At 31.3% G+C, this 69,186-nt stretch overlaps 1 protein-coding gene across 1 annotated transcript; it reads left to right on the top strand.

Annotated features, from left to right (window-relative positions):
- Positions 1-26,226: 26,226 nt before the first annotated feature.
- On the top strand, positions 26,227-47,024 carry LOC134705892 (DBH-like monooxygenase protein 1). Its single transcript, XM_063564607.1, has 8 exons — positions 26,227-26,232; positions 27,591-27,723; positions 32,023-32,121; positions 40,072-40,251; positions 41,130-41,296; positions 41,672-41,915; positions 44,045-44,141; positions 46,496-47,024. Exons 1-8 carry the CDS (start codon positions 26,227-26,229, stop codon positions 47,022-47,024), a joined length of 1,455 nt encoding a protein of 484 aa, XP_063420677.1.
- Positions 47,025-69,186: the final 22,162 nt, after the last annotated feature.

The raw sequence follows: 69,186 nt of genomic DNA, 5'->3' as shown, positions 1-69,186 counted from the left end.
TTTTTACCCCCAAAAAGATTAAAATGTGGCTACTACTATTTCAAATAATCAGTTAAGACCAAAAAATCAATTGTTTTCTGAATTTTGGGTTTCACCGCATTTCTCTTAAAGGTGTCAGACCACCAATTATAAATCCCTATCTGTTCAACCAAATTTTGCAATTTTCACAGCTTTCTAAAATTTTTACCTTAAGTTTAACTTCATAGAAACCAGGTATATCCTGAATTGTACATGTTTCAGCTTTCTACATGCCAATTTTCAGCATACCTTTAAAGCCTTCTAACAAAATAACTGACCTTTAAATAGAAGTACTCCAAAACAAAAACCTGGTTTTCTGGAAATCTAAAATTAGCATACTATGGAGCGCATTAATCCTCAATTTTTAATGCAAACTCATAGACAAGTAAATTTTGGCTCAAAATGATCTAGATATATTTATCTTTCACCAAAAGTTTCATTTCTGCAAATTTGTATGTAAGTTTAAGTAAACAAGGACATCAAAAGCACTATTTTGTGTCAGAGTAGGTCTACTTTTACATACGTTCTAAATTGGACGGAGTAATTGGTGGTCTGACACCTTTATATAAAGAGCAAAAAAAGTTGATCAGAAATCTTTGGTTTTGTTTTGTCTTAATCCTTAGTCAATTTGTAGTAAAAAAAATCCTTTCTGAGCATAATGCGACTCATATTACAAATTTCACAGCTCAATTTAAACTGACTGTAATGTAAGCCTTTGATAGAAAATACCTGAAAATCTCATTTTAGACTAGAGGTACATAAACTTTCAATGTCAAGATCAGTTTTTGTTGATTGTTCCTTGTTTGTTCTACTGCTTTAAAGACTTTCCACAATTTTTACAATGAGTTCAGTAAAAAATCAAAGGTATTGAAGAATCAAGGAATATTGACCCCCCTTTTTTACACCTGGTGTCAGTAATGTGACTATAAACTGATCAAAAGTGCAGTTTTGGCCATCTTACTGTTTTATTTACTATCAGTCAATAAAATTTAAGGTATAAAACTTTCATTTGAGATAATAAATGAGATTTTTGTTAGTTTATGCAGTGTTTATATCAGGCTATGTTATCTGCCATATACATGGTATGCTGCAATGATATAAGGGGTAAAAATCAAATAATTTCATTAAATCTTCATGACAACAATTTTTTTTGGGGTAGTAATCAACCTATGTTTTAATGTTTAACACCACAGAAACAACTTACTGTGCATTTATAACAATTTATAACATTTTTTATATGAAAGCATATTGTATGGGTGGGAAAAGCTAAAAATAGCACAAATTCAGGTTTACGGCTCCAAATTTGCAATATGTGACTTTTTACCCCCAAAAAGATTAAAATGTGGCTACTACTATTTCAAATAATCAGTTAAGACCAAAAAATCAATTGTTTTCTGAATTTTGGGTTTCACCGCATTTCTCTTAAAGGTGTCAGACCACCAATTATAAATCCCTATCTGTTCAACCAAATTTTGCAATTTTCACAGCTTTCTAAAATTTTTACCTTAAGTTTAACTTCATAGAAACCAGGTATATCCTGAATTGTACATGTTTCAGCTTTCTACATGCCAATTTTCAGCATACCTTTAAAGCCTTCTAACAAAATAACTGACCTTTAAATAGAAGTACTCCAAAACAAAAACCTGGTTTTCTGGAAATCTAAAATTAGCATACTATGGAGCGCATTAATCCTCAATTTTTAATGCAAACTCATAGACAAGTAAATTTTGGCTCAAAATGATCTAGATATATTTATCTTTCACCAAAAGTTTCATTTCTGCAAATTTGTATGTAAGTTTAAGTAAACAAGGACATCAAAAGCACTATTTTGTGTCAGAGTAGGTCTACTTTTACATACGTTCTAAATTGGACGGAGTAATTGGTGGTCTGACACCTTTATATAAAGAGCAAAAAAAGTTGATCAGAAATCTTTGGTTTTGTTTTGTCTTAATCCTTAGTCAATTTGTAGTAAAAAAAATCCTTTCTGAGCATAATGCGACTCATATTACAAATTTCACAGCTCAATTTAAACTGACTGTAATGTAAGCCTTTGATAGAAAATACCTGAAAATCTCATTTTAGACTAGAGGTACATAAACTTTCAATGTCAAGATCAGTTTTTGTTGATTGTTCCTTGTTTGTTCTACTGCTTTAAAGACTTTCCACAATTTTTACAATGAGTTCAGTAAAAAATCAAAGGTATTGAAGAATCAAGGAATATTGACCCCCCTTTTTTACACCTGGTGTCAGTAATGTGACTATAAACTGATCAAAAGTGCAGTTTTGGCCATCTTACTGTTTTATTTACTATCAGTCAATAAAATTTAAGGTATAAAACTTTCATTTGAGATAATAAATGAGATTTTTGTTAGTTTATGCAGTGTTTATATCAGGCTATGTTATCTGCCATATACATGGTATGCTGCAATGATATAAGGGGTAAAAATCAAATAATTTCATTAAATCTTCATGACAACAATTTTTTTTGGGGTAGTAATCAACCTATGTTTTAATGTTTAACACCACAGAAACAACTTACTGTGCATTTATAACAATTTATAACATTTTTTATATGAAAGCATATTGTATGGGTGGGAAAAGCTAAAAATAGCACAAATTCAGGTTTACGGCTCCAAATTTGCAATATGTGACTTTTTACCCCCAAAAAGATTAAAATGTGGCTACTACTATTTCAAATAATCAGTTAAGACCAAAAAATCAATTGTTTTCTGAATTTTGGGTTTCACCGCATTTCTCTTAAAGGTGTCAGACCACCAATTATAAATCCCTATCTGTTCAACCAAATTTTGCAATTTTCACAGCTTTCTAAAATTTTTACCTTAAGTTTAACTTCATAGAAACCAGGTATATCCTGAATTGTACATGTTTCAGCTTTCTACATGCCAATTTTCAGCATACCTTTAAAGCCTTCTAACAAAATAACTGACCTTTAAATAGAAGTACTCCAAAACAAAAACCTGGTTTTCTGGAAATCTAAAATTAGCATACTATGGAGCGCATTAATCCTCAATTTTTAATGCAAACTCATAGACAAGTAAATTTTGGCTCAAAATGATCTAGATATATTTATCTTTCACCAAAAGTTTCATTTCTGCAAATTTGTATGTAAGTTTAAGTAAACAAGGACATCAAAAGCACTATTTTGTGTCAGAGTAGGTCTACTTTTACATACGTTCTAAATTGGACGGAGTAATTGGTGGTCTGACACCTTTATATAAAGAGCAAAAAAAGTTGATCAGAAATCTTTGGTTTTGTTTTGTCTTAATCCTTAGTCAATTTGTAGTAAAAAAAATCCTTTCTGAGCATAATGCGACTCATATTACAAATTTCACAGCTCAATTTAAACTGACTGTAATGTAAGCCTTTGATAGAAAATACCTGAAAATCTCATTTTAGACTAGAGGTACATAAACTTTCAATGTCAAGATCAGTTTTTGTTGATTGTTCCTTGTTTGTTCTACTGCTTTAAAGACTTTCCACAATTTTTACAATGAGTTCAGTAAAAAATCAAAGGTATTGAAGAATCAAGGAATATTGACCCCCCTTTTTTACACCTGGTGTCAGTAATGTGACTATAAACTGATCAAAAGTGCAGTTTTGGCCATCTTACTGTTTTATTTACTATCAGTCAATAAAATTTAAGGTATAAAACTTTCATTTGAGATAATAAATGAGATTTTTGTTAGTTTATGCAGTGTTTATATCAGGCTATGTTATCTGCCATATACATGGTATGCTGCAATGATATAAGGGGTAAAAATCAAATAATTTCATTAAATCTTCATGACAACAATTTTTTTTGGGGTAGTAATCAACCTATGTTTTAATGTTTAACACCACAGAAACAACTTACTGTGCATTTATAACAATTTATAACATTTTTTATATGAAAGCATATTGTATGGGTGGGAAAAGCTAAAAATAGCACAAATTCAGGTTTACGGCTCCAAATTTGCAATATGTGACTTTTTACCCCCAAAAAGATTAAAATGTGGCTACTACTATTTCAAATAATCAGTTAAGACCAAAAAATCAATTGTTTTCTGAATTTTGGGTTTCACCGCATTTCTCTTAAAGGTGTCAGACCACCAATTATAAATCCCTATCTGTTCAACCAAATTTTGCAATTTTCACAGCTTTCTAAAATTTTTACCTTAAGTTTAACTTCATAGAAACCAGGTATATCCTGAATTGTACATGTTTCAGCTTTCTACATGCCAATTTTCAGCATACCTTTAAAGCCTTCTAACAAAATAACTGACCTTTAAATAGAAGTACTCCAAAACAAAAACCTGGTTTTCTGGAAATCTAAAATTAGCATACTATGGAGCGCATTAATCCTCAATTTTTAATGCAAACTCATAGACAAGTAAATTTTGGCTCAAAATGATCTAGATATATTTATCTTTCACCAAAAGTTTCATTTCTGCAAATTTGTATGTAAGTTTAAGTAAACAAGGACATCAAAAGCACTATTTTGTGTCAGAGTAGGTCTACTTTTACATACGTTCTAAATTGGACGGAGTAATTGGTGGTCTGACACCTAATAATTGGCAATATTTATTATGTGGAAAACAAAAGGGTCTGGAGTGGTGTAATTTTTAATCAACAGCATTGTACTATATTAGTAATATGTAAAGTTGAATTCTTTGATTCATCGTTTTTACGTGATGACGGCTGACAAATTGGACCTCGTAATTTTAGTATTATAGATGACGTGCGCTTACATACTAGGAATTTGAAGGACGTCTCATTTTAACAATTGAAGGACTCCTTATTAGCGATATTGTTTAGCTATTCAACATATATGTATCCTGGCAGATTTTTCATTTCATTACTTTGGTCTCCAACATCACTGAAGAGATATATATTGCGAATATGGCTGGTGCGATAATTTGATACCGCTAATGCTTACCCTTCCTTAAAACCATAAATCATCACAGTTTTTACAGGGTTCTTGTTTCTTTTATTTTTTAATGTTGTAGTTTATGGACTGTTGTGTGTATTGTTTTTATTTTGACTGTGGCTTTGTTGATTGGTTTCAACCTGTTTTAGTGTTACAATGTATAATTACCTATTTGGTAAATTCCTCCTCTCTCTTATATATGATACCATAATGAGTATATATTAAAATCTCAGCGTTCATATGTACATTTATGTGGATACAATGTTGAATCAAAATTAACATAAATAGTAGATGAGTAAAATAAAGAAAATGAAGAAATAGAAAAAGTAATTAAGGAGATATAAACAGGAAAAGTATAGAAGGCAATATATAAGGATATTTGTACGTGTGCGAGGTTGGAATTATTAAGTGTTTTACTTGTTTTACACAACAGACAATATTATAGATAGTGTTATATATTATAGACAACACGCTTATTCATTCAAGTTGTAAGTTAGGCTGTCATCCTAAAACGTGTTAGTAATGGTGTACCTTCTGCAATTTGTAGAATACAAGGGATATTCAAAGATTTAGACGAACATCTTCGAAACAGCATAATGGTTTGGAAATTGATCAAATCAAATAATATTGAAAATCTAAAAATGTTTACCGCGCTAAATATTATATATGACAATCATACGAATAAGTCAGAAACTCCACTGTTGTTTGTTAGGGTTTTTTTTCTCTGTACATCATTTGTTTGTCGTTTACAGTTTTGTATAAAATCAATCATGTCATTGGTTTTTCTCCTTTGAATTGTTTTATTATTTGGCAAATGGTGTCGACGTGTGTTGCATGTGTTTATAGTAAGCTTACACACACAATATCTTCTTTCCGATTGTGACATTAAGTCACAATTTGCATTAATTTTGTAGCTAGTTTTTTTAGATAACACTTATTAATCTTTAAATTTCGGAATGTCTACAGCAACTATTTCCAAATGGCGTACACCGTTACATTAAAAGATACGTTTGAGGCTATCCAAGTAATAAAGATACTTCGGGAAACACAACAGCAATGACAGTCAAGTAGTTACATACTCGAAAAGAGGGGGAGATTGATTAAAGAGATACTTAGCATTTACTTGATTTTCCTAACGAAATAGATATGAACAATATTTTAGATATAGAAAGAGCCATTTCCAAATGTGAAATACACCTTTTAAGGTAGGTTGATGGTAAACCGCCATCTTGGATTGTACAATCACAGTACAAAATCGGTCTAGTTATTTGCCCAAATCAGCAAAGGACAAGGTACGATAAGCTATTGCAACTGGCCCCCTATTTTCGTTGAAATTAGAATGCATAATATCCAAGAAACTTGACTATTTTTAAAGAGAATAGTGTCTCTTCTAACAAAAAATCAATATAACTTTTCTTATTCCAAGTGAAAAAAATAATGAATACCTCTCTCTTTCTCATGAAAAACGTAAATTTTATGAAAATTCGAAGTTTTTCCGTCCGTATAAGCAATTTTTAACTATGAGCGGACGCGAGTACCACAAAGATATTTCAATATGTTGTTTGTTGTAAGGAAATAATTCACTGTTTTAAATATATTCGTGGTACTCTCGTCCGCTCATGTTCAAAATTCAATAATTCTACACTGAAAATTCCTTGTTTTTACGGAAACGTCAATAATATGCGAACCAACGACCGGAACAAACTTGCATTTCCGAATCTGCTCGAACGTCTTATTTTAGCTCAGGTGATCTTGATTTGGTTACAAAACTTCAATGCCGGGAAGGTAAAATGCTTTTTCGTTCTTAATCATAATTACGGTTTTTTTTAATCGGGCAAAGTAAAGGAACGTGTGATTTTGCATCATTTGTTTTAAAGACTTTGTGATAGTGGCAGTGTTGTCAAAGAACAACCAGCAAACTGTACATTCAACAACACTAAATGAATAAAGCCCCTACCACACAATAACCTTTTTTATCCTTGTACATTGTACATGCATGAGTACGTAAATGGCAACTGGAAATTTAAATCGATTTCACGTGAAAACAAAATTAGAACCGAGATTACCTCCCCTGTCAATGGATTATACAGAAAATTATTTGAAATATTTTTTTAAAATAATTTTTAAAGAAACAAAACTCTTCATTCATTAAATTAACTATAAGAATGTTAAATATAAAACATGTATTAAAATGAAATACTGCAAGGATTAGATATAATTTTGAAACTTTAATTAATTGTATGCAAATATTATAAACCTTTGAAAAAATACAAAGTCAAATATGACACAATATAATAATCTCAACAATAATCGATTTTCAAAATCTGAATATACATTACTAATTTTTTAAAACGAAAATCCATGCGTCTTCTCTCGTATATAAGCTGATCAGCTGTTACTTGCTGAAAGCTGACCTTATAACATGATATAAGTTTCAGTTAAAAAATTATAATTACTATCTTTTCTGTGACTATTTTTATTTTATTTTATTTCTTTTCACTTTTTCTTTTTTAGAGTCTTTTCTCTTATATAAAATAAAAGGAGAAGCTACTATGTGTGCAAATTGTTAATCGATAAGAGGAGAACATAACTAATTTTTGTAAAAGAAATAAGTTCACGACTTTTTGACACATTCCCTATCCAGTCCAATTTTAGACAATATATATATTAAACTTGTATTTTGCGTATCTTCTCAAGGGATGTAGAACTAAGATAAGACAATTCCTTACTCAAGTGAAGCACATCTTGTACCTATAAGATAATGAGGAACAAAACGATTCAGTGATAATTTGTTTTTGGAATGTACAAGTACCCAGCCACGTCCACTTATTTGCAAAATTTGTATTTTTATTGATCTTAGCCTTTTTTTAACTGATTTTTATAGTTTGTCCTTATGTGTTACTGTTATAGTAAGGGTGAGGTTTCAGATCCTGCTAACATGTTAAACCTGCCACATTCTCTATGTATGTGCCTGTCCTAAGTCAGGGCATGGAGTCAGTTTCACAAAAAAAAAACTTTCGACTAAGATTGATCGTAAGTCATGAACAATTCAGTATACCTTACGATCATTCTTAGTCGTATTTTTTTTTGTGAAATCGACTACTGTTATTAAGTGGTTATTATTTGCTTATGTGTTACATATTTGTTTTTTGATTATTTTTTTTTCTTTCATATATTAGGCCGTTGGTAATCTCGCTTGAATCGTTCAACATTGTTTATTCGGAGCCTTTTATAACTGACAATGCGGTATGGGCTTTGCTCATGTTGAAGGCCGTACGGTTGTTAATTTCTGTGTCATTTTGGTCTTTTGAGTGGAGAGTTGTCCTATTGTCAACCATACCACACCTTCTTACTTATAATACATGCATTGAACAAAATGACTAAAACCACTAGACTCCTATCAGTTTTTCGAATTGCCGAAAGATAGATATGTTATTATTCTATTTGTTCATGATATATTCATCTTCTGTATTAGATTAAAAATAAAACTGTAAAAGAACCGAAAGTCATCGTCCCCTGTCCTGACGATCCCAGTTGAAAAATATCAACATGTAGATCAATTTTACAATCAGTGTACAGTATGCACCAGTTTACTCAATGTTCTAAATAATAATATGAATGGTACTACTTTTTACTGCATAACATTTATTTTACAACTAAAGGGTTAAAAAAATGGACGTTTATGTAAATTTTGAAAGTCGGCAGCCAAGTTTACACATCAATAATTTCTACTCTTACAATGTTCAACTATTGTTTGTGCTCCACGTTTGTAGTAAAAAGCATGCATACATTCTCTCTGTACCTGAGCGAGCATTAAGTTGTTCCCTTGTCCGTCTATACATACATACATACATAGGTTCGTCCGTCTGTACGTTCCAAAATTGGATTCGATTTCTTAACTTTAGTTTGCCTCTACCAAATGTTAAGAAACTTATACACAATGCTTATCACCACAAAACACAGGTCAAGTTTGTTTTTGCTGGCGCCATTTCATACTAGAGTTATGCTCCTTTATTAAAGGAAAACTTGCTGAATTGTTCGTTTCCGTTCTCTATAAACAATAGTTATTACCACAAAAACAGAGACCCAGTTTAAATTTTGATGATTTTTTTTCTGTTCTAGGGTTAATATCTTTACAAATGAAAACCAAAAGCTGATTTTTTTTGGTTTCCGATCTCTAACTTGAGTTTGTCTCAATTCAATGTTATAAAATGCATATATAATGATTATTACCACAAAACTCAGTTTAAGTTCAAATTTTAGTAGCGTCACTTTTAAAGTTCTTGAGATATGTCTCTGTATAACTTTATATGTAAGCGAGGGAATCAACTGAGTCCCTATGTCAATGGACACATTCTCCATTTATTTAAGTTAAATTATTTAATCTTTGGGCGAAGAAATACATAACAGAAATTAATTGAAACCTTATAGTCATTAATAACATTGTCTATTCATCAGATCATGCACAATTGATTTTGTTTTGAAAATAACAATAGAGAAAAAAATAAACATTGTGAAAACAGGGGGGGGGGGGGTACAACTCATAAGGCTGTTGTTAGCAGCAACGAATCTTAGATTATTATACAGTATGCAACACTAAAAACATATGTATCTGCTGTCTCTGTTTTATATGAAAATACATACGTAGATATGCATACAAATTATTTGTTTCTGATTTTAGATGGTTGCTAAGCAAGATATTATATAATGGAAACGTCCATGTGTAACAATGGAAACATCCTTGTGTAACCATGGAAACGCTGAATTTAGAATTATATTAGAATTGCACATCTGCACTAAAGGTACTCATAAATAACCCTTAGTTCCACGTTTCAAGCTGAAAAATTACACTCAGTAATACTAAACATCTTTTTAAATGTTCTTCAACTGTTAACTTAAAACTAACTTTGTGTTGCTAAGGAAAACTCGGGTTGATTAGACAGATTATATAGATACAAAATCAAGTTGTTTTTTCATGCAAACATTGTTACTAAATATATCAATATAGGAGTCGACTTAATATGAGCTGTATGAAAACTTTGACTTTTTCATTTTTTTTATAGATAACATTGGATAAAAAAGTACGCTGATGTGGTTACTAGGCAACATTGTAGTTGCTAAGTTACTTTAAAGAACTTTTTTAAAATGATATACCCAACAATAGTAAATATTTAAGTGTTTGTTAACACTTTACCATTCATTTAAATAGAGTCAGTAGTCTTTTCCTTTGGAAATTGCAATAAAGATGGATATTATAGTTCGTTTTATAAAACCCGTTGCAAGGCAACCAAATAATCACATAAACACAAAAATATCAACATTTTTTTAAGTAACTATGCATAGACTAATGATGGATCAAATATGAAGTCATTTGGAGAGGGGGCCAAAAATGCCTCTTATCATACCTTGATTTGCAATTTTATGGTTAGACTGTTTATTTATATAAAGAAAACTTGATAATTTATTGTATTATCCAAAATATTTTAACAAATATCAACCTTTTTGGTTTTAAAATCATTTTTTGCAAAAGAGCCATTTAAGGGGAGATAACTCTTTTAGTACAAAATTTATATACTACTAGGTTAAAAGGGATTTTTTTTATTTTTTCTTGTGGCAAAAAAACAAGTTCGGTGACACCATGTTTTCTTTTTATTTTCTTAAAGCATATTACGAAACCTATCTTCTCACAATTTATTTCAAAATTCTATCTCATAGAACTTTTTTTATGCACTCTTATGTGTTTTTCCATGATCAAACTTACAAAATTTAGGCAATTTTCAACGACTCATAGCTTGAAAAATAGCGCGGTGAACCATACTTTTTATTATATTTTTGAAAAAAGCTTGATAGTAAAATCTTCACTATTGCAAATTTTAAGAAAATTCTGTCTCAAAAAACATTTACTTATGATCTAACTTAAAGAAGCATTTGAAATAAAGACAACAACAGTGATTATTTTAAAATTGGTCAAGTCTGTAGGGCGGAAAAAAGGAGAAGTTGGTGTTATTTGTTTTCTTCACTAAAAAGCAATACTTTTTAATAATACTAATCCGTAAATGTGATAAAATGTTAGGTATACTTTTTATTAATAGAGTATGTATGTACCATCAAAGAAAGATGACTGTATCCCGGGTTACTACTCCTGAAAAAGAAAAAGGAATAAAATCAGATCTTGAACTACATGTCGCGGTTATCAGGACAGTAGAATTTTTCATATGAATATGTGATACAAGTGGAAAATATCAACGAATTAACATTTTTTTTTTATCATAATTAGTCATAACTGTGTGAATAAATGTGTATTTAAAATAAGTATTATTTTAGTAACAAAACTTGTTATCTATCTTGTTTTAAGTAAGCAAGTAAGAGAAATTGTCTAAACGGTCGAGTTAGTTAACGATTGAGTTAGTTAAGTCATTAAAACAAGTTAGCTAGGTCTTTATAGCTACCAAGCTTAAGGTCTTTATAGCTACCAAGCTTAAGGTCTTTATAACTCTAAAACTGCTAATATTTCTTAAAGTTACCAATTCAGGGGCAGCAACCCGAAAACACGTTGAATGTGTCTGAAACTTTAGGCAGAGATTTTGCTTACCTGATGAACATTTAAACCCTTGTTAGATTGGCTCTAAATGCTTTCGTTTCAGAGATACAAGCTCAAATCTACATTTAACCCCTCTCCCCCCCCCCCATTATGTTCAATTTTTTTTAGACATGGCGGTCATCTTCATTATTGGGCGTGTCAAGGGGTACTATTTTTTAAAACTAGTTACCATAAGGATGGTTTGGGCCACATCTGATTTTATTTTGCCAGTAGTTTAATTTTTTTCAAAGTGATGAGAAGAGCTTTTAAAAAAAAAGATGTGGTATGATTGCCAATAAAACAACTATCCACAAAAGACCAAAATGACACAAACATTAACAACTATAGGTCACTGTACGGCCTTCAGCAATGAGCAAAGCCCACACCGCATAGTCAGCTATAGAAGGCCCCGATAAGACAATGTAAAACAATTCAAACGAGAAAACTAGGTGAGCAAAAAAAACAAAACTGACAAAAAGCAATGAACAAAAGGCAATAGTGTCGGACAAAAAGCAAAATTATCGGACAAAAAGCAAAACGGATAAAAAGCAACGGACAAAAAGCAAAAGTTTCGGACAAAAAGCAAAATAATCGGACAAAAAGCAAAACGGACAAAAAGCAACGGACATAAAGCAAAAGTTTCGGACAAAAAGCAAAATAATCGGACAAAAGGCAAAACGGACAAAAAGCAACGGACAAAAAGCAAAAGTTTCGGACAAAAAGCAAAATTATCGGACAAAAAGCAAAAGCGGACAAAAAGCGAATTCCGGACAATAAGCACCGTATCATGCGGAAAACAGAAAACTTGACGAGAAGTCTGATACGATACTATCAAATCGTTAATTGTCATTGTCATTACATTTAGAGGGCTACTTGATGTAATATGATACTCTAAATCCATATCGATGCCTAGAGCTAGGTAATAAAATACAGAACATCTATGGTATATCGTCAAAATTCATGTTATAGAACAACACTATATTACCAATAGCGCACTCACATATTGATTAATCGTTTGTAATTTGGAAGGGTGGACATAATCAAAACATAGGAGAATGAAGACAGATATATAAGGTTTGACCACAAAGAAAATATTTTGATAATTTAATACGGTAGTTTAATTAAAGATCATGCCTAAAATAGCTTTGAGTTATCATGTTTTCTAAGTCTAACAACGACATTTTACTTAATATTTTGATAAATGGTCATCGTTTATCTTATGGGGTATACTATTAATCATTGCTGTAGTTAGTTGTTTTGCTCCCACGTAAAACTATGATCGCTTTCGAAACTTGAAAATATGAAATGTGGGGCAGCATTTATCAAGAACTCTTTTTATAATATCAAATAGAAAATAAGTTATCACGGTACTTAAAGATCAATTGCATCTTCATTGCATAATGAAACTAAGATGAGAGATAATATGAACAAAAGACAGAATATAACAATGAAAAAAAATCTAATGAATACTACTAATATATTGCAACAATAAATGCTATGAAAGATATAGTATTAAATAAACGTTGAAATTAATAAAAACGAAAAATCGGTATGTACATGTACATTTCGGCCTTGGAGCCAAGACACTGCATGGTCTTTGAAATGAACAGTCAGAGGATACTTCAATTACACGTTAACGTTCTAATTAAAGCTGAATAGAATATGAAAATGAAGTTTGGATGAAGAATAAAAGTTGCTTCAATTTTAAAAAGAAACCTAGAACCAATTTGAAAAAAATATATCTAATTTTAGCATAAAAAACCGTTACAGCCTCGATATTTAATTTGGTTACGCAGCTTGATCTTTACAGTAATATATATATTTATGAGATCGTACCTTGGTTGCTATATACATGATATAATGTTACAATTTCTTTGAACTGAAATTAAAGTGCAATTTTTATTATCATTATAATGAAATTACCATCAAAAGAGAATCAGTTGTAAGCCATCGTGATAAATGATCTTATTTATTTTATATTTTCTTATCTAACTACAACGACAGACTCTTACTAATTCATCATCTATATTCAATGTTTGAAGAAATCCAGATTGAAAGGCATTTTAAAAGTACAACTGTGTGTATTAGTCACCCAATTATAAATTGGTATACATTTCGCCGACAACATCTGCAAAACACATATTTTTCATATTGTAAACAGCAATTTTTTGAAAATTTAGATATGAAACATAAATATGCGTTAGACTTCCAACACATTTTCAAAATTTGCATATACTTGCGCCTGTTTTGTATTTCACTGCTCTTGTTTAACATTATTTATTAAAGTATACTTTGGAAATTTCAGTTTGATTTTTTAAAATCCAAGCTACGTTGCTTAATAAGGATGATACAAAGTCAAACGTTTGTAAAGACAAAAAAAATCCACTTTTGACTTTCTTCATTGATTGATTGATTTCTGCAAAATTAACCGAGACCAAGTTGCACTATAATCTTTTCTTACTGAACAAAAAGTATGAAATTTGAATATTAGAATGGAGAAAAATCAAAATTCATTTTCTTTCTTTCATGTAATACTCATATAATTTTCCTGATTTGTAAATGGACATTTCTTTAGCAGTACGTGCAATTTTGCAAGCATTGTAACATTTAAACTTAAAAATGTCATTTCTTAATTCAATTTGGCATCCTAACAATCAACTTGAAAATATCAATTGTTCAATTTAGCAATTTAGCATCTTTTGTAACATTTAAACTTGAAAATGTCATTTGTACTTTAAAAAAGATACAAACTTTGCATCGAAAATGCAACGAGTGATAGATACGTATATTACGCAATTATATGAACTAAATTACAGATCTATGTATGCTTTCCAATATTGTTTAAATACATACAAGACTTGAGAAGAAACAGTTGTATTACTTAATAAGGCGTTCTGATAATGAATTGGTTCTCCAAATTGATGATAGAATCTTATTTCGTTAATCAAATCAATGTATATTGTAGAAATTGACTAAAGAAGAAATTGTCAATCAATACAAATAAACATTAGAGCGAAAGACTCGAACAGAAGAGATTTACTTCGGAAGTTTCTAGTTCAAATGACGTCTCTGTCTTTAAGTAATCTGCAAATGGGAATGTCAATATAATAAAAACATTATTTCACCGCCAAAGACAAGATTGCATTTGTCTGTCATGCCAAGGACGTTCTGGTCTTGACACCGGCTGCAGATCCTGAAAATATTTATTATAAAAAAAAGAACCATGCTGATTGAAATGGTATTATATACATCTAATTCAACCATATGTCAGTGTTGAATCCATAACGTTCGAAAAAAAAACTTTTTAGCGGGGTGTTAAATTTGTCCCTCAACGTTATAAAGAAAGAAACCTCAATAGATATAGAACAACCAGCAAATTCAATAAGTACTGGATTACCAAGAATTGGCGATACTACGCAGATAAGGTATAAAATTGCAAAAAGTCTCTTAAGATTTGTACAACAAAAGTAAGCTTTTAGAGAGTGAGAGAAAAGGATAGAGAAAACACAAGATTAACTTTGCTATCCCAATGACATCTTAAGGATGAAGGAAATGCATTTGTTCTAACAAATGAACTTTTATGACCAAAATGCGGGTTGTGATTGCATGATGGGACATGATCTATTGCAACCATATTTTGTTGGGTTGTATATGTCTGGAAACCTAATGTGTTTGTCGTTACTAGTACATGTGATGAGGAATTCATCAGATACTTGGAGTCTGGCATGCTATTACGCAGTATGGACATGTCTACGATTAGAGACTCCGTATTCAGGAATAAATGCATGTTTCAGATTTTTACAATACATCATTGTTATTTATTTGTTACAAGTCTTTCTATTTTACAAAAACGTTCAACTTGCCAGTATCTTTGGCATTTTGATTTTTGTTGATTTGTTTTTAATTAGTTGTGTCTGAGTTTGATTTGGTGCCAGTTCTCTGGACAGCTTCACCAGATGTTTTATCGACTTGTACTGTATTTTGAAGTAGATATAACATTTTTTTTGGCGGCATCTTGATTCAATGAATATGCTTGGATAATAGAGCCCATTCTTCTTCCTTTATTTATCTGCATGTGTATTATCGTACAATGCACATTATAATGATAATATTTGACGAACTAATTGAAAGAAGTTATTTTCTATTTGAGTTTGACAATGTTTTTTTTTGGTTAAAGAGATGCCATATTATATTTTATTAGTTTTTAAATGATGGTATTTGTGTTTTGTTTTTTCCCTTGCTGTTTAATGTCCATATTTGCCTTAACGACAGGGACATACATGATCCAGTGATCCACTCCGTCGTTACCTTTGACGTCGTTGTTCTGACTTTTTTCCGATAGGAACAAAAGAGAGGTCGTAAAACATTTGGAGATTTTTTTTTATCTTAGCGCGGTGCTTTAAGACAGTATACCCCATTTGCGAGCATTTATCCAACAGGCGATACTATGACATTTATCTAAATCTGAGTTCATATTTATAAACTGCAATGTCAAATGATCTGGTGCTGTTTATGCCGGCGTCACATATTGGCGTATTGACCGGCGTGCACCAAACATAGAGAGAAAATTGACAAAGTCGGTATATCTACATTATATCATTAACGGAAAGCTTAAAACAAAAAATTATGATAAAAGAGATGATTTTTCATTTCCTATCGTTAATTTTTCATTTTTAGATGGTGACGTTCCCTTGTCACCATCTTATGGTGTTTATATATCTCAACTTGTACGATTCGCTCGCGTATGTAACAACGTATAAGATTTTAGCGAGAGAAATTTATGTATTACTGAAAAATTATTACACCAGGGTTTTCGATATCACAAACTAGTCGAAACATTTCCTAATTTTTAACATCCGTATAAAGAAATAATTCGTTAACATAACTAACATGCAGACATCTTATACGTTCAGGTATTTCACATCCAATCTTTTATGATAATATTCTTTACAAAGCACAAAAATGTCAGTTATCACCTCAAAAGCTTACAAAACCTTTAAACAGACTTATTAAGAAGGGATATAGTTACGATACTGTTGTCAGGTCATTAAAGAATGCATATTTTGGCTTTAATATTGATTCACTTATAGGGTCTTTGCATCGGAACTAAACACATTTATTAAAAAAAAAACAGTAGTTGTCATGACACGGGTTATGTTCTTCTCATTTATTTAAGTTTTTTTTTTCTGTCTATGAAGAAATAACATACACAATTTGGTGCACACTGAATAACGCGCGTAGCGGGTTATTTAACAGTGTGCACCACATTTTTTATGTTATTTCGAATACAGTTAAAAATAAACTCGAACAAAGGAATAACGAAAGGCTAAAACACATACCACAGTAAAACTTTTAAGTATGTTGCCTTTATATACAAGTATTATACTACAGTTTGGTGTATAAGGGCGAGATCGAGTTTAGGAGGAACTGCTGGTTTTTGGACTGGAAACTTTCATTTCAATTTTTCCTTCCATCATGTATGTGATTGTCGATATTAGCAATTTGAATTTTCCTGCGTTTAAAAAAGTGAGTTACAGAGAATAGGGGTGTCTATTGAACACTTTTTTGAAATCAAAAACTCTGATATACTCATACTTGAACACTGAGTACAACTGATCATGCTGGTTGTGTAAAATTATGAATTATAAGAGATTTTATTTTTTTAGCAAAAGTCACTTTAATTAGAAGAATTCAAGTCAAACGACGTAGAAATCGATATAGCATTGAAAAATTTTAAGCTTTAAGATATTTGTGCTCGAATATTGCAATTTGAAATAGCGGAATCCAGAATAGGGTTTGATATTGTTAGACATTTAGACTAGCTTAACAATTATTCTTTTTTTCAATCGTGTTAATCTAAAAACCAGCCGTGTTCATGTCAATTTACAGAGACTTGCACTCATATCAAATTTAAATTGAAACTTTAATTTGAAATTGTTTTCAAAATTTAAATTGCAATTTTAATTCCGCTTTGATTGGATTGCTTCAGATCTTTCAATGTACGACATCAATTTGATATAATAAGATTTTTTCCACCAGAGAGAAAATTCAATTTGTGTAGAAAAGCCATAAGAAACGTCACAGACTGACAGATGATTTATTTGTTAATATTTACGAACCGTCAATAACATATGAGATGATTGCGATAGTGGCTAAATAAGAAATTTTGATGATAAACTGTTGCGCCGGATTATTACGTAAATTCTGCTAGAACAGTGGTCACGTTGTTGTTATAATCTTTTGGAATGATGAGAAATATGATGGTAAGCAAATACTAAAGTATATTATAAATTTCCTTATATTTTAAGATTATTTTGTCAAATAATTCACTTTTTTTCTTTATCATAATTGTAAATAGTACATTTAATCTAATCTTTTCTGTCGTGATTTTTGTTTGGTTGATTTAGGTACATAACTTCAAAGTGTCATGCTCTTTTTTATTATTTCTTTTATCAAATTACTAGTATGTTTGTTACAAATATATGTTGACGGTATGAAAGACATGACGTTAATATCCACGTGTATTACAAAAAAATATACGGAATAATTACAAAAAGTGTAACAAATAACAGATTCCCTTTCTTATAAGGTAAAAGGAAACAGTTTAGATTTTCATTCACATTGGATTTTAAAGTTTAAATTTAATTTTTATGTTTCTAATACTCAATTATTTAAAGAAGAAAACAAATGACATCACATCTGTTTGCTTTCTCAAGAACACGCATGCAAACGTTCACAGTCACGTGAACATCCACCAAAACATCCAACCTCTACCAACCAGTAGATATATTAAAAAAATACAACTTATTCACGCATCAATAGGCTCAATGGCTTCATGGATGGTTAACGCCTCTATGGTTCGATACCAATTAAAATACTTTAAACCAAACAATTAAAAGTTTCTTCGGTTTTCCGACAATTACGAAGAATTTTGAAGAATGAGCATCGACTAGATGATCGGAACTAGATAAGCATGTCCGGCTTCCTGCAAGCCGCTACATATATATTCTTTGGATGGAAAGCTTAAAAATAATTCGACTTAGCAAGTCGGTGTAATACAAAATAGGGTATATACATTCCCTTGTATATCCTAGTGTCATGAATATAAAACAGATGGATATACGATATGATGGCCAAATGATAGGTAAAAAGACAATGATGCAAAGTACTGCATGTTACTATACGGTCTTCAACAATGAACAAAAGCCATACTGTTAAGTAAAGATATAAAAGCACTGGGATAGCAAAAAAGAAAATACCACCGTCTTAAACAATAAAATAAGAACTTTAAAGACAACCTGTAGACTTCAGCTTCAGAATGTGAGGGGATAAATCAAAATTCTGGTCTATAGAAAAAGTTTTCGAGTAAAAGTAAAACTGCCTGACAAAAAATTAAAAATGGAAGAACAAGCACAAGAAGTAAAATTATTAAAGTATTATCATATTTGGAGAATTGTTCGTTGGTTTGTTTAGAAACACTATATATATCAAATTTAGTAACTACAAAAGTATTTAAAGTTAATTCTGTATTTAAAAACCAACACAACTGTTTAATATTTATACTTTAATTTCAGGACCGAATACTCATTATAGTTGTTATAAAAATAACGTATTGTAAGAGTTTTCAAAATTTTCAAAATCTAATTCCAAATGGGAATAATGCTCCTAATCCATGTACTTCCGGTCTTTGGGAAGGCCTCGGACATATCGGTGCTGATGGCGGAGGAGACAGAAATCCTTTTGGTGTCGATTTTAAGAGAGCTGGAATGGTAAGTATTTTAAATTTCCTTTCCTACAGATGAATTAAATTCTAGATGACATTCTCATTGAAGTTGATGTTGAAATAGATATACGTGTATATGTAGTCAACAAAAGTGTCATTAATTTTTTTTAAAACTAAAGCTATATTATTGTATGTGTTTGCTGTAGTCATATTTTTTTTATGTGTATTGTATACGTGTGATGAGAGGACTTAATATAAAACATCATTAAATAAAAAAAGAAAATAAAACATTTAAGAAATTGAACTACTCTCCGAGTCATCAATTAAGTTAATCAAATTAAGGGTAATTGTTTGCTCAGTTTCAATATCCACGTACGTTCAGTTTCAGTGTCCTCGTACGCTCAGTTTCAGTGTCCTCATACGCTCAGATTCAGTGTCCTCGTAAGCTCAGTTTCAGTGTCCTCGTACGTTCAGTTTCAGTGTCCTCGTACGCTCAGTTTCAGTATCCTCATACGCTCAGTTTCAGTGTCCTCATACGCTCAGTATAAGTGTCCTCGTACGTTCAGATTCAGTGTCCTCGTACGCTCAGTTTCAGTGTCCTCGTACGCTCAGTTTCAGTGTTCTCGTACGCTCAGTTTCAGTGTCCTCGTACGCTCAGTTTTAATGTCTTTGTACGCTCAGTTTCAGTGTCCTCATACGTTCAGTTTCAGTGTCTTCGTACGCTCAGTTTCAGTTTCTACGTACGCTCAGTACTAGTGTCAGTGTCCTCTTACGATCAGTTTCAGTGTCCTCGTACGCGCAGTTTCTGTGTCCTCGTACGCTAAGTTTCAGAGTCCTTGTACGTTCAGTTTCAATGTCCTCGTACGCTCAGTTTCAGTGCTCTCGTACGTTTAGTTTCAGTGTCCTCGTACGCTCAGTTTCTGTGTCCTCGTACGCTAAGTTTCAGAGTCCTTGTACGTTCAGTTTCAGTGTCCTCGTACGATCAGTTTCAGTGTCCTCGTACGTTCAGTTTCAGTGTACTCGTACGTTCAGTTTCAGTGTCGTCGTACGTTCAGTTTCAGTGTCCTCGTACGTTCAGATTCAGTGTCCTCATAAGCCCAGTTTCAGTGTCCTCGTACGTTCAGTTTCAGTGTCCTCGTACGTTCAGTTTCAGTGTCCTCGTACGCTCAGTTTCAGTGTCCTCGTACGCTCAGTTTCAGTGTACTCGTACGTTCAGATTCAGTGTCCTCGTAAGGCCAGTTTCAGTGTCCTCGTACGCTCAGTTTCAGTGTCCTCGTACGCTCAGTTTCAGTGTCCTCGTACGCTTAGTTTCAGTTTCAATGTGAGCTCAGTGTCCGTGTCCTCACAAACTCCGTTTAAATTCAGTGTACTCGTAAGCTCAGTTTAAATTCAGTGAGCTTGTAAGCTCAATTTCAATGTCCATATAAGTTTCAGTGTTCGCGAAAGCTAATTGTCAGTGTCATTGTCAGTTCATTTTCAGTTTCCTTTTCCTTGTAAGCTTAGCTTCAATGTCCTTACAAGCTTCAGTGTCATTGTCAGGTCATTTTCAGTATCCTTGACTTTGAAAGCTCAGTTTCTATGTTGTAATATCTAACGCATGAACTTGTCAATTTATGATGACCTGTAGGAGAAACCAATTTTTGAATTATTTCATTCAACAACGTTTTTTTATGCATAACGAATTTATATAAATTATTAATGTGAAATTTTAATATTGTCTATACAAATGGCAATTCAAAATTTAGTACAAGTGTAACTGCCAATGTGTTGTAAACATTTGATTTCTATTTTTTTACTTCAATAAACGACTACCAGTATATTAAAGGGAAGACAAGTTGTCTTTCAATGTGGCATGAAATTGTTTCGTCTGCCAACACATTTAAAAAGATCTTAGACTAGAGCTGGCAGTGCACATACACGAACGCCATTACCAATTTTAATATATTACACAAACATTCATGTAAATTTTCATGTTTATGCAAAGATGATGTCAAGAAATTATTAAATTGCATTATCTTAACTATGAGTAATTTTCTTATTTATTTAAAAAAGCACGAAAGCCAGCTTATACACTTTGATATATTTTTTGTACATTTGAATATCTCCAGTAATACATGCTTGATATAAGTTTGATCTGTGGTTTATACATCTTAAGAGAACCACCAACAACGCATATTAATAAGATCAGACATCTAGAAGATAACATAATTATCAATGTCATCTTCAATAATAGACACACACCCTCTTAAATCAGTGTTATCTTTTTTTGACCTCACGTTTGTACTTAAGATTTTTTCTTCATTTTGTTTTGCGCAATATTCGTTTTCATCTGGTCTTGGGTAAGGATAATTATGTTTAGTTCTTACTAGGCCAGAATACTATTTTCCAAACTTCCTGGCCCTTCAGAAAATATAATGGTCGTCCATTAACTTTAATAAAGCGCTGTGAACTATCTGCCTTCAACGTGATCATTAAGAAATATTTGTTTTGTATGCTTTTTTATTAATTTTTTATTCCGAATGAGGGTATATTGTAATTGGAAAGTATAAAACGTTGTACTCTTGTATTCGATGTAAAGGCTAATTGTTAAACAATGTTAAACATTTTCTTCTTGAAACAATCATAACTACTTATGATTAAAAAAATGCTTTCCCATCCCCAGCAAAAAGACCGAATTCGTATGACGACTTAACACAAAACTAACGTGTATAAAAAAGTATTGCATATCATCGTTCGAATGGTAGCAGAGGCATTAACTACTAGTATCAACAAGCATTAGCCTTTCAAAAAGGGCTAATCGACTCTTAGCTGATTCGAAAATGGAAAGTGCTCTCCCTTTGTAGATTAATTCATTTACTAGAATAGCCACGTGCATCAATCAACAAATCTCAAATCTTACCACACACGTGAGGTCACGCGTTTATATCGTTTAACATTGTTGTTTACGAAGATTCGACTTTTTATAGATAAACGTTACCTGTGTACCAATATCATTAATGACCAGGCAAAATCTAATTGCTAAAATAGAGAGGACAAATCCGATACTCTAAGGGATTGAAGGACATTTACTAGGTTTGGATTGTCCTAACCAATCAATAAACTTTGATTATTTTTTATTATGATATCTTCCAATCAGGTAGCAAGAAAAATTCACGCACTGACTGTCCATCGTTCAATTCTTAATATCGACTACTAGATAATGAATCCTATACATGTATAGAACATGTAGAAATTGCAGACCAGCAAAAGAAATAATGATTTTCATTCAACTAAGAGAACTAAAAAAATTCGAAACACTCTTCACATAGTTTTAAAAAACTCTGACATTTCTAGATTACATAATGTTGTTTGAAATGTGAACATATTACTAAAGCAGACGACTTTGTATCACAGAGACACGAAAAACTTGGAACTCAAAGAATATACCAGTACTTAGATGATAATGATGTTAAAGTTGGAATTCATTCGCATGACAGGAACATGAGTATAAACAAGTTGGTACGTGAATCTGGAGTAGTAAACCAGAATGATTCATGGCATGGAATAAAAGCAGTGAAAAGTGCAATGAAAAAAGTTTCCTCTGGACCTAAATATTTACAAGGTAAAACGTGGTCTGAACAGCTTGAGGACAAGGTAGAATCAGTAGCCACCCACTTTCATTGGGCAATTCGTAATTGCGAACAAAATCCTAAAGAGCTGAAGGACCTTTTGATTAATGTTGTGGAACATTACAAAAACAACCATACTAAATGTCACCCAGACTCCAGATGTAAAAGGGATGTAAATTATGAACCTAAAAGGTCAACCATCAATAAACCTATAGCAGAAAAACTACTTCTAAGTGTAATCCATAAATCTGTAATTTTCAAAAGTCCAGATCATTTCGTTCTTGCACGTGATACATCATATGTAGAAAGTTTTAACAATACAATGAACATGTTTCAGGATAAGAGAATTGTGTTTAGTGATGCAAATTATAATGCACGAGCCTGTTTAGCTGTCTGTCACTGGAATGAAAATGTGGACAGAGGCTTTACATCTATTTGGAATCCTGAAAGGAGAAATGCACCAAGAAGCATGAAAGGAAAGAAAAATTATAAACCTCCATCTTACTCTTATAGGAACAACATATGGAAAAGACAAATAGACTCCATTTATCTGTGACCACAATTTTGATAGACATGACAGTTTTCTAAACTATAAAATACTACATGAAATATGAAATTGTGTGACAAAATTTTTTTGGAGTTATGACAAAAAAATAAAGAAAGTTGATTAATTTTATTTAATTTTGATTTTTGATTTTTTATATATATATATTTAATCTGGAAATTAGATATGTAAATAATGTGTACAGTAAAATATTTTATTTACATTTATTTCTTGTCTATTCAACATGTGTTATTGTTTACATTATCACCATCAGCTGTTTATTACATTTCTTATCTATCTAAAGACCGCCCATATCCAAATAGGTTTAATTGCTGTAGGGGTGTAAAATTTTCTAGGTCATCCCCGGTCTTTAACAGAAATTGACAATTTAGTGAAGAGTTATTAACGCCAACGTTTTCAATTACAATTGCTCTATATCAAGAGGGCAGAATGACACATACAGTAAACCATAAAACCTTAAATCGTTTGGAAATAACCTATCTTACACTGAATGACATTGGATACTATTAATCTATCACAGCCGTGCCAAACGTTATCTATAATGTAAATAAAAAAGAAGCAGTTTATCTGCAAAATACGTTTTACAGTCATAGAATTTAACTGGAAAATGTATAATTCATGACTGTCTAGTTCGTGTTACCATGTTTACCAAGGAAATGATACATTCAACCCATCGAACAGTGTTATATAACAGTTGTATAAACAAGGTTTAGTTAACAATACATATACTTGATGTACTTTTATTTAATTCGAAGTTATTTTTAAGTAATAGATTAACTGTAACGATATAGTTATGTAAACTTACTCTTTTGACACCATTTTCTTTAATTCTTAGTTTTTTCCCTCATTTCAGAAATATATGGTCGGGTTGCTGTCTCTTTGACACATTCCCCATTCATTTTCAATTGTATATATGTCTCTACGCATCATGCATCCAACTCTGGTTTTAATTCAAAAGTATTAATAGTCTAAAATATATAGAATTATTCGTAAAATACGTTGACATATATATTTAGAGCGCCTAATTTATAAACACAATGGTGCTTATAATCCTATGATGTTAAACGAACAAGAAAAGAGTCTGAATGGCCTGTCATTTGCTAGTTTTTTCATTTTTCATTTTTTCTATTTTTTCGCATTATTCTCTGTTCTAATTATTTGGGACTATTTTTGGCATTATTCTCTATTCTGTAAAACAGAACTGTTATAGTTCATACCCTCAGAGGGTAATTGCATTTTCATCTGAGTAGACGGAATATAGGAAACGTTATTTTTTTGCTGAAATTATATTCTACGAAAAGGATTTTATTTATTAACGATATACTCTAACTGATCATGATCTTTGGCGTTCCAGGCGTATCATACACTACGAGGGTCTGGTGACAAGGGGAATTATTTGCAAGTTCACCACGCATAAAAAAAACCCATTAAAAACAAATTCTTTTTACTCACATGCAATATGTGGTATAGAATCACTGCGTCATTTGACCATTTGTTTCTTCCATATTTCACATTTAATATCAATTGATTATAGATGCCTGGTGTAAGAAAGAGTCGAAGTTCGAATATAAAATTGAAAATGGAAATATGGAATATATCAGAGACAATACCCCGACCAAAGAGCAGAAAACAGTCGAAGGCCACCAATAGGTCATGTATGATTGTGTATGTCTATGAGATGGATACGAGGCGATATTTTGCTCAGTATACTTAAATATTTTCATATGAAATGCTTCTTGGGTGTATCAAAGATTATAAAATCCGCGTGAAAATGAAAATGAAATCTTAATGCAGCAAAAACACTATACGCGTCGATTTATTTAAATATATGAAACTGGAAAATATCCCATACGAACGTCATGACAGATGCTAATTTTGAGTTACAGTGTAAAAGAATAAAGATGATAGATAACAATTAACACATTAAAATGTCTAAACTTCCACGAGTTTCATCCTTTAAATCTACCAAGTTCCATCAAGTTTGTATAAAAAAAAGCACAAATGATACCTACCAGCTTTTAAGTTAATTCTTATTAATTACATATAGCTAAATATTTTAGGTTTTAATAGTTTCCCGTGGTGTTTTATTATGATTTACATAACATTTATATAGTAAAAGGTATCATGCACGCTGCTAGTTTTATATATTTTTATGATTTTCTATGTGTTCTCGCACGTGCTGTCTCGAATAGATCCCACCTTTATCCAGTTTTTTTTTAAGTGCAACCCATTTATTTTACCATGTTTACAAGTTTAATGTTATTTCACGCTAAAATCACACCACCAGTTCAAATGTACTTTCGAGTTTCACGCGCGAGTTATAGATGATAGTATTGCATTGGAATATTTTACTAGTGTTCTTTGGTAGATGGCATGTTGACGTAAACAAACAATATCAATCTACATTCATAAGTCCTTGTAGTGTTTTGGGGTCATATGTTGAGTATTGTAGTTTTGGATCTGATGGTGTAACTTGTCTCCTTTCTTTAGTTGGGAAGACAGGATACACTTCAATCTAAATTTCAAGGGAATGATCAATAATTACAATATCAGATTTTCATGTCTCTCAAAATTGTGAAAATGTATGACGCGTTATCGTGAATTTTTGACAAAAAGGCTTAGGAATTCCATATCAATGTATGAATATATGGTTGGATGATTTAAATGATTATTAGAAATGATAAATATCAGATTTATTTACTATCATGGTTGACATATATCAATGTGATTTGAAGTTGTTAATCTTACTATTATTATCAATCTACAAATAATATAAACATGAGGCCATTTTATATATCATGAAGCATGGAAGTAAGAACTTATCCAACGGTTTATGTATCAATTCAGTAGAAATAAAATCCACCCATAACCTTATTTTCCCTTTATAACAAATTACTATAGGTTCCCTACAGTGATTTTGAAAGGTAAAGCAGACGAGCATGGCACTTTCCTTTCACAAAACATTGGATTTAAAGTTCCAAATCCGATCAAACTTTGCTGCGTATTTAAACATCTTGTGGGGTGTTACATATTCCTACTACGGAGAAACTGAGATTCAGGAACCAACTTCTATATTCAAATAGTTTGACCACAAAAATGCCAGTGGTCGAGTTATTATAATTAATTAAACAGTAATATCTGATATGGATACAACAAAAGTGTTGATTGTTTGATTCTTTTTAATCAAAAGCTTATTTTAATTGACCCGTAGACATTTATCAGATTACACAAGGGTTTTCATATCAATTTTTATGAAATGCTCAATATCAGACTAGTAATCCAAATAATTTGTAGATCTTGTACTGCCTTTTTTTATTGGTTTTTGTTCGACGCCGTCCTTCAATGTCACATGATTGCATTTAGCAAACGTTTGAGAGAAGAAAAAAAAAAGAAACTTCCCAGACATCACTGCATACTTATTTGGATTAATATCAAAATGTTCTCTTCCTTATTGACACATCAAAACAAATTGACCATATTGAACACGAACAATGAACACCTTATGTAAGTTTAGCTGAATTAAATCAGTCTACTTTATCATAGTAAATGTGTATATAATAAAGCACATGTATCTGTTGTTTGACACTACTGTAATAATTTAAAAAGACAATTAATTATAATTAAAATACGTGCCTGGATAAAAAAAGGTCTTTAATTGCTTGTCATGTTTTGGAATTTTAGTAAGATTTTCGAAATATTCTGGTTTTATCAATTTGAATGCCTTAACAATTTTTGCCCATGAACCCCCTTTTTTTTTATTAATCTTTCACATGTATAATTATAAGTCATTTGTAAAAGTTTTATAAAATTTTATTAATTTTCTAGTAATTTTTGATAACTCTAAGTAGTCAATGATAGAGCTATGAAAACTCAAAAGAGAATATTATTTTATTCCTCAATTAATCCCCTATCAATATATACTAGTTTTATGGAAAGTTATTTATTTTGATACTGGGCAGCGAACTTTTTTAAGTTATCTCAACTCCTATTTAACTGTAGGATATTTGTTCGATTACATTTTACACATGTACCGACAGAGGACTACAATAAATGATTGATTTTGTTGGTTTTTGTTGTTGTTAAGTTGCCGTCTCATCGCCGTAAACCAACTTACTTGCCTTATTCGAATTTAAATCTTTGATTCTTAAAATATTACAATTTTTTTGTAGAAATGGACCCCTGATTTCTGTAATATGGACTCTGACAACGATGGATTAAGTAACGGAGTAGAGCTTGGTGATCCGGACTGTATCTGGACCCCTGGACAACAACCAAAGAGAACAGAAAATATTTCACATCCAGGTTAGAAAACTTATCATTATAATCAAACCAAGGTTAGAAAACTTATCATTATAATCACACCAAGGTTTGAAAACTTATCATTATAATCACACCAAGGTTAGAAAACTTATCATTGTAATCACACCAAGGTTAGAAAACTTATCATTAAAATCACACCAAGGTTAGAAAACTTATCATTGTAATCACACCAAGGTTAGAAAACATATTATTGTAATCACACAAAGGTTAGAAAACTTATCATTGTAATCACACCAAGGTTAGAAAACTTATCATTACATGTAATCACACCAAGGTTAGAAAACTTATCATTGTAATCACACCAAGGTTAGAAAACTTATTATTATAATCACACCATCGTTAGACAACTTATCATTGTAATCACACAAAGGTTAAAAAACTTATCATTATAATCACACCAAGGTTAGAAAACTCATCATTGTAATCACACCAAGGTTAGAAAACTTATCATTGTAATCACATCAAGGTTAGAAAACTTATCATTATAATCACACCAAGGTTAGAAAACTTATCATTATAATCACACCAAGGTTTGAAAACTTATCATTATAATCACACCAAGGTTAGAAAACTTATCATTGTAATCACACCAAGGTTAGAAAACTTATCATTATAATCACACCAAGGTTAGAAAACTTATCATTGTAATCACACCAAGGTTAGAAAACATATTATTGTAATCACACAAAGGTTAGAAAACTTATCATTGTAATCACACCAAGGTTAGAAAACTTATCATTGTAATCACACCAAGGTTAGAAACTTATCATTGTAATCACACCAAGGTTAGAAAACTTAACATTGTAATCACATCAAGGTTAGAAAACTTATCATTATAATCACACCAAGATTAGAAAACTTATCATTGTAATCCCACCAAGGTTAGAAAACTTATCATTGTAATCACACCAAGGTTAGAAAACTTATCATTATAATCACACCAAGGTTAGAAAACTTATTATTATAATCACACCAAGGTTAGAAAACTTATTATTATAATCACACCATCGTTAGACAACTTATCATTGTAATCACACAAAGGTTAAAAAACTTATCATTATAATCACACCAAGGTTAGAAAACTCATCATTGTAATCACACCAAGGTTAGAAAACTTATCATTATAATCACACCAAGGTTAGAAAACTTATCATTGTAATCACACCAAGGTTAGAAAACTTATCATTATAATCACACCAAGGTTAGAAAACTTATCATTGTAATCACACCAAGGTTAGAAAACATATTATTGTAATCACACAAAGGTTAGAAAACTTATCATTGTAATCACACCAAGGTTAGAAAACTTATCATTGTAATCACACCAAGGTTAGAAAACTTATCATTGTAATCACACCAAGGTTAGAAAACTTAACATTGTAATCACATCAAGGTTAGAAAACTTATCATTATAATCACACCAAGATTAGAAAACTTATCATTGTAATCCCACCAAGGTTAGAAAACTTATCATTGTAATCACACCAAGGTTAGAAAACTTATCATTATAATCACACCAAGGTTAGAAAACTTATTATTATAATCACACCAAGGTTAGAAAACTTATTATTATAATCAAACCATCGTTAGACAACTTATCATTGTAATCACACAAAGGTTAAAAAACTTATCATTATAATCACACCAAGGTTAGAAAACTCATCATTGTAATCACACCAAGGTTAGAAAACTTATCATTATAATCACACCAAGGTTAGAAAACTTATTATTACAATCACACCAAGGTTAGAAAACTAATCATTATAATCACACCATCGTTAGACAACTTATCATTGTAATCACACCAAGGTTAGAAAACTTATCATTGTAATCACACCAAGGTTAGAAAACTTATCATTATAATCACACCAAGGTTAGAAAACTTATTATTATAATCACACCAAGGTTAGAAAACTTATCATTATATTCACACCATCGTTAGACAATTTGTCATTGTAATCGCAAAGTGGAGAGGGATTTATATAAGTTGCAAAACTTGTTTCCCAATCCACTATAAATAAATATGTTTAAACTAAACTAATTGTAATCACACCAAGGTTACTAAAGTCGATACCTGGACATAACACGCATTTAGATGTATTTCTCAGTTACATGGGACAAGTTGTCTAAAAGTTTCGACATCAGCGGATCTCGAGACTGACAGCCCTGAGGTTGCAAGTTCGAACCCTAATCAATTCAAGGTTGTGTTCAACTCCAATATTGAATGATAAGAAATGCCAGTTTTCAGGGTTGAATTTAATTTCTATCATTTTAAGATGCTGCTAGCCATTATAAAACATAACTGAATAGTTTATGAGAGTTTCACGTGGATTCTTAAATGGCATATCAACATATAAGTCAAACTACAAAAAATATTGATTGAATAATTTGAATGAAATAAACAAAATTACATCAATATCAAAACCTCTGTTGTATATATGTAGGTATAATGAAATCACAGTCTATTCTCAGAATACGTCAGTGATATATATCAAAGAAATTCAAATATTTTTACTCAAGATAACTTTTGCATAAAGCTTTGAAAATATATTGACTTTTTTTTTTAATGAAAAAGCTTTCAAGTACGAGTTGACTACATTTATATGTCTGTTTTATAAGAAATGTTGTCAACAAATAAACTTTGTTATTGTTTGTTAAATATTTTTTTTCAATTTTTATACAATTTTAGGGAAAAAAACATATATATATATTATATGATTCTCGAGTCAACATCTCATTCTAATGCAACAACGTTTGTAACGTTCATTTTGATTGGATAACGTCACTTTCTTACATGGCATCAATTGACAATTGATGCTATGGGACCTACGCGCAAGCGCAGACGGCATATGACAGATTTTAAATACATGTTTTAACGTTGTTTTCTGTCAATTTCATTAGAATGGAGATAACAATATTGTATTTTAAGCTCCGACGGCATCAATTGGGGATTTGATGGTCGCAAATACCTGTTTACTGTCTCCGCTAACGCGTCGCCAGTAAACTTAATTTGCGACCATCAAATCACCAATTGATGCCGTCGGAGCTTAAAATACAATACAGTTATCTCCTAATTTACAATTGACAATTGTTTGTTATTTTAAATTAATTCTGCAACAGAAAAATTGCATGAGTCTTCGATATGTTTGTATGTTGTCCCTAAGCTAGTCTGTCCGTACTTCCATGTATTAAAATGATATTAAATAAAAGTAATAGACTTATTAAAGTATGCTTTGAGGTTTTAGATTTCGAATCCTAGTTTTGTTGTTAGCTTAGCGATTTTGTCGGAAATCTTTGAAATATAGAATTGTTTGAAAATCATTGTTTTTATCAATTTTACATGTAATATCTTAATCAGTTAAAGATGTGTTTTGTATCAAAACATGTTAACGATAAGTTCGAGTTTTGAAGACGTGGTATGAGTGCCAAATGAGATAACTCTCCAACCAAATCATTACTTATAAAAGAAAACCACAATTGGTCAAAGTACGACCGTTAGGACGAAGCCTTGGTTCACACTGGACAGCAAGCTATAAAGGGTCCCCAAAATGTCGAGTGTACAACTATTCAAACAAGAAAACCAACGATTATATATATTACAATGTTGACTGCTGTAACCCAATTTTTGACTTACATATCTATTATGCCTGATTATTTTGTTCACTCATTGTTGTCAATATTATGAAGGACTTCTATGTGACTGACATAGAAGTGAGAGGTTTAGACAGCCATACAAGCAGGTTTTCTATACCATGAAATGTCTGTACCAAATCACGAATATGACAATTGTTTCACATTCGTTAAATGTGTTTGAGCTTTTGTTATAATTGCACGTTTTGAATTCCCCTTGGAATTAGGTATCTTTGTAATCTTATTTCTTTTCAAATAATGTATAGAATTTAAGAAAATTTGGAAAACATAAAATAATTAGAAATTTTATCGACGTGTCAATATGATGTATGCAATATGAAAACATCATCAAAAGCAACAAGTACTTGTGTCAACTTGCATCTACTATCAAATACTGTCAACATCAAACAATCATATGTTGAAGGATTGTTGGAGTCGTCATATGGGTGGAAAATCAATTTAGTGCCATCTCCAGTAGATGAATTTGTGAGATTATAAAAAAAGCATAAAACTCCCAATAGTCACCGTCATATGAACGTTACCTATATAAATCAGAAACATTCTTTAATATGAAGGTCTCATAAAATATATGTAAGAAATATAAAAAGTACTTTTGATTTAAACATTATCTCTATGATTATACTATTACAGGCATATGTGAACCATTGACATCAGCTACGTGTCAACAACAGAACAAATGGCTACAGTGTAATGGCAACAAAGACAAATGTGAATCATTAAATGAGAAAGGTACTAACTACGCAAATACCATAATTATAAAAAAAGACGCAAAAATTAAAAGATAGAATAAGGAAGAAAAAAATCATTGAGATGGTCGTAAAGTTTTGATCTCAATCGAATCTAACAGAATAATTTTGCTCTATTTGACAAAACCTTTTGGAATTTTGCGTTCTCAATGTTCAACTTCGTACTTTATTTGGCAATTTAATCTTTTTAATTCTAGGGTCACTGATGAGTATTTTGTAGAAGGAACGAGCGTCTAACGTTCAAGATTTTTCCTGGTTTCTTCTATCAATTTGTAAAAGTAAACGGGAAATGTGCAAAGAGACGATAACCCGATCAAATAACAGAAAACAGTTCAATGCCATCGACACAGCAAGAAACTTCCGCCCCAGGGGTTGTGCTTCAGTTGCCTTTTTAACAAAAATGAAACGTCACCTTAACTAAGAAACATAACAATGAACCAAGATTACATAAACATTAACCTTAAAAGTGCGTTTACACGGTACGATTTTCCATCCGATTTTCCATCCAATTTTATACCGACGCTCAGGTAAATCGTTTAGCGTTCTGTTTACACGATACGTTTTTCCATCCGATTTTGAACAGTTCGAACAAGTGCGTTTTGCTTGATAATTGAACAAATATCATGTCGAGTATCATAAAAATAAAACGGAATAAGTTATTCTGGATAAAACATTTTTCTTCGTTTATTTATTAATTTCTAAAGGCATATAAAATGCTATTCTTCCGACATTATGACGTTTTGATTCGTGGAAGACCATCAATTGCATGTTTTTGGCAATATTTATGGAAGCTTGAAACAGTTACGAAGAACCGTTCTGTATTTTTATGCCCACCTACGATAGTAGAGGGCATTATGTTTTCTGGTCTGTGCGTCCGTTCGTCCGTTCGTCGTACCGTCCGTTCGTCCGTCTGTCCCGCTTCAGGTTAAAGTTTTTGGTCAAGGTAGTTTTTGATGAAGTTGAAGTCCAATCGACTTCAAACTTAGTACACATGTTCCCTATGATATGATCATTTTAATTTAATGCCAAATTAGAGTTTTTACCCCAATTTCACGGTCCACTGAACATGGAAAATGATAGTACGAGTGGGGCATTCGTGTACTGAGGACACATTCCTGTTAGACTTATACCAAGAAAAAATATATATAACCCCAAATCCCAAACAATAAACATACAACTTGAATATTTTATCTTGTAAGTATACGTATATATAGGGAAGGAAAAAAAATGCGAAAGCAAATTTACAGATCTAACATTGTTGGGTTATATCTGTAAATTTGCTTTCTCAAATTTTTTGTTCTTCCCTCGCCGGGATTCGAACCAATGCTATATATGTTTACTTTCCATATCGGATGTAATTACGTGGCGCATTCTTTTCTGATCAGTTTTTTTATACGCCCGTCAAAATGTATACAAATGTCCGGCGTAAACAATGTCATGACAACGACTCATTCAAATTTCATGAAACCGATACTTCTTTGTAACTAAAACAGGGTTGTGTTTTTTCACATGTCACGCCGTATCTCAGAAAAGATTTATGATTATTGCTGTTAGGTAATGATTCAAAATTTTATTTTGAGTTATTGAGTATTTTGTAAAAAAAAAACGGGGAAGGGGGGTTTTGATATGTTCCGCCGTATCTCAAAAACGATTTATGATTATTGCTTAAACTGTACACACTTCTTAGTTATACCTAAAGACCTGTATCTTTTTTTGGGACAAGACAAGACAATTTATTACAACTTAGGCACACGTATGGTGCTAGAATAGGATAACAATTATACATTAACAATTACATATATACTTATACATTTACAAGCAAGACACACAATAAATTAATAATTGATATCATACAGCCCGTAACAGATCTAGAGAAGTGATCGAACTATTAGTACCTAAACGTTAAAAAGATTGACAATGCTGACAAACTTTCATGTGTCGATAATCAAGTTTAATACCGATAATATTGAAAATAATTCTTATAATATGAAACAAAATATATATGTCCATGCACTTTTTCTATTGGGCGAAAAGTAGTAATTTCTTCAAAGTCAGAACAGAATAAAAAGATTTATGGAAGGACATCTTGATAGTATTATTTCCTTTACAATTTTACCCAAAACTAAAAGAAATATAATACTGGTAAACAATTAAAAAGGTGTTTGATAGGAATGAAGACCTTTATTTTTTCGGACTACAATGTGTACCGTATGTGTGATGGATTTGAATTCAATCAATAACTTTGAAATGTTTTCTCCTATGTATACACAAAAGGAAGGGCTGGTATTTGTACTTCTGTTAGAATATGTCTTCGGCCGTTTCACATGTCAAACTTTTTTCTAGTACAGTTTCAACGGGAAAATTTTGTTGAGAATTTTTTTTAATATCATGACAAAATAACGAGCAAAACCATTTCTTGCAAAGGCACACACAGAGAATATTTTTTTTTTAGTAAAAATCAATAAAAAAAAAATTCTTCAAAATATACCATGGCCAGGACCAGACAGTTTTTAGCAGTGTACAAATGAAAATCGTCCAGAAACTGCGCTTGCTGTCATTTTGAGGGATCATGCAACATTTCACCCTTTACCCATAAACAACATAGGTTCTCCGAATTACTAAAAAAAGGTTCTAAAAGATAATTTCAAATCAGAGTAAACATATTAACTTCCTTATATACAGTCGAATTTGTCTAAAGGTAACACAAAGCTGGTTCTTAAAACGTTTGTATCAGGGAAAACATTTTTCTTTGACTTTTGAAACATGTAGGGGAAACGGATTTCCTAACCATTCACATATTATATTCCGTATTTCTGATTTTTTGTTCGATAACGTAAATTATACGACTTTTTTATGACTACGTGAACTTGTGCCATTTATTTTTGCTGGTCTTTAGGAAGACAATTTGCAATTGTGCAGTGAACGAAGGAACTTATACATAACCTTATAATTCTGTTTGGAAACAGAAATAAATTCCCAATATATAAATATACATGTATGAATATACATGTAATATATGTCGTGTACATGATTGAATTTTGTAGCTATAACTACCGCACAGAAAAAGTATCATAGATTTCGAGGCTTTCATATTCAAGGTTTTGAATTCTACCCTTGTTGAAAACCTGTGGAGACCTATACAGTTCCTTAAAACATCAATTATTTTTTGGTAAAGTGAGTGCCGTCTCCCTGAACATGCTAACACTTAAGTAATATCTTTTCATTTTCATATTTTTCACCTGTTTGTCTCTGATGTCTTGATTGTTGGAACGATTAGAGGTATCTAACAATATTTACGAAAACTTTCTGAGAATTATGAATATTTCGTCTCTGTCAGATATGGATCATTACCAATGACAAAATGAAATGCCGTACATCACATCTTATAGAGGTTTAAATTTCAAATATTCGTCAATAACTTCAAATATAGAGCAATTTTGTCTTCAAAATTTCAAATGTTAAAGGGTACATTTGTATTTTTTACTTCGATTCGTAGGAAATTTATTTCATTTGTTTCTGTGACAAAGTACAAGCATGTTGGTATTGGAACAATGTATGATTGACATATAATCCCGGGGACATAATACACAGATAGGTATGAAAAAGAAAAGATATGGGGTATTTTGTATCAGACGAAAGAAAAACTATGACAGTGTTGAATCCCGATGAAGAAAATTAAATGATGTCACTTCTGAAATAAGTTTGTTGATAACGTAACTTATTCTGACGGTAAAGAAACGCGAATTCGATCACTTCTCTGTTACGGGCTGTACAATAAAACTGAAATATATTTAGTTGATATGTTTGCAAAATTCTTAATTGCAACGTGGTTAGAAATTATTGTAACATGCTATGAATTATGAAAATATTTTTTCAATATGTCTTAGAAACATACACACTTTTGTTATCAATGGCACGTTACAGTGTGATAATAGACCAATAAATTTCAATTGGAAAGGATTTTTTATGCAATATGTAGGTATGTACCTTTCTCTTAAAGACATACTTTGTTTGTTGGAACATACAAAAAAAATATGATATTCGTCACCAAGGGTATTTGAATCGCAGTGGCAGCATATACGATTTTCTCTTGGTGTATTTTTCCACCGACCAACTTCGATAGGGATTTTGATATTTGAACATCTAAATTTACTATAGATGTATCTATCTGCCACTTTAAGATTGAGTAAATATGACTCTAAACAAAACATTGTTTTGTATGAAGCATAAAACACACCTCTAGATCATGAACTTGTCATATCAGCAGATAGACCCTGTCCGAATTGGTCAACCAATCTCTGTTTTATTTCTTTTTTAATATCCGAACTTTTGATATCACCCTGCGCATTCCAGACAAAAGAAAATCCTGTATTATCTAAAATTTATTTCAAGAAAGATAACCATTTAAATGAGTATTGGCCTGAGTTATGTAATTTATGGTCAGTCACTTATTGTCTTTGCACTACACATGACGTCATAACGTTGAATATCTGCAATGACGTCATTCCGTTCAAGATTTCATTAACGCAAACAGCAATATGAACAGCAAGAAGAAAAGAGCAATCAGATGTTTTTCTAAATTTATTTTTCTTTGAGTAATTTTTCTTTCGTGTGTTGCTTTTATAGTATCAGAATAGCAGGAAATCGTACAGATTTGTCGTTTCTCCGTTCACACGATGCGATTTTGAACCGATTTGTCGGATGAAAATAGGGTACCAACCGATTTGGAAACGACTTTTTGATCAACAAAACGACATCCGATTTTAGTGTTTACACGGTGCGATTTTTGACGAAACGACATCACAGGTAAAAAGTCGGATGGAAATCGGATGGAAAATCGTACCGTGTAAACGCACATTAACAAAGGCCAGATGTTACTGACTTGAGAGAGACGCAAACAAGGCTACGGGATTCAACATGTTTTATGATAACTCTAAAATGCAGTAAAATTCAGTATTCCGATTTTAGAATAGTATGAGAAGAAATTAAACAAATGACAATAATTAGCATAAATTAGCAAAGGACTACTAGTCTGTCTAGCTGTTACTGAAATGTCAGCGTCCAGCCCGAGACCTCATTTTTTTCAAATATGTCATTAAGTTTGAGGATCAATTGTTACTTACAAGAACAACAGCAAATCGGACAAAAAACAACGGTGAAAAACAAAATTGTCGGACAAACAGCATATTTGGTGGAGAAAAACAACGGGCTCAAGCAAGAGTGTCGGAAAAAAGCAAGAGTGTCGAACAAACAGCAAACGGACCGAAAGACGCGGACAAAAGAAAAAGTGTTGGACTTAAAGCAAAATAATAGGTCAAAAAGCAAAACGGACCGAAAGCAAGGGACAAAAAACATGTGTCAAACGAAAAGAAAAACCGATAAAAACAATGGACCAAAAAAGCAATGGACAAATCTATTAAAGGTTTCATACCTTCCTACTTTGGTTTTGCTCTATCCTCCATTCAAATGTCAATGGGACAAAACGGATTAGCATATTAGATAACAAACATCTACATTGTTCGGGAACTTTGCGGTTGTAGTGGAACTCTTTATGAATTTCTGGTCCACACATGCACTACAGTTCCTAACTTAAATGTAAATCTGAAGCTATGCAATGAGTTATCGCGGATAATTTCTATTAACTTTGAAAGGGATTAATGGAGAAGCTGGCAGACTTAGTACGTGAACGTTGATGGGTTAATTAGTTTCCGGAACTCATTTGCGCCAATTTACCTGAACACATATTGATCGTACATATTAAAGATTAATATATATTTAGTATCATTTTTGTTTTATAAATTTGTATTCGTTAAATAATTTTTACTCTTGTTGGTGAAAGGTGAGTATAAATAATAGGATTACCATAAAACTAAAGGTATGCATATAAACCTTATTATAAAAAGTGTTCACTGACGAATATAAAAGAATCAGTTTAAGTAAAGTTTTTGCGTTGATAACATGGATGTAACTATAAAGAAATTAGAATCGAATCTAGGGAAGCCAGTTGTTGTGTTAGATGGCCATAAATTTCGTCAGACTTTTTATTAAGAAAAGTGGAGAAATAAGATGGCGATGTACTACAAAAAACTGCAATGCTACAGCTTATACCGACGAGCAATGCCTAGCTGTTCTGAGTGGAAATCTTGCACATATACATGAGGCAGACCCATAAAGTAACGACGTCAAATACTACAAACATGCAAAAGAAAAGCTATAGAAAATATATCCGAAAGACCAGCTAAGATCATATGTTCGCAGCTATTCCATCATGAAGAGGAACATATAAAAATGACTTGAAGTGCATAAGACAGCCTGTACATAGTTTTATTTTTCAAAGTTAATCATTAAATGACTTAACTCAGCCAGTGAAACTGCCAGTCCCAAACCCGGATAAAGGAGGATGGAAGTAATTTGTTTTTAAATTGGTGCAATCGTATATTAAATTTTGGCGCAAATGATACCATGTAATTTTAAAACAGGTGGCGCAAACGTAGCATTAGAGAAAAAAAGTTGTGGCGCAAAAGGACGCATTTTTGGCGCAAACGGATCTCCCTTAATTACGGATTAAAATACCTCTTATACATGTTTAAAGGTCTATGACACATTCTGTAACAATGTGGATTACGAAATTTTCAAACTTCAATAATATCAAAACAATGAAGATAATTTATCATAGAGATGGGCCATTTTGTACTAGTCCAACGGGAAACTTCGTGCAAAGAATTGTTATTAATTTCATTGTTTCATTGCATTTAAGATAAAAAAGGGATTGTGTGGCAAATACAACCAAAATTTTTATAGAAAATCAAAGAATTTAATACAGATATTTTTGTTAAAACATTTTAAACATAGGTAATTCACTAGTTTTTCTATGATTTACAGGTGTTTATTGTTTAAAAAAACTCCTATAAACAACCTTTAGTTTCCAAAAAAAAAAACTCGTGCTAAGGCACTAAAGGCGAGCGCACCCTAGAATGTGTATCTGCCACAATTGCAGATGGCAGTTAGGTCCGCTGCTGTATGCCCTGAGGTAATCGGTGCCCTGAGGTAATCGGTGCCCTGAGGTAATCGGTGCCCTGAGGTAATCGTGGTAATGCGTCATTGATTAAATACGCACGAAAATATAGTTCTTATTTAGATAGATCTTAATACCAAATTTTAATGTGACCAAATACCAAAGATGTCAACAAACTTCCCAAATGTTTTTATTATTTGTATTCACCGATCATTCATTTCGTATGTACGTGTAGGGTTGGGATGGCTGGTAAAATTATAAACTTTTTTTTATAAAAGTTCAATTAATGATCTGAAGTATTCATTCATGACAGGGTTACCTGAGGTAACCCCATTTATAACAACAAATACAACCATTAAACTCAAGTCAACTGAGGTAAATTTATATATACATCATATAAAAAATACAAATCTATGAAGTCCTACATTCAAAATTAAGAAATTGTGTAATAAAAATATAAATGTATACACTATCAAAATTTGTACTTAAAATTCTTTCATAACAGGGTAACCTGCGGTTACCCAATCAATAACAGCAAATACAACCTATTTAACTCAAGTTAATTCAGATCACCTTTACATATACATCACATAAACAACATAATTTCAATGAATTCCTACATAACAAAAGAAGAAAGTTGTTTAATACAGCATAAATGCATATACTAGCAAAGTATCTACTAAGTATTTTGTTATGATAGGGTTACCTCAGGTAACCCATAAAATAGCAACAAGTATTGTCCATATTTATATTTGTTTTAACCAATAAGTTTATAAACTTGTTTGAAGGAAATAATTGCTAGCACTTCATTATTCATTATCTTTGCAGTTTAACATGTTTATAATTTACATTGCTACAGAAGGGATCATACACCTTAACTAAATATAAATAACCCTCTTATTTAATTTATTGTTGAAGGCATTCTCCGAACATCTCTTCGGATTCCAGCAACCAGTATACCATCAAAACAGACATCATACTATTGTATGTTATTTAGACTACCTAGAAATGACACATTCCATCTTGTGGGAACAAAACCGATCATTGATAATAAAGATATCACACACCATATACTTCTGTTTGGCTGTAACGAACAAGGTAAGTACCTGTTAAAATAATCCAGAACATAGGAGAAACATGTATGATTGATATGAAAAAAAAGTAATTTCAATGAGATACCAAAAAATAACAAAATAAACCAGAAGTCTCGTAAAGATTTCTAACAACATTTTAAACTCTTAACTGTCCTGAATCTGTAAAAATCAAACTATGACTAAAAAAACAAGTCAAAGATCGGTCATCAAAGTCGAAAAATACATAAATCTTTAGTTGAAATAAAGGCCATCACTTACAAAACCTCTGACCTGGCACAGGCACGTGATTTCATGACTTAAATGTTTTCTATTGAGGTATTAACTGTCCCCATTTTGATTTTGCAGAGGACACACCAATGATACTTAAAAACATGTAACTAGTAGATCTATAAGGCATGGGTTACTTAGCTGAAATCAAATCATAAAATTGATTAACATTTGTAAAACATTAAAATCAGCATGGTTCTTTGGTAAACTTAATTATCAAATTAACTTAGTTCAAATAGATACTGACGATTTCTATATTGCCGTTCTAGAGTTATGTGTCTTGTGTAGAACATGATACTTATATCGTTTCCCTTCTTATAAAAAAATGAGAATTCGGTAGTAACGATTTTTACTTTTTCTGCTGTTCAGTATATTGTCCTTTATTGATGGAAAACGACATTATGTCTTAATTTTCATTGTGATAATTTAATCAGCTTTTGACCAAATCGTTTTGAAATAGTTTGATTTTGGACTTCATGTCTGATTTTGAGAATTTGCACTGATTGCTGTCAGGAGTTATGTACCTTGATGGATCAATGCATTAACGTCATAACTAGTTTGCTCTACCCTTCTCGCCTGTTTGTTTTAATTACTGTAACTTTCAATATTTCGTAGAAGGACAAATAATACCATCGGAAGAACCATATGAATGTGGAATGTTAGCGCACAGACAATGTGTCAATATTATTGGGACCTGGACAGTTGGAAGTGATGGCGATTGTTTCCACAATTCTACTGGATTTAAAATTGGATCATCTGGATTCCAAACTGCAGCTTTACAGGTATAAAAAGAATAGCTGCTCTCAAAGATTTTTAAGTGATGTAACGACATTTTGAACACAATCTTTAACATGCTTACTTTGATTATTCGGACTTGCTTGGTGAAATAGCATATCAAATATAAAAATAAACTTTTTTACTTTTTACTTTTTACATGAACTTCAGCAATCGCTCACTAATACTAATAATACTACTTAAGCATATGATAAAATGATATTACTTGTACTGTAAATTACTTTTCGCGGATTAAGCTATGTATATCTAATGATTTTTGAAGATACAGCTCTTCGCGTATTCCAAATCCGTGGCTTTCGAATTGAAATATTTTCAGGTATCTGTGTAAAATATTAATACAGTTTTGCGAGTTAATTTTTCAGATTCATTGGAATAATCGAAATAGAATTCCAAACATGACAGATTCCTCTGGATTAGAGCTTTTTTATACTCCAAATCTTCGACAATACGAAGCTGGCATGTTTGCTGTGGGACAAGAGTACCTAAACATTCCACCGCGAGTTCCTAACATAAGCTTCCGTTCGAGCTGTTCCAGTGCCTGTACAGAAGTGATGTTTCCGAAAGGTGTTTTTATTACAAGAGCAGTTAACCATATGCATTATAAAGGTAAAATACCACCGTGAAGTAGAACACAGGTTTGTTTGTTCAGCTAGTTGTATTCAGAGATCAAATAAGCCAAGTCATTTAATTTCATATATATTTATGGTGTTCTTTCCATTTACAATCCAAACTTTTTTGAATTGGTTCAATTCATATACAAATGTAACCTCTAGAACTGATCAGAACTAGAAATTAAAGAAACAACATACACATCTTTCCACGCCTTATTTTAAGACTGATACCCCGAAATTGACATATAGGGTCATCTCAGTACCAGAATCTATGACAAACGAGACAATTGTAGTCTTGCAATTTTGAATATCCATCTTAGTAGCAATTTACCAACTTCACCTGCATGTGGGATATACATTTCCCAACTTATTCAGTATTCAAGACCATACAGCAACTACTCAGACTTTGTAAATCATCACCAGTATCTGAGCAGACAGTGGATGAATCAGGCGGTATGTCAAAAGAGGGAAGAAAGATACCAGAGAAACATATAAGTGCATAGTTCGAAAATAAACTGAACACCATGGCTAAAAAAGAAAAAGACGCATACAAATAATAGTATACAAGGCACAACATAGAAAACTAAGGACTAAACAAAACGAACCCCACCAAAATAACGTGGGATGATCTCAGGTGCTCCAGAAGGGTAAGCAGATCCTGCTCCACATGTACCACTTGTCCTGTTGCTCATGTTAATACAAATCCGGTTAATAGTCTAATTCGGTATGACATATTCGTGAAAAGGTTAAGGGAGTGTAGATACTACACAAGGAGTATATCCAATATCATCTGTGAAACGGATATTTCATAACGGTCAACCAACTCGTAATGGCGTTCGTAAAATTTACGAAGACATGATTCAAACTTCACCATTTGGAACTCTGGTTTACATGCTCCCTTGTAAGAAGTAACTCTCTATCAATAAAATTATGATAGGAAATACAAGCACGGGAATATCGTATCAATGGGGAGATATATACACCGTATAGAGGCCCTGCTAGAATACGTTCAACATAATCACCAAGTTATGAATTATTTAGTGAGATAAAAAGTAAAAACACAAAAATACTGAACTCCGAGGAAAATTCAAAAAGGAAAGTCCCAAATCAAATGGCAAAATCAAAGTTCAAACACATCAAACGAATGGATAACAACTGTCATATTCCTGACTTGGTACAGGCATTTTCTTTATAGTGGAACGTAAATTAAGTTAAATGATATTGTTAACGTCTTTGTTTGAATTCAGCCTCATAAGAATAACGGAATAAGTCCACAAAAAGAGGGGCACAATTGGTTCCCATGAGAATGTTGATAGTTTGTGGTAAAACACGGCCTCCAAACGTAATTAATATGCTGTCAATCAAGAAATCAAGCATATTGATAATATCAGTTTCAGATATTGTTTTGTGTGAATCACAGTGATTTTTATACAAAGTAGGTTAACTTCCCTAAGACAGTATACTTATATCTACGTTGACCAACCTAAAACAAAGCAATACCAGTGCTTCATTCTAAATATTAGCGTACGGTCAATGCTATTTCAACCCCATAAAAGTATTAAAGAAGCAGTCAACACTACATTGTTTTGCTAGGATCATGAAACACGATTTTTATCAAGTATTTACTTGTACACTTTATTACGGAAGCTCGTGTCATCGTGAATGTTACATTTAATTTTGAAATGAAGGTTAATTTCTGAATGACTAGTGAATGCTGTTAGCCAATCAACATTACATATTAGAATGAAACAAACCACGTCTTCTTATATCTTTGTAATGTAAATTAAATAGGAATCGGAAATTTGGAAGTACTAAAGTATTGCTGATCATGATTTTTCTGCTTAAAAGTTGATTTTTATTCTCGAACCATCAACACCACCAAAAGTAAATGAATTGGGATCATACATTTCTTTTTACATTAAAAAATTACACTAACTTAGGCTTACTGGATTTAGATAATTGTATAAATAAAATGGGTAATGTGTCAAAGCGACAACAACCCGAACATAGAGCAGACAACAGCCGATATATATGGTTTTTTTTCGTTGATATTGTTAACTTATTATGGACATGCCAATAAACCTATGAATTGCATTATAATATCAGTGTATATGCGTTTTGTAGGTATACAACAAAATATAGAGATATACAGAGGAAACAAGAAAATAAGAGACATTACTCATGAGGAGGAATATACATATGACAAACCAGTATTTTATCAGTGAGTGCATTAATTATTTTATAACTCAAAAGCTGGTAGAATGACTTGTTTGTTTCATCTGTCACGATTATGTATAAAGTATAAATCTCAAAAATACGGAACTCCGAGGAAAGTTCGAAACGGAAAATCTCAATCAAATGGCAAAATCAGATGATAAAAACATCAAATGAATGGGGCACTGTCATATTCCTGACTTGGTACTGGCATTTCATGTGTATAACATGGCGAATTGGACCTAAAGGTATCGCGTTAAACCTCTCACTTGTATGACAGGCGCATCAAATTCCATTGTATTGAAAAAGATGCGTGAACAAATGTCATAAATACGGGCACAACAAAATCATAAACCCCACCAAACACTAGGGGTGATTTCAGGTGCTGCTTCACATGTGGCATCTGTTGTGTTGCTCATGTTATTTCAAAGCCTGTAAAAAGTCTAATTCGGTAGGTCACATTCACGAAAAGAGAACGGGTTTGATAGTTACGACATAAGGAACATATCTGATATCATTTGTATAACTGATATTCCACAACGGTCAAACAACTCGTGATGGCGTCCGTCAAATCTCTTTTGTAGTAAATTTTAGTTTTAACCGGTGTACTATTATCTTTAATCAAAAACAGGGCATCATGAATATAAAACCAGCTATTTCTTGATTATTAGAGAGTGACATAGTTTACTAGTGCCTACATAAGTGCGAATCGTTCAAATTTTAAAAGAGAGGCAATAGAAATCAAACGGACATTCCAACTCATAATTCGAAATATAAACCGATAAAGCCATGGCTAAAAAGTAACAGACCAGCAGGCATCCAATTTTACACAACACACACTAGAGACTGAGCAACACAAACTCAAGTAAGCTAATCGTATATGCTCCGAACGGATGAGCAGATACAACGCTAACCTATTAAAATCTTGGATTTACAGTTCCTTTGTTCGCAGCAACCCTTTCTCAAACAAATCATCAAAGCAAATGAAAGCCCTGGAATATTGTATCGCATTGAAGATATGAACTACGTATTCAGGAACTGCTAGAATATTGTTACAAAGAAATAGAAAAATCACAATTTGGAAAGATATATTTTTGTCGTTTGTTTTTTTTAACCGACCCTTATTGTCAATTTCTAAATATAAGTCAAGAGATGAGACGGACTTCAAGACTCATTTTTTATGCCGTTGATGGTTTGCTGTTCGTTGTAAACCAAGGAACCATGTTGAAAGGCGTGCTTTAATATTTAAGTGATTTACAAATTGGGACTTGGATCGAGAGTTGTCACATTGCTATTTATACATACCACATCTTTTACTTATAACTGTATCTGTTAAATCCTTTGTCTATGTTCGATGGAATAGATGTGTTCAACATATTTAAAATATCTAATTACGTAGATAAACTCCTGATAGGTTTCAAGATTAAAAATTGTATTTACTAGACGCACGTGTTTCCTACATGTACATAATATTCATCAGTGACTCCTGAAAACACAGGTCCAAATAAAGCACACCATTGAAGAGTCTTAATTTTTGTTCCGAAATTGACCTTATCTTTTCCATCCTTATACTGTAATACATAATTCATATTTGTTTACTGGAAGTGTGCGTGCGTCTTAAATAATGTTATAATCATAAACAGTATTGCCGACAAAAATAGAAGTTTGATGAGAAGATTGACCTATACGTTCTGTTGTCTTGATATACAAACATGTTAAGTGGTAAATAAACTCATCATAGATGCCAAGATTTAAGTATAAGGGATATTTAATAACCTAAAATATAAAAAAGGATACATATAAAGTTGATGTATGTGGTCAACAATACAGCATCCAAGACAACTTCTCGTTTGAATTGTTTATATAGTCATTTCGGGGCCTTTTATATCTGCATATGCGGTATGGGCTTTGCTCATTGTTGAAGATTTTACAATGACATATAGTCGTCAATTTCTCTGTCATTTGGTCTGATGTGGATAGTTGTCTCATTGGCAATCACACCACATCTTTTTTTTTTTTAATAAATAACTAAAAGACATCTATGTTTGTCTGTTTGCGTGTGTTTAAAAGAGATTTTTTGTGAAGTTTAAATTTGAAATATACTTTTAACACACACTTAAATCACATACTTTTAACACACACTTAAATCACATACTTTTTAACACACACTTAAATCACATACTTTTAACACACACTTAAATCACATACTTTTAACACACACTTAAATCACATACTTTTAACACACACTTAAATCACATAATTTTAACACACACTTAAATCACATACTTTTAACACACACTTAAATCACATACTTTTAACACACACTTAAATCACATTTAAAATATAATACTTTCATTGTAGATTTGATCCTCCTATAAGGATTCGTCCTGGGGATGAAATTAGAACTACATGCACATATTCCTCTCTATCGTCAAACGAAACTATTTTCTTTGGCGAAGGAACTTCCGATGAAATGTGCTACGGATTTATCACATATTATCCTGCACAAAATATAGCACTGCCATACTGTACAACATGGAAAACAGTTGAAAAATGTAAAAGATATATGCCACAATTTGGCGGAATAATTGATGGATGTAGGTGGAAGGACTTCCTGTCTGGTGGTAATGAATATATTGGATTCATGATGATTGAACTAGCTATGCACTGTGATACTACGTGTTCTTCGAACTGTACTGAAAAAGTCCGAAATCTACGAGAACATGAATGCTTACGCGGTGATCTAGGAGATTTTATGATCTTTAAGTTACAGAGAAAATATCCATCCATTAGTTTAATAAAAGACTGTTTTCGAGAAAACAAAAGTGACAATGTAAAGGCATATAGTTTCTGTCTATTTTTAACTTTAGCTTTGATGTATATTCCCTAGCTAGTATTCTCATAAAATCAAATTTACAAGTTGTTTTATCAATTAGCCATAAAATACGTGCAAAGATATCGAGATAGAACTCCGTAATCATCCAATACGATGGTATATTTAAGTTAACAACTATATTAACAGAACGGCACATACAAATGAGTTTAAAAAAAAAACGAACAAAGTCAATAGGTCGTAGGTATATGTTATCTTTATTATTTGCATCACAAATTTGTTTCAGTAATAATTGATTATTGTCAGCTGCATAACATAAAAAAATAGGAAGATACAGTAACATACAAAACATTTAGCCCGTTAAGATAAGTAAAACTTTAGAAGTTAGGGTACATATTGCATGAAATGTAGCTAAAACCGTCTGGTTACTGGCTTGATAGCTTTGAATTTCAGGCCTAATATTTGCCTTAAATGATGTGTTATTACGCAATTATAATATTCAAGAAAACGTGTAAATTGTAAGATAAAAAATACCAGTAAATAGTGAAAGGTGTATCAAATCATTTGGTTTAAAAATGTTATTCAACTACAATAACTATGAACAAAGGTGGATAACTCAAACTCAAATGATTGCCTAGATTTCTTGAACATTCTGAACGTGATCAACAAAAACCAAAGTGTTCATGTAAACACAAGTGAGAGTTTTAGCGCTATAAAACCAGGTTCAATCCACCATTTTCTATAATTGAAAATGCCTGTACCAAGTCAGGAATATGACAGTTGTTGTCCATTAGTTTTTGATGTGTTTTGACAATTGGTTTTGCCATGTGATTAGGGACTTTCCGATTGAATTTTCCTCGCAGTTCAGTATTTTTGTGAATAACTTTTTGCACATATACACTGGGTTGTGTCTATACTCTTTTATTATGATAAATTTTGGCTGTGTTCCATTTATGTTTCAAAACATGACATTATACCAGACAAAAGGAATATTATAACAAAATTAATGATATTCTAGTAGGAATACATTAATGAATATCAACTTTCTTTTTTTTTTAAATTTAAATGAAAGCCTACCTGCCTTACACTTTGTTAATTTTCATACGTTAATATTTATATATACACTGGGTCTTAACTTTCCTGTCGAAATGAATGAACTCGGTATAAACTATTGTCGATACGGGGGCGGACCGCTTATATTATATATACAGAGTGTGGCCATACGTATTCGTCACTTGAGATTTTCCGCTATATATTGTATATGAAACTAAAAAATATTTTGGGGTCATTTTTGGTTTGATTTTAAGCAACTTGGTACCATTAGAAGCAGAATTGTCACAGGTGTTTTGTTTATTTGGTTATTCTTTTTTTGGGGATCATTTTTATTTTTTCACAAGATAAACACAAATATTATTTTCTGTTCAGAAATTCGCTATTTATTCAACCAAATTAAATTATACAAATTTATTGTAAGTCTTCACATCAAGAGAAAACAAAAAACACCTGAAGACCAAACTATTAACACATGAAAAAACATAATTTAGACAATTCTCCGTATTTTCAGGCCTTGTTGATAACAATCCAACCATAAATGATTTCAAAATATTTTTTTGAAAAATATGTTTTTTTTATACGAAATATAAAGCAAGACAAATTCAGGTGAAGGAATACTTTTGGCCAGGTAGATAAAAGAAATGCTGAATGTTTACTTATTTGATATTTGAATATTTATTGACAATTTTTTATGTTCATTTGCAAGATTTTTTTATCTTGAACAACAATTTTAGATTCAGGTAGATGAGGGGTCTGTATTAAAATCGACAGTTTTAAAGTTACGTTTCAAAATGTAGTGTAAATCATGCTTTACTATAAAATATAATTAAAAGGATAGGCAATCCCATTTATTATGGAAACATTTAATTTTCTTTTTTCAGATAAACACGTCTTTTAATGAATTATATGGTTTTCTGCTATTCTACAATCCAAGATGGCGGGATAATCAAGAACAGGGCATTTTGGTTATCATCCCGGTGTTGGTTTATCCTTTTGCGCTATATGTGTCGCGTTCCATCAACACAAAGAAGTTCACATAAGGAACACTGTATCATGTATATTGGTTCTGCGTGGAACAATCTTGGTCTCATATGATATTGTGTACGTTATTAAAGCTGTTAAATAACTAATGAATTACTAATAGCAACACTCCAAAAACGCCTGCATATGGATCATGTATCTCCCAGTTGATTCCAAATGAGTGAACATGCGATTCTGATCATGATTTCCTTTGTAGAGGATTAATCGTAAAAAAGAAGCCTTGGAACCAAGACTTTCAATAGATCAAATTGTATGGACGCAATCACCAGCTGGTTGAATGATATGGAATATATCATATTATATGTTTCACCGATAAAACGGATATTTTCAATTGTTGTTAACACAATCCTGTCGTCTTTTCTGGGATTGTTAAATTACCGAATGAGTCCTATTAAAGATATATATATAGTGCTTACTATGAGCAAAATGAGGCCACTATTTGCTTAGCCTTCGGTTAGCTTGAGATCAACCACATTATTTGGTAGAGTTCGTGTTGCTAAGTCTTTTGTGTTTATTTAATTGTTTTTTGGATCTGTTTGTAATTTCGCCTTCTTTCTACTTCTTCTTATTTTTATATGATGGGAGATGATAAAGGCAACATTAGAATACCGCTGTTCAAAAGTCAAAAATCGATTTGAGAGAAAACAAGTCATCGTTACACACAAAAACCACGAAAAACACATCAACTATAAGAGTAAAACAATGATACAACAGAAGCACTCAAGTGTAACAAAAACAAACGACAATGCAACATATATAGAAACGAACTATTAGATAACAACTGCCATATTCCTGACTTGATACAGGACATTATCAATGTTTGCTTCTTTGTAACTCTCTGTCTTAAATATTGTTTGTAATATGGAGTTTTATGATGCTAGCCTTATCTCATCTTATTTATTTATTTATTACAAGTTTGATCGTTTATATCAATATACAATGTTATTTCCATTGTTTTATGCAATGAAGGTCTACATATAATAGTAATGCTGCAGTTGTTTTTATAAGTTTATGCAGGGATGATTCCACTATGTAGTTTATCAGTCAGCGGCCCCAAAAAATTATTTGTGAATATAAATTCCCAATTCAGGATAATAAAATAAAAATTGGTATTTCCGGAAAAGTTTCCGTCACTGATTACGGCAACTACATTTGTATAATTTTTTATAGTTTGCAGTAAAATCTGGATATCATAAGAATGCGATCGCATTTTATTAACAAGGATTTAATTATGTCAACATGAGGTAAACAATTTTAGTAGCCGGATTCAATTGGTTAAAATATTATAGCGTATTTGATCTCGTATAAGTAGATCGCTCAGCAGGTTGATCAAAAACATGCTTTTTGACAAAATGGGTGTCAAAGAAGACCTCGACAAAGAGCAAATTTCAAATTTTGTATAACATTGATGAATAAATTTAAATGGGCGCCGATCTCGTAAAAGCAAAGTTGAAAATAATGTTGATGAAAGTCCATACATGAAATGAGCCCCCCCCCTTTTTCCCTTAAATACAATGTCATCATTATGGAACTGTTTCAAAAGATCTAAAAATGATCCAAATAATTTTAAAGTTCACTGGTTCAATTGCTTTAAATATCTAATCAATTAAGTAATAAACTTTTGTAATTGCTTTTCTGAATTCGACAATTGGCCAGTTCAATCTGAAATCCATTTGAAATCAAGATTAGTTTATACAGATGATCTGTTGAAAAAAATCCCCAATGGATGATTTTTTTTCAGTGGTTAATATGGCAGCCGTTTTGCTATATAATCTAACCTCAAGATATATCATAAACTTTATAAGATATGGTATATAATAGTTCATTAGATGTCTTATATAATGTTTTAGATATATCTTATTTAGTTTATAAGATATCTCAAATAATTTTCTTTATCAGATATCTTAAAAATTATATAAGATATCTTATAAACTATATGATATATCTTATAAACTATATAAGATATCTTATATAAAGTATATTTATAAGATATTTCATATAATTTATAAGATATCTTATATAATTTTCTAAATATGATATCCAATAAACTATACTATATAAGATATCTTATATGAAAAATATTTATAAGATATTTCATATACTTTATGAGATATCTGATAAAGTTTTAAAACTTTATTAAATATATAAGATAGCTTTTAAAAATGAAATTATATATTACAATGTATGAGATAATTTGAAATTCGAAAAAATAGCTAAACGGCTGGCCATAGGTTTATGTTAGCTGGTATATTTGTTTTTGTAATAGGCCTCGTTTTGGCACAACTTTTTGGAATTTTGGATCCTCAATGCTCTTCAACTTTGTACTTGTTTGGCTTTATAAATATTTCGATTTGAGCGTCACTGATGAGTCTTATGTAGACGAAACGCGCGTCTGGCGTACTAAATTATAATCCTGGTACTTTTGATAACTATTATTACCAAAGTTAAGATGATAGTGCATCATGTGCAATGATACTCATGTATTACAACTTCCCTGGTCTGAATCCAATATCTTCTTCAATCAGTGGGATAAAAATTCCCAATTTGATGTTCAAGGGACCCATTTGAAAACAAATGGAATTATCTTTGTTATGTAAATAAATTGAGAAAAAAACCTTCGGTTTCTTTATAGTACAATCTGAATAAAATTTGGATCTATCATAATTTTCATTCGTATAGTTCTGGACAAAATATTCAATTTCATGATGTTTGATGTATAGGGAAAACGGTAAAATTACATTTTCCCAGCATAAGGTTGGCCTTTTGTGTACCCAAGACAGGGCGTAGGAAGTCAACTTAAGAACGCTGTGATTGGATGTATTAAAGGGTACAAGTTATTTTTTTATTTATCTATTAATAACTGCAGTGTGTATATTTACAATATAAATTTTAGAACCTATTGAAATATTTTCTAGAGAATTATTCGAAAATGTTGCATAATTAGTAAAGGTTGAATCAAGTGCATTTGGTTACTATGCAATTATTCTAAAAATAGTAAAATCACGTGAAGGCCGCGTGGAGTCTGCATGCACAAAGCGTGATATATATTGTTCGGAACCAAATTGCGTTCTGAAATTCTCTTGACTTTTTATTACTTTAGCGTATTCTCAATCATTTATTTATTTAGTATATTGATATATAATAAAGCCTGACGAAAGTTCATTCGGTTGTTTTGGGATTGTTCTTAAATATTCGGATACATCGGGATTTTTCAATTTCAAAATTCTGAAAATCAAGTCAAGGCTGCTTGGAGTTTGCATGCAGCAAACAAAGTGAAACCTTTGGGGGAACAACGTAAAAGTAGCATGTTCTGACAGAATATTAGACTTAAGTGAAATGTTTTTGACATCTCTTTTGAAAAAGGTCAAAATGGCAGCCGTTGATATGGACACAGCAAAATTTGAAAAGTGAAGCATTTACGGCCTTCAACAATGAGAAAAATCAAATGCATTATATTTAGTTAGAATTTGTTTAAAAAATATGAAAAGTGAAGCATTTACGGCCTTCAACAATGAGCGAAACCAAATACATTATATTTAGAAGTTGCTTTAAAAAATATGTAAAAATAAAGCATTTTCGACCTTCACCAATGAACTAATCGCAACTGTTGCTTAAAGAGTGTTTCGATGGAAGTCGCGAATTTCTGTATTTTTCCCATTATCATGTAATTGGTCTGTATTCTTTATTTTTGTTTAATTATTTTGTTTAAATTTCTTTATACTTTACCACCCTATTAGCCTCTATTTTTTATATTCGGGTATACAAGCGTATAGTATGCATTTACAGTTTAAGATGCCATAAATAAATTAATATAACTTCTGACACTACAAATTCTGTTAATACGATATTTATTTAGGCGCTCCGTATAAATAACATGCTAAGAATCAATCAAGTTCATATGGACAGGTTACTCTGACATTTTTCTATAAATAGAGAATCAGGTGAAAGCTGCATGGGTTCTTATTATAGGACATTAATCACGACCAGGTCAAAAATGTTGCATAATTAGTAAAGGTTGAATCAAGTGCATTTGGTTACTATGCAATTATTCTAAAAATAGTAAAATCACGTGAATGCCGCGTGGAGTCTGCATGCACAAAGCGTGATAGATATTGTTCGGAATCAAATTGCGTTCTGAAATTCTCTTGACTTTTTATTACTTTAGCGTATTCTCAATCATTTATTTATTTAGTAAATTGATATATAATTTGAGGGGAATAATATTGGAATATTGTAATGTGAGCTGGGTCATTCGCCCACCAACTATACCGAAGAAAGTGTTATCTTTGATGAGTTTATTTCCATGATGAAATTGACATTATACTAAATATAGCTATGCTACTAGTTTTAGGAAATAAACACACCACTAGTTGCAGTATAAATTGTAATATCTAGAAAACATACATTCCAATAAAAAAAATAACCCTGTGCATAGAGATTTAACAGTTACTGTATAAAAGCCGCAGCTAGTTTTGTGTCAAGTCAGTAGCCAGCATATGAGTGTTAACATGCAAAATTGATGATACGGTATTTTTTTGGGTTAAACACTATCTGCTCCTATAATTTGAGAACCAGTAATTTTTGAGTCTGCCCACAGGCATAAGTTTTTGCCTATTATTTTTATTCGTATTTATTGTGCTCAGCTACTTTTGTAAATATAACTAAACAACAAGTAGCTGTCATAGACACATGAGAGGTTTAGCTAGGTACATAAAAAGGTTAAAAACACCAATTTCTTTTGAAAATGCCTGTCCAAGTCAGATATCTGGCATGTTGTGTTTCACTTGTTCCATTGATTAACCGTTTTTGATTATGTTAGTTTTTTAAAGGACTTCCTCATTTTTAATTTTCTTTGACTAAAAGTCCGATATTTTGGTTTAACGTTTCTATAACAATCTTCTATTGTACAAATTATTCGATTTTTTCAGTATAAATCTATAACAACTTCGTATTCGATATATGGCCGTCTAGCTGTTCTGATTCGAACGCCATCAATGAGTCATATACAGAGAGAACGCGTGTCTGGTGTAAAACAAAATATAACTCTGATATTTTAATGAGTTTTTATTTAGTTTCTAAATACTATGTCAGTTACAGTTATAAGTGCAAGAAAAAACCCCATTAAAAGTAACATTATTAAAGAAAAAGGTATATGGTCTTACGAATCTGAATTACCTACTTTGAAACTTATATGTTTTTGAAAAAGCCTTTCTTGAAAATTATTATTTTCATATCCAATCGTCGAGGTAAATAAAAAGCATAATGTTAATTTAAAATTATACCACGTGATACAAGCTGAATTTCCAGAAAAACTACATCAATTATATTGTATTTGTTAACAGTTAAAATTTGCAATGCAATAGCAGCATGTTTACAATTTCGAAAAAAAGTTATCCCAGAATTATGACCAAAGAAATCTGTACTCGTGATTTTATTATTTCACATGTTAACAAGAGATTATTTGAAAATGTGTCACTTTGCTATTTGACAAAAACGTAATTTTAAATTAAATCAACGAGTTTTCACAGAGTAAAAGTTTAAATTTCAACATTTCTCTTTAAACGGATGAAAGAATATATTGTCTTATTAATATGGATAAGTATCAATAAATACACATGCTGTAGATAAAGTGCATAGATGTTATAAAATTTTTGAGTAAAGCAGCATTTAGGTCCAGTTTATCAATTTTGCTTCATTTCAATAATAACTTTTTAAAACGTTTTCATTTCATTCTACATTTTCTATCAGCATGTTAATCAGCACAAACGCAGCATCTATTTCTGGCGCAAATGATATACTAGTACGGCATTTGTAAAAAATAACTCAAATACAATGTGCTGCATAGAATTTGTGTCAAACCGTACTCTGCTTTTCAACAGTTGTTTTATCACTTGATCATAAAATACTCCTGTTTAATTTGATACGGGTAGAATATAGATATCACAATAAGAATGTCAATTTTTTTTATCTATGGAAAAAATAAGATCGCCAAGTCTTTAGGTAAAATATACTAAAAGTAATTTCAGATATTAAACTATCTATTTTTTTCTTTCTATTGGTGCTCCAAATAATACATTATGTTTTTGTCATCGCAAATAATTATTTAAAACTAATACTTAAACCAAAAATTCACAGGATAAGAGCTATAAAACAATACAATAAATAAATATGCAAAATTAGAATTTAAAGCGTAAATAATTATAGCAAACACAATACAAAAAATAAGAGTTAACTTTCAAATTAACACATAATAAAAACACAAAGGATATGGGGTATCCTTTCATGATAATAAGTACATGCACAGCAACAACAAAAAAGGAATATACAAAAACAATGGAACGGCGCTTTAATTGCTGATCTTCAATTAAACGTCACAGTGAGGCCTTCAACACGGAGCAAAAAAGAACTCTCACCTCACTGCAAGTTTATGATGCGTATTTATATTCGCAGGTATTTAACCGAAATATTTTCTTCAAACCGACATGAAGCTTAAAAAAAATATTTACACTTAAAGATTATGTTCAAGACCTTGAACGTCCAAAACATTGTCGAAAGATGGAGAGAAAGCTAGCTATTGGCAATTTGTATAAATGAATAGTTTGTAAACAATCAGAATATAGGAAATAGAAATTTAAGCTTTTAAATAGATGACTGTGAAAATACATATCACATGGCAAAAATTTATCTAATCCTCTCGTTGTCTTTTTATATTGAGACTAATTATCAAGACCGTAATTTGAAAATAACAAACTTATACGATTTGCCATTTAATTAAAAACAACTAAACTCATTGCTTTACCTCAAATGGAATAAAATTTGTAAAAAAAATTTTATCTTAAAAAGGCAATTTCAAATGATCGGAAATGCGTGGAGCTTGATTAATCAAAGCACGCAAGATACAAATACACAAATAATATAACGCGTTAATATTAGGAGCAAAGACAATACAAAACTTGTCACGGTGTACATTTTGAAAGAAACAAATAAACCTATTTACATCAAGGAACAAGACCTAGTTATGAACTAATTTACCAAAATCTTCTCTATAAAGCACCAGGTAACTCCTCAAAACTATACAAACTTGATTAAACATTTCAATGATTACAACTTGCAAAAAGACTAACACAAGAAAATATTTTGGAAATATTCAAATAATTGATGATAAACTTGATGATATTTATGTTAAATCGTCGTAATATGTTATTTTATCTGAGAATTTCCTATTTCTTTAACTTTGAGTAATTTTTATTTTAGTCTTTTTAAAAAGGAAAAAAAACCGCCATTACATGTAAAATAATATGCAATTTTTCTTGACATATCAATTTCAAACAATAATTGTTGGCTCGTTGTTTTACCTGGAAATGCCTAATATTTTCATGGTTCAGTGTTTATCTTAAACATGCATTTTCAAATGATGAAAGGTACGTTGACCATAATCTAACCAAAGACCCAATAGAGAAAAATACAAAGTAATTTGCTATGGTACAATAACAAAAACATTTGATAAACATAATAATGGTAACTAAGTTAATTAATTAAATCATATAATAAGAGAAACCTAAATCACGTTATTTTTTTTTCTTCAAAGAAATGATCAGTATTTTCTATCAGAAACTTACTATTTAGTTATCTTCAAACTTGCATGACGCTTAAAATAAATCAATGTCACGTGCATATTGCTAATTTTATTTGAGACCTGTCTTGTTCTTTCACTAAAAGTTATCATGTAATTTTAAATTTAAGGGAAACAAACATATGCTACTTTCAATTAATTCGTCTTGACACATCAACGTCGCAAAGTAATTGTTGACCCATCGTTTTAGCTTGACATCGTAATATTTGTACAGATCAACATTTGCTGTTTTAATATTAAAAATGTTGTTTCAATAACATTAAAGGTACCAATTTTCCCGCACCAGATGCAGATTTCAAATGTGTTGAAATACGTTGCCCATGATCAAACCAAAGACTCAAAAGATAAAAGTATACAGGAATGTACAATAAAATAAACGTTTCATTAAAAAAATAATGGTAATATAGAATATAAAGCGTTGCTATAAGTGGCAAAGAAATCAAAAAATAAAGTTTTAAATGTCAAATGAACAAGTTTTTACAAGAAGGGACAAACCTCAAGTATGCAATAATTCATCAAACTCGTTTCTTTTCAAGCATCTGGAAATTTCTAAAAACCATTGAAAATTGGAAATATATTTCAAAGATCATTATTTACAAAAAGACTTGTACATGAAAACATCAACTTTGGAAACTAAGTCTGTAAAACACTAATACATATATATTCAATTAAAAAAAACTTAGCCCTACAGATTGGCAAAGATTGAACAAACAAAATGTGTAAAATATCAAATAAACAAAACTGTTTACATAGAGGGACAAAACTTTAAAATGGTGCAATTCCTTTCTGAACTCTTTATTTTTCAATCGTCAGATCATTTTTCAAATCTAGACACCTGTCGTATCTACAAAAGAAGGGACAAAACTTATTTGTGCAATTCTTTTCGGAACTCTTTGTTTTTTAAGGTCAAGTTTCAGAAAAATTGCCATGTTACAGATGTTGGTCAAATTTAACATACAACTCTGGTTCGTCTTAAAATCACAAAATTTCCGATTTCTACTACATAGATTTTAAAAATCTATATGTTGTTGATACATACATTTACATTTTTTATGATGTAATAATGATGGGGTACCGACATCGTTTTTATGGTACATATCATTCAAAGTTGTGTTTAATGTAAAAAAAAAAAAAAAAAACACAAAACGTCGAAATGATCGTAACGTCCTCGCGATGCATGATGTTAAACCTATGTTTTTTACGTTTTTTTACTACCAGCTAATGAACAGTTTAATCATTAGACAAAAGAACAAAGAGTCGAGGACCATATGATTATTTGATATCATGTAATGTTCACCTAATTTGAAAGAATTCAATCAGTAAGATTTCAGATAATAAAAGAGATAAGTGCATTTCAATTAGTTTAGCGAACCGAGGTTGTGTGCAAAATTGTAGAAAAATCTGTGACATAGCCAATTTACTGTCCTTGACCTTAAGTTAAATCCATGCATGTCATATGGCTAACTTTATGTGAGTTATTCCTTTTTCTTTCCTTTGAGTTATCATTTAGTTTTAAAATTTTGTTAAATAAAAGCATTTAAATACTTAAAGCGATGTCTTATGACCATTATGACATATCAACTTCAAACGATAATCATTGGCTCATTGTTTTATATCAAAATGCGTAATAGAATGAAATTCAAAACAGTGCGGCTGTGGCCATTGATTGACACATTAAATTAATCCATTGACTGGGACAATTTACGTGAACGTTTGTCTGTAACGACCACTGTTCACGATACTGTGGGGTCACAAAAGGTTTCTTACCGCCTTAAATTATAAAATAATTCAAAAATTATGCAGGAATAACCTTTATGTTTTGATTTATATAATTGGTATAAATCAAAACCTCGTGTTATTTCTGATTAATTTTTCGAATTACTTTATTAAGGTGTTGAGAACCTTTGGTGACCACATAGTTGAAGTGTCTTTGATTAAAAAGCTATTTACATAGAATACAAAGCTTAATTATAAGTTTCAAAGACAATGCAATAACAAACAAAAACTTATGTAGTAAAAAATCAAATAATAGAATAAGCGTATTTACATGAAGGCACTACACTTAATTGTACAATTTTGTCAAAACTCGTTTCTTTAAGGGCATACGATACAGTTTTGATCCTGTATTTACAAGTTCATGAAAATTTGCATATAGGCTATTTTTTACCTGATTAAATCAAATATGTAATAAAAAATATACCTTCATGTGCTACTTTTTGCGTAAAATGAGGTCGACATTTTGTATATTTGCTCGAAATTCAGATTTGTGGCCGTAATTTCTTTTTCGAAAGAAAGACATAAACTTTTTTGTTATAAATGATAAAAACAAATTGTTTTCTGTTAAATAATCGGTAATTTCTGTATTTTATAAATATCTTTAAAAAATATGCATTTTTTTATTCAGAAATGACTCATATTTATCAAATGTTCATGAATTGAAGAAAAAACGTAATTTTGTACTGCATGTTTATCACAATTAAAAATAATTCTCTATTTACAGTTTAATAAAATTTGGGTCACATAATCTCCCTGCAAAATGGAAACAAATTGCCGTTTTGAAAAATAGGGGTCCATGAACTCGTTTTCAAATTAAATCAGTTTGAATGATAAAAATCAGTCGAAAAATGCATCTTTTCCCGAAAAGTCACAGTTTGACGTCGCGAAATAACATTTTACGTTAGCAACGTTATTACCTCCCCTGTAACTGTATCGTATGCCCTTAAAACGTCAGGTAACTTCTCAAACATATTTGAAGTTGGAAATACATTCCATTATAGCTATTAAAAACAAACTAGACATGACAAAAACACCTAGCAAACTAAGCCTGTAAAATAATAACATAAACGCATATAAAAAAACTTAGACATTCAGATTGACAAAGACAGCACAGGCATAAAGCATTGAATATAAAATTATCAATAATTTATAAATATTCAAACTAAAGAAAAGTGCTATTTAATTATTCGTTTACCTTGATATCACATAGATTTTAAAAATAAGTCCATATCATATGGCTAATTTTATCTGAGTACTTTTTTTCCTTTCCTTTTGTTATCATTTAATTTGAAAGGTTATTGTTTTTTTTTACCTTAATTGCGTAATATATGTACATTTCAACAGTTGTATTTTAATCGTAAATATGTGGTTTCAAATCATCGGAGGAACGTTGGCACTGATCTAGCAAGAGAAACAAAAGATACAAATACATATTTTTTAGTGATATGATATTTTACATTCTAATATATAACGTGCTTCATTCGCTTTATGAATAAACCCATGCTCTAAATCCAATAAAATTTGTTTGCACATGCGTATATTGACTACTACAGAGTAATGAATTTTATCAAACTGGCATGCATTTAATACATTTCCTTAACTTTATAAAACTTCAAACCTCTTAAATGATGCACGTGTTGATTCTAATTAATTTATTATGACTATAACGTGTTGCAATTCGAAAGTGACATATTTGACCTAGATACGACAACCGTTCATGCTGGTCGTTCAAAACTCCTCCCTCTGAAAGATCACATTGCTAGTCGTTGCTAGTTTGCAAACAAAAACAGGGAGGTTCATGGAAAAGCCTACACAAACGTTCTACACCTATACACATCGGACATAGAAATTACCTAAATTGTCCTAATCAGAATCGAAATAATTGATGCAAGCTATAATACGTTATTGTAGTTTTAACATGGGTAGGCATTATATTCGTATTATTTTAGATTTCACTATCAAACGGGCAAAAATAATCACGAATATAATGCCTATCCATGTTAAAACTACAATAAAGTATAGCTCTCATCAATTATTTCTTAAATAAAAAAAATAAAAAAGATTAAAAAAAACTGTTTATATAGAATATAAAGCGTAATTATAAGTGGGAAAGATAATACAATAAATACAGAAATAGTTAATTATAATCAATTAATCAAGTAAAAGTTTTTACATAAAGGGACTGAAGTTAGTAGTGCCAATATTTTCATAAAATCGTTCCTCTAGAGCGTCAGGTAACTTGTCAAAACAAATTTAAATACAAAAAATAACAGTGATCAATATTTACAATTGAACAAACACATTAAAACATCAACATTGGAAACTCTGTTAAATAATAACATATACAAATATAAAAACTTGATCATCATGCTTTTAGAAACCGGGGTAACATAGGCGTTGAACCAAGTTAGGAATACCACAAACTATGTTCCATTTAAATCGAATGATGGGGGCAAAATGCTAAAGCTAGATTTTAAAAGTACTTATTTGTAAATATTCAAACTGAAAAATAATCTATTCAAATAATCTAAAACCTTTTAAAATTGACACTTAAGTTCACGCAATGCCATGTGACTAATTTGTCTGCGTATACTTGATATACAGGGGACTTAGAAAAAAAGAGATATGAAAAAAGAAGCGAAGAGAGAGGCGGCGGTTTAGCGGGCACATAGCCGCGACTTACTTTTATTGTTCTTTGTTTTAACTGAGCATTTTTTTCTTTCACTTCGAGTTATCTTTTGTTTTGAAAAAAAAATAAAATCAGAAATATCAACTGTCATTTTGGTATTTTGTGGATAGTTGTCTCATTGGCATACCACATCTTCTTTTTTATATTTAAATAACAATCTTTGACTTATTGTTTTACCTCGAAATGCGTAATATTGGTACAGTTCACCAGTTTAGTTTAAATCGTAAAAATGTCGTTTCAAATGACGGGAGGTACACAATGTACGTTGAGCATGATACAAACAAATTAATAATGACTCGAAAGATACAGAAACACATTAATACGGCAACCCTTGAGTTCTATTTACAAAAATTACAACTCTTAAGCACGAGCTACTTACATGTGCGCACGAGTTACACGAGTTCCGAATTACATGCACAACTATTGAGTTTCTTATTAAAAACCACTCCGAAGTACGTCTTTTATTAATTTTTATCAAAATTTGATAATGAATAATGCAGAAGAAACGAGAAACACTCTTGGATTTAAAAAAAGAAGAGGTTGTATGATTGCCAATGAGACACCTCTCCACAAGAGACCAAAATGACACAGAAATTAACAACTATAGGTCACCGTACGGCCTTCAACAATGAGGAAAGCTCATACCGCATAGTCAGCTATAAAAGGACCCGACATGACAATGTAAAACAATTCAAACGAGAAAACTAACGGCCTTATTTATGTACAAAAAATGACTTCAAACTTCAAAAATCGCGTAAATTTAATGCTATTATCGTACTGTAAAAATTATATGTTATTTGCTCTAAGTAAATGATAATGTCTTATATCACATGAAAAATAATCATCTGGCCCCATATACATTTTTGTAATCATTTAAAAAGGTATCCAGTATTAACAGAAAATCCGGAAAGAAGTATTATCAGTAACTGTTGTTGTTTTGAGGGATATGCAGTGAACGTTCCCCCTCCTTTTCATCTAAATAATATAATTTCGTTCATGAAATCTAAACAAAATAATTAAAAAATTTGACTCGCTAATTTTACCATTTAGGATGATGAGACTCCTCTTTTCGTGGACCCATCTTCGATTGTAATGATATATGTACTTCTAAGACCAAAAACTAGTGGAGAGAGAATGGGTATTTCGATCATTTTCCAAAATGAAAATGTTTAGTCTGAATCAGTGTCATAAATGACCCATTTTCTCTAGCAAGTATTTTTCAGAAATTAACACTAATTGAGGTTACATTTCGTATCATGCCAGCAACTGGACGTCATAGGTCAAGTTTTAACGTCATTCGATATATGACGTCACGCCCGGTATGCGATACGGGTTTAGCTAATGCGATACGGGGTATGCGAAACGGGTTTAGCTATGCGATACGGGGTACGCGATATGGGTTTAGCTATGCGATTCAATGTAGGTGATACAGACTGGAAAAAAGAACCTTTATTAGATACACAAAATTGCTGTATTTAGTACTAAATATATGATAACAATCAGTACACGTAAAAAAGTCAATGGATTTAGTATAAAGACGTCATTAGCAGTCACAGAAAACATAATCCTGTGCAATGTAAATGTCATTTTTTTCCCTGATTATAATGCAAACTATTTTGTTGATATATCTAATTCATTTGAGACATAAACAATACTTTCATCCGTTTATGAGACTGAAATAAAAAAAAAATTATGCAGAGATTAATTTTCGAAACAATTACTAATAGTCTGAAGGTTTGTTAATTCATCGCTTCAAAAAAATGGACGTTATAGAGGTAACGAGTTGTAATTTTATTTTTGCATGGCACTCCAGGGCTTCCGAAAATGATATTTCAATTAAAAAAAAAAAAGATTTAAAAACTGTTTACCTAGCATATACATCGTTAATACAAATGGGAAATACAACACACAAAAAAAAAAAAAAAAAAAAAAAAATGTAAAATATTCAAAACAAAAACCAAATACACGTATTAACATAAACATGACGAAGGGAAATACTCAATTGTACAATATTTTCCAAACTCTTTTCGTTAAAGCGTCAGGTTCTTCCGAAAAATTAAACTTAAAAGACATTTCAATGATTGTTATTTAAAAACGACTAACACTTAAAAACATTGGAAACTAAGGCCGTGTTCACACCAAACGCCATGTACAGTAAACATGTTTACAATTAGTTTAATGTAATGTACATTAGTTTCACATTAAATTTGTTCACATCTATACACCTTGTTTAATTACCTGTACATAAGACTTGTTCATACTTGTAAACTATATGTCATTTAAATTTTGATTACGTAAAACCGAATTCAAATTTTCGGACAACTTTTCTAGAAGTTAAGGCACGACCATTTGACTTCAAAAAAAGGGGGGATGGATTTATCCGTGAAAAATATTCTGCTCCACAATTTGATAAAAAAAATCGGTTCAAACCGATGATTAAAATAAAAAATATTCTGAATCCAAAGTTTCCCCATACATTATAGTGTTAAATATTAAAAAAAATCATTTGATTGGTATCATCGAAAAAAACTGAAAAAACCGTTGTTTTGCGCGAAAGATCCCCCATTTGTATGTTAAGTGGTTGCTACTTTATGAAAGCCATTTAAATGATTTACAGTAGTTTAAAGATACAAAAGATATCTCGATTACTCATTAAATAACGTAGGCTGCATCAGCGTGCTTACAGACGAAGAAAAAGGATTGCGATGTTAAGGATCACTACATTTCTATCTTTTCTGTTTGTTACAAATGGTATTTTTTCTCCAGAGAGTATTTAGCAAAGGGAGGGGGTAATGTTTTTTTAAGTGTATTTTAACGGATCAGTGGTACTAGACAAACATTACAATTAACCTCACGCTTTTTCAGTAATGCATTTATGAGTGAATCGTTGTTTGAGTAAAGACCAGTGGCAAATATTTCTGTGTACGTCCAGTCGATTTCGGGAAGACCTTTTCAAATGAATTATGTGTTCGCCAACGATGATGTTTGAGTCTTGATAAGGGGTTAATAAAGCTACGAAAAGTGATTTTTATAACAAATAAATATATCAAGTTTATTCAAATATTTCTGTAAAGAACTTAATTAATAATTGTTAATAGTATCAATTTTATTTAAAAATCGTTTCTTCTTTAAAAATGCATGGGCAAATTAATGTTCTAAATGCCTAGTTTTGTGTACACTTAACATACACAAGGCCTACATTGACTATCGACTGCATGTAGACAAAACTACATGTAAACATTGAGTTTTATCAATGGGAACGTAATTGTGTTTAGTTTATGTGTAAGTTACGCTAACACAACACCGTGTTTAGGTCAATGTGAACACGGCCTTAGTCTGTGAAAAACTGAGTATATAAAAATAATAACCTTAAAATAAACTTGGCCCTTAAAATTAAAACTATATAAATATGTAAACTGATAAAAGAATTTTACATGTGCATTTACTTCTTCAACCAGTTCTGTTAATTAAACACGTTAAAGAATGGAAAACATAGACAGTATAAACTGAATCATATATTAATATAAACCAGTCTTAATTGTCGTATGGGTTTTGCTCATTGTTGAAGTCCGTACGGTGACCTATGTTTTGTTTACCAACGGAAGATAGGACTTAAGGGTTATTATATACTTATAGTTTAATACCCTAAGTCAACTGTGCCAGAAATTGAGTTGGGCTTGTAAATGATCATAATAAAACGTGTTTGATAGTACTCTATTAAGTTTAGGTCGACTTTGAAGTTTTGAATTCGTATTGACAGAAATGTCTTTTTATTTTACTCAGTACCTACAACATATATAAAAATAATACTATGTATAATCACACAATGATTCCTATGTATATGTCTGACATCCATGTGGGATAAACGACATTATGTGGCTCACTACATGTGTAATATTTGTGAGAAAACGTAATTGTGTGTCTCACTGCATGACTGTGTAATGTTTGGAGAAAACTACATGGCGTATCTAACTCAGATACTTTAGGTTTAATTCTCTCAAGTTTTTTTCTTTTTTAATTCTTTCATTTTTTCTTGTAAGTGTAAACGCAGCTATATATTCCAATGACCACTTCATCTGACTCTTCATGAAAACAAATACTTGATAAACGCATTGTTTTTGATTCACTTAGTTTTCCTGTAATAATTACCTCACCAGACTTTCCATCGGGACTTATTCTGTAAACTTTGAAAGTTTGTACACCATAAAGATCTTGACACAAAATAAGTACATATCCTTCATTGTCTATGGTAAGACGTTGTGGATTTGTTAGATCAGTATCGGTAAATGTGAATATTGTGTTACCATCTCTATCAATACAAATAAGTTTTATATCTGAATAGTCAATACAGTAAATACGTGCTGCCTTAGTATCATAGCACATATCTGTTAGTTCAAATCCTAAATCTATTTCCCTGTCTATTGTCCCCGACATATCCATCACTGTTATTCCATACTGACTTCTGATATAAAGTTGATCATCAGTGTAAAACATTGGAATGTATGGGTAGGGTCGAAGATTAAGTCTCACGTCTACATGTTGAATAACTTGTTTTTGTCTTATATCAACTATTTCTATTGAGTTATCATAATCACGTGCTAACAGAACAACGACAGTATTTCTATCTAATATTGCAATACCCCAAGTCATTCCACCTACGCTTATTTCATTTCGTTGTTTATCACTGACTGAGTATGTGAGTAACTTGTCACTGTCATACACAGAAATAACTAATAATCCTCCAGGTAGTGCCTTCATATCATATATCTCATTAGAAACCTCGAATTTATTATTCATTAGCATTTTATCGTTGGTCGATTGAAATGTGTGGTATTCTGTATTACTATTAGTTAATTTGTCATGGTTAATACAACAGTCATTACATAAACCGTTACTGCATTCATAACATCTGTACACAGGAATCTTCTCACAATAATGACATCTGAAATGTATAGATAAAAGTTATTGAAATTAATGTTAACACTACGGCACAGTGATCGCAAAATATCCAAATTTTCCGAGACACGCAATTTTTCTCTATTTCACACTTTGGAAAAACAAATGCATGTAGGTTAATTTCGAGAACGTACAGTAAGATAAAAATAGATTAGTCCTATTTTCTGAAAATCAATTGTTTCGGCGAGTAGAATTTTACTATGCCAAGATTAATAACAACAGAAAGTATACCTTTTTGGCAATTGTTATTCTTGGAATTTATTTTGTTGAAATGCTGCCATATTTCCCCTTTTTGGGAGGAAGGGGTTTATTCACAAAGCAATTGGCTATTCTATTATTTTGCTCATAGATGATTTTTATCATTTGCAATTTTGAAATGTTTGTCTCTCCTTTTTCATGTTTTCTCTCTTGCCCGATTACGAATATCGAGTGTATTTTTGTAAACACTGTACAATTCATGTATGTTTTCATAAACGATCAATGTTGATGATAAAAGATTGCACAGCTTAAAATGGAATCATTGTTCATGATTATGAAATGAAACCTATTGATATACTTTTTTTTTTAAATATAAATGCGAATTTCTCTGTCCATATTTAATCGAACACCTTAAAACTTTGTTCAATTGCAATGACGCGTAAGTTTAAATTTAAAGCCAGCATCCACCCACACCCTAATTCTTTTTATAGTTAATTTGGAGTCTCTTGATCTGGTAAGAATATGGAATCCTTTTCATTCCATGTTAAATTCTATGAAAAATTGAAAAGTCTGCAACGCACCTTCTTATGAAAAAAATATTCTACTATAAAATACTGTAAAATCCCGTCTGCAAATATTTGATTTTACATTACAAATGCTTTATTAAATACATAGATATGAAACTGTAATACCAGAAAGAAAGTGACTATTGAACAAAAAATAACTTCATAGACATCTTTGTTTTATGTTAGATGATGCAAACAACTACTTATTTAATACAGTCCTTAAAATTGAAATTATGCCGAACGAAATCAAAATGCAAACTGTTTTAAGCTGGAAGAAACGTATACACGATTAAATTATCATGAACTTAGAACATTTTAAAAATGGGAAAGCTTTCATTCGAAAGCCATTTTCACAGAAAGACGAACCCTCAAGGGTTCTAACTGGGGGATAAAAGTATGGTCATCATTGGTCTTCTTTTAACATTGCTGAAGTGGACCAACCGTTTGGCTGTGCGGGATGTACAAGTACACAGTCACGTCTGGTCAAAATGAAACGTAAAATCCGATAACTCGTGTAGAGGGAGTACCACGCCCTCTGCATGTTCAGAACCCTTGTAACAAACTTTAAGGAGTCTGAAGGTGCCTGTTGCAAGGCAATATCTCTGTCTCTATCACCTATACCCTCATTTTCCATTGACTGTCCAAATTTCCTTGACGTTCATCCCATACGGCCTCTACTACAGGACCTTCCTATTTTATGTATTGTTAATTTTTTTTCTCGTGCTGAACATGCATGAAATATTTGCCACTGGACTTTAAGCAACCAACAACGCATCAATCAATCATAAATACGACGTAAATAAAGTGAAACAGGTTACAAATAATGATTGTAGAAGCAGAAAAAAAGGAAGACAGTAAAATAATTGACTTACAATAAGAGGCAAAATGATGAATTAAACAAAAACTAAATTAACAAAAAACAACTTATATCAAAACTCTTAAATGAAGTTTCCGAAAGAAACACAAACATTATTTGTTTAATGATGCAGGTAACTGTTAAAATCGATTGATACATTATCTGATTGAAAGTATCTTCAAGCTGTCTATCAAGTTGTTCAAGACTTTGTTACAGGGTCAAAAATCAAACGCATTACATATTGATCGTTCAACTGATGCATGCGCCCTCTACGTCACCTCACCCCTGAATCCGCTACTTGGGATGGCATGGATGGATTCACATGTAAATGCATTAGTATATTTATTGAAGGAACAATGCTTTGATATTTTCTTTTCATATTCAATGATTAATCACTGAAATGTCATCTAAGGACTGAAAAAAAAACACCAAAAGAAAATATCTTTTTAAGTTGGAATTAAATCAAATCAGATAATATGTACAAACTGTATATATAATAGTCTAAGCACTTCTTGGAATAGGCTAGGAGTATTTCAAGCAACTCTTTTGTTCATTTTTTTCTTTAAATGCACTAAAACCAGAATATTTTTTGTTGGCCAATGCTGACGACAGATTATTGAATTTTCTACCCATTTGGGATTAGAAAGTTTATAACAATAATAACAATACCACTTGGAAACATGCATTCAAACATTTTCAAGAAGAATCTGAGCTCTGTGGTTATTTCTGTTAAATTATAGCAATGGCAATATTTCTAGTTTATTTTAGACGTATTTGTTGGAAGGCTGAATCATAAGACACGTTTTGTTGAACTAGATACCCCAATGATGATTTTGACTAAAGTTTGTTCTAATTGAACCAGTAGTTTCAAATTGTAGTTGCAAAGTCATGAACATGGCAGTTATATTTCACTCGTTCAGTTGGTTGATAACGGTATGATTTTGTCAATTTGTATGGACTTCCCCTTTTTTGAATTTACCTTGGAGTTAAGAGTTTTTTATACTTTTTTTCAGATTAGAAGATGTATGTAAAAGTTCACGAACAACGATGATGACGGACGCCAAGTGATGAAAATAGCTCACTTGACTTGATAATAAGGAAGAAGGGAGAAAGAAGACGTTCCTCTGTCCTTCCCATCCATTGAATTCTGTTAGTTAGTATGTCTTTTCTAATTTTGAAGCACCCAATAGAATCGGGTCGAAGTATTAAACATCTATAAACTTATATATATAGAACTTAAGAAATACTGCGTCTAGGAAATATATATTTTCATTTCTTTTTTAAAACTTTTGCATTAAGGATGTCTGCTTGTTATGTTTTAGAATTTTTGTCATATTTTCGGAATCCTCTGGTTTTATCCATTTCAATGCCTTAAACAAATTTCCCCATGAACCCCCATTTTTCTTTTTATAAATCTTTTACATGTTTAATTATAAGTCATTTGTTAAAGT

The sequence above is a fragment of the Mytilus trossulus genome, chromosome 2 (genome assembly GCF_036588685.1).
Source record: "Mytilus trossulus isolate FHL-02 chromosome 2, PNRI_Mtr1.1.1.hap1, whole genome shotgun sequence".
Taxonomy (NCBI): Eukaryota; Metazoa; Mollusca; class Bivalvia; order Mytilida; family Mytilidae; genus Mytilus; species Mytilus trossulus.
This window is presented reverse-complemented; position numbering and strand designations above follow the sequence as displayed.

Excerpts from the sequence above, each read along its gene's own strand:
- LOC134705892 (XM_063564607.1), top strand. Across the intron at positions 41,297-41,671 it reads TCCAAACTGCAGCTTTACAG|ATTCATTGGAATAATCGAAA; the intron begins GTATAAAAAGAA and ends TTAATTTTTCAG. Across the intron at positions 41,916-44,044 it reads TAACCATATGCATTATAAAG|GTATACAACAAAATATAGAG; the intron begins GTAAAATACCAC and ends TGCGTTTTGTAG.